The sequence below is a fragment of the Lygodium microphyllum genome, chromosome 10 (assembly GCF_053477565.2).
Source record: "Lygodium microphyllum isolate KBCC chromosome 10, Lygodium_microphyllum_v1.1.10, whole genome shotgun sequence".
Lineage (NCBI taxonomy): Eukaryota > Viridiplantae > Streptophyta > Polypodiopsida > Schizaeales > Lygodiaceae > Lygodium > Lygodium microphyllum.
Window position 1 is genome coordinate 54,628,492 of NC_141144.1, and position 72,089 is coordinate 54,700,580.

General features: G+C 42.1%; 1 pseudogene; it reads right to left on the bottom strand.

The window, feature by feature from the left end:
• Window positions 1-17,474: 17,474 nt before the first annotated feature.
• Window positions 17,475-45,565, bottom strand: LOC148030011 (polyphenol oxidase A1, chloroplastic-like; annotated as a pseudogene).
• Window positions 45,566-72,089: the final 26,524 nt, after the last annotated feature.

Sequence of the window (72,089 nt, forward strand, 5' to 3'; positions counted from 1 at the left end):
CTTTTTGGATTAACAATTCATTGCTAGATGTCTAGGTTGGTGGCACTTGTAGCAGACTATAGGCTTGGCTTTGGAAACATTATTGGTAATGACTGGAAGTTTAGGGATGCTGGGATTTGACGGAAAAGACGGCTTAGGATTTGAATTTGTGTTTGATGGTAAAGCAGGGGGTCGTGTCCAGGATTTATAGAAAGAAGATGGAACAAAGCGATTTTGATTGAATCTTCGAAAGTTAGAACTAAATTGCTTCGTACCGAAGTTACCGTGACATGATTTTTGACATCGAGAAGTACTGAATAATAGCCAAAAATTTTGAATTTTAGGAAAAAAATAGACTTCGTCGAAGGCGACAGCTACAATCGGTACGATTTTAAGCGGCAATGCCCAAAAGTGCTTTAAAGACCCGTGGGACGGTGGTTGATGAATTTTCATAAATTTTCAGCATGTCACACAGGACTTCTGAAGATGCTCGACAATGGGGGACTTTGAGACGGATGCCCATGAATTTTTGGAGGTTGATTTGGATGTCGGACGCGGGAGATAGGCTGGATGGGAGGCCAAAGACCAAATGGCCAAGTGTAAAAGGACTTGGGGGGTATTAGGGGGTGTGACCTTTGGGACCACCCCCCCAATTTTTCACGCGATCGGGTGGGGGGGAGGGGGGGGGCGGCTAAGCCACCTATATACAATCCTATGATCTGATTAGACCAGGATGATGCTGGTTCTCCACGCTCCCTATCGCCACTCTCGGCTTTAGAAATGGCTGCCCGGTTGCTGAGATAAAAAACCATTCTTTCTCTCTCCTCCCTCTCTCTCCCCTTAAGAGGTAGTTCAGCCCATGAAGAGGATTGAAGACCGATTGAAGACCACTTGTTCGGCATGGTATCGGATCACTCCCGCATTGGTGGAGGGCTAGAGTTTGCTGTTTGGAGGTGGGCTGAGCCTTGAATGAGGGCTAACCTGTAGTCCCGCATCAGATTTTAAAACCCGCAAAGAAGGAAAAAATCTGTAATTCTATTTTACAAAGAAAAATTACTTGTTTTTAACATTTGAGTGAGCCAATGTTGTTCTTATGGAGTGAAAATTGGTAGAAATGCTATTTACTATTTATTCTATGATTGCATGATGAAAAAATCAGAAAAAATAAAGTAAAAATGATGGAAATAATTTTTAGAAACTTGTAAAACACGGTTTTTATGAGAAAAATAGGATTTTTGGTGTTTTCGGGTGGGATAAACCAATACATATGGGATAAAATGCCAATAAAATCTATATTTTTGATGTTCTAAGAATCATGAGCCACAGCTCTGAAAATATATCAAATTTTTATTGGAAAAATAGAAAAAAATGAGAGAAAATAAGAAAGAAATAGGAATACACCTTAGAAAAATACGAAAAAATATAATAAGTGGTTGTGGATGTATGATAGTGGAAAAGCATGAGGTTCCGCCTTAGTTTGCCCTATCTTTTTGTTACAATGTGTGATTTATTTCTTTTTATACACTAAACCATGACAAAACAACCTCTATACACTTATGCAATGAAGAAAAATTTAAACGGTGAGGGGGAGTAGGATTTTGTGCAACAATTTGAGGGCTGAAATAATACAAATTCTTATTGTTTTTCTATGCATAGCATTTAGGAAATGGCCTATTTGGAAATAAGGGATCTACTAGCACAAGGTCTGCCTTGGTGCTAGATTCTTGCAACGAAGCATATACATATTAGTTGGAATTCATGAAAAGACTGTTTGCGTACTAGCACATAGGTTGATTTTGAAACATAATTGTTTGTGCACTATGAGACATCCACTATTGCATTGATCATACATGTGGTATCAACTCCTGACAATGAATAGCAATTTTTTGAATTATAGGTGACCCATGCTTGAGAGGGTGAGATTTCCCTTGCCATAGGTTCGCCCTTCGTTTCTTGGGGGAAATTATTGGTGAGAAAACATGGTATCTCTTGGATCTCGCTGACAAAGAGAGGAGTCTTGTGCGAAGGTATTTATATGTAAAAGCAACGCATCTAGGGGCCAATCCCCAAGATGTAGGAGAGCTGCAGTGGGACCACGACAATCATCCGATGGGGTGCCTCCTGTGTCTATGATACGTGGCACTTATTGCTAATATGTGTGGGATACCCCCCTCTTATGGATTTTGGAAAATGTGCCATTGGACTCCTATCCAGCTACAAACAAAATATTAGATGTATCTAGTGTGCATGTAGTTATTATAGACGCTCCTGGACTGCGAGGCCGTGTGGTGGTGGAATTGTCTGTTTTGTGCATGAGGTTTGGCTAGTGCCATAGCCAGTGCTGGCCCATTTTTGGTCCCATCAATGGTGCGTGTGCCAGGAGCCACCTCAAAGTGGCGGTTTTCGAATCTAGGGTCTCTTGGGACCTACTTGTTAGTTGACGCCCTTTGAAGGGATCCATCAAGCCGAACTCCAAAAAAAGGAGAGAGTCGAGAGGGCTAGACTGAGGGCCAAAATCAATGGGTATTATTCTCCTAAAAGGAGTAGTCCTGAACCTATTCAAGAGCGGGGTCTTAGTAACCTTAGCCTGAATCAAAGTCTATCAGGAGGTGGAAATTCTAGTACTTCCCCCCTCCCAATTAATCTACCCACTTCGAGTGGTATGATAGCTTTGCTTGTCCTGGTTCCATTAGCAAATCAGATCATTGCCATGGCGCAACCTATCACAATCGTTGGGGGAACACTGGATTTGCCAGCCTTAGGTTTCCCCCTACCCATTTTTAATGGGTTAGTGGAAGAGCATGCAGAGCTTCATATAAGGGAGTTCCAAAAGTTGATGTTTAATTGCCGCATCCAAGAAGAAGGGCATCTAATGATGTTCTTCAGAATGACCCTGAAGGGAAGGGCAGCTATATGGTATCATGGCCTTGATGTCGGAACCATAACCACCATGGATTTATTTTATGAAGCCTTCCAAAGGGAGTTCGCCCCCAAGACAGGTGGCCAATATTGGCTGCACATGTTGAATTTGACATGCCAAGAACTGCATGAAGATATACGAATGTATGCCAAGAAGATCAAAGAGGTTTTCCATAAATTGGATGCCTCTATCTCTATCCCACCTACTGCCCAATTACAATACTTCTTGCATGGTCTTGATTTTAACATCTAGGTGCAGTTGAGTAGTGTCATCTTGGCAGATATAGACATTGCCATCAGACGAGTGCAAGAAATAGAATCCCGTCTGCACAAACGGCCTATGATTCTCGAATCAATCCCAATATGGGTCTAGTGTGATTATGCCTATGGCTTGTCAGATGCCTCCAAATGTGGGAGGCCAAGCAGCGAACCCTAACGTCATTCCTGTGGGTCAGCAACCAATGCAACCAATGCCTAATCAAATTGTGCAGCCAAGGGACCGATAGGTAGATGATTAGGGCTATGAGTCGAGTTCGTCAAATGTCCTTAGCAAAGTCAAAGACATGATGAAGCACTACACGGATATGATCTTTGAAAAATATCGGCAAATAGCCATTGACGTTAATTTCTTAAAGAAATAACAGAATTTGATAGGGAGTCGATGCCCCGAGGGTGCACCCTCTAGATTCAACTGTAAATGGTGTGGTGGGCAACATTATTCACGTAATCACCCAAATGTCAAGTGTGAAATTTGTGGGAAGTCCGGTATTTAGTAGCCACCTGTTGGAGCAAGATTAGTTCCCTCCAGCAAGGTAGTCAGCAACCAGGGCCTGTTAATCATTGTGCGCAAGGAAACAATTTTCAGCAGGATGATGGGCCAAAACAAATACTCCAAAGGGGTCAGGCTATTGTCGAAGAACTGGTGAGCACCAGTGGGGTGAACCTCATTGAGGCTGTGCAGGTTAATGGCACTGAAGCTTCTAGCCTACGTGCCATAACGAGAGGCCAAAAACATAGAGAAGGCAACAAAGATAATGTAAAACCTATTGACGGAAACCCTAGGTGGGGTGATAAAGGAATGCACATTCTAAATCCTGACAAGGAAGGGGACCTCTGAAGCCCGTAGAGAGTAAGACTGATGCCAAGAGAGATAAAGAGGTGTCGAGAAAGAAGGTGAGAGTTAAAAAAGAGGCAATAAAGCCAGTGCAGCGTTCTAAAGAGTGGATGGTTTGGCGCGAGAAGTGAGCTTTAGCGAATTATCACAATTTTGATTTAGCTAGCTCCCTTTGCGATGTTAAACCAGACATGAATCTCTTGCAGCTAGTCAAGTTGTCACCAAGAGTATGCAAAGAATTTTCGTACAGGTTCTATCGTAGAACCCTTGGGAATAGCGCGGGTAGGGGATGATTGGTTTGAACATGCTGAAAAGCACTGCCCAAGGGTTGCAGCCTATGTTGATGGGATTCTAGTGGATAATGCTATCGTCAACACAGGATCCTTGGTTAATATTATGAGTTTTGAATTGATGGAGAGGTTGGGTCTTGCGATTCAAAAAGGTGCCTCCACAAACCTTAGAATGACTAATGATAGACTGAGATGGCCGGAGGGCTGCATTACTAAAGTCCACGTGACAGTTTGCCAACGTAGAATGCCTGTTGGACTTTAGGGTAATCTGATTTGCAGGGCGTTCGAGTTACCAAGTATTGCTTGGTTGACCTTGGATTTTGCAAGCAGACTCTCAAGTAGATATACCCGCTGGTAGATTGATATTGGAGAAAGGTGCTAGACATGTGGTAGTTGATGCATATCCTAAATCCCCTCAAAGTGAGTTGTTTACCGTATTTAGCACAGTGAGGAGCGGGAAAATGGAGCAGAGGAGCAGAAAAATGGAAAAAAAAGGAAATAGCAAAAAAGACGCAGTATAAAAGAAGGAAAAGGCACCTTGACCGGTAACCAGACCCCGAAAAATTTAAATGTTCGGGCACGACCCCCAAAAAGTCTCAGTGTCGCCCCGAGACAGCAAAAGAGTAAAAGGCGCACCATTAAATGTGGAAGCGCTCCCGAATCCTTGTAAAAGAGTGCCAGGCTTACTCCTGTGCAAATTGTATGCATTAGTTGGGAATAGGATAAATTAGAATGGTGGGAAATGAGAAATGGGCTTAGGCCAATGGCCGGCCTTGTAAAAAAAGGGGATGATCACCCAAAGAAGGGAGGGCATGTATATAAAGTTCAAAAGTGAATGAGAAGCTCGTTCTTGTGTGTGGCAAAAAGTGGCTCCCTTCTTCTTCTCTTCTTCCCTTCTTCTTGCTTGTGTGTGCTCTTCAAAGAGGGTGTGAGAGTGTGAGGGAGTGAGTGTGTGGGAGTGAGGGATCAAGAGGGTGAAGCTCTTCACCATCTGCTCTTCTCTTCTTCTCTTCTCTTCTCTTCTCTTCTATTCTCTTGTGTGCGCGGCTATGGAGGATGGAGCTCATGGGAAAGGGATTGAGGTTGCTTGAGCTTGCCACAAGGATCGTGGAGCTACCGGTGTGCAAGAGAGAGGAGGGTACTCAATCAAGCATCAAGGTAAGCTCACTACACTCGTAAGGTAGGCATGGCACATCGGCTATGTGAGAGGTAGCCATGGCCGCTCGGCTTGAAACACTTGATCAATAAGCGGTCCGTAGGTCTCGGGGTAGAGCTTCTAGCTCCCCTCCATTTTGGTTCTGTTGCCAGGACCGATGGAATCGAGCCTTGAGCGCCGTGCACATCAAATCGAGCATAGGAGTAGGGCCTTTGTCGGAAACGGTGCTTGAGATAGATAGGAGATTTAGGAGGTTTAATCATTGAAACAAGTAAGTATTTTGAGTTTTTTCATGAGTCTTGAGTAGGTAAATACAACTTATGCTTGGTTTTGTGATTTTTTGTTAGCATTAGGTAGGATAGGATTAAGATCCGAAACTGAAAGGGTACGGTTTTTGGTGCTAAAAATCTGGTTGCAATAAGAAAAAGAAGACAAAAATCGTGTTTTTGAGGGGAAAATCGCAACGGGGAAAGTCTCTAAGGTTAGAGAGTGGTTGGGCAATGCTGGGTAAGGCTGGGGTAAGGGGAGAAGAGCTCATTTGCATTCTAACTTAGTTGAGAGAGAGCAAGAGAGAGTGAGAGAGAGCTACAGGCACAGGAGAGGAGTGAACACCCTTCGATCACACTTCTGGGGTGCTACAGATGTACAAATCTCTTCCCTGGCATGCCCTTGTGTGTATTTAACAACCTAGAATAGCTAATCGTCAACAAAATACTAGATTCAGCACCATTTTCATCATTGGAAGTGCGCCGACCTCGACGCGCTCAGACGCTTGAACCCCAGAATCGGGCAGTTGGCTGCTCCGAACCTAGGGTTCGGCATTCGGCCTTCGGGCATTTGACCACGTGCCATTCGGGTTTCGGGCTTCAGCCCACCTGAACGAAGGCCTTTAGGCTTCGGAATTCAGCCTTCGGGCCATCTAGCCATTCGGACCTTAGCATTTGGGCTTCGGCAGTTTGGCCCCTTTGAATTTGAGATTCGGCCATTAGGTGTTCGGACGGTCGAATCGACCCGCCCGAACCCGGCCATTCGGCCCAATTTGACTTTGGCCCTCGGACTCGGCCATTCGGCCTTCGGCCGGGCCGAACGAGACATTCAGACTTCGGCGGTTTGGATGCCGATTCTGGGATTCGGACCCTGCCATTTGGGCCAATTTTGGCTGAATGCATTCTTGACATTATTTTAATAATTTAAGCCCAGACCCGCGTTGCCGACACTAGTGCGACCTTGTAGGTGTGAGAAAATCATAGAAAACTTGGTCGTGTGACTAGGAAACCTAGCAGAGTGTGTCGACGCAGCCTACTCGCAACCGTAGACCAGACATCAGACCCCCACATACCTGAGAGACGCAGCAGAGACCCAGATTTTAACCAGGCAGCCGTGTGCTGACCTCATACCCAGGGGCCAAGAGCTAAAGGTAGCATTGACATCGCACTTGAGTGCCGTAATCCAGCATACACAGTAGGCCACATTGGTTGTGCACAGAAAGAGCAGAAAGCCTGATTTTGCATCGAATGCACAGATACCACACTGAGTGTATATAATTTGAGCATTGGTTGTAATAACAAGGAATACACTTGAACATAATTGTTCAAGGAACCCACCAATAGGAGTGAACCCCAAGACTTAGCAGACAAACAGGGTTAGGACCCAGGAGGACATTAAGTGGACGCAAGGATCCAGAAGACGACAACATAGAGGATCAGGCGCTGCCAAAACTACTCGAACTGATCGATGGCCTCGTGGAATTGGAGGCAGAAACAATGTCAAGATCAAGAGGCGACTGAGAAGAGGACCGGCTAGACCTAGGAGAATTCCCAGTCTCAGTACAGGAACTAGTCCATGACTACGATTTACTTACTAGGACCGTGATCTAGGGCAGACCTGTAGAAGAAGTGGTAGCAAGCCTCGAAGAAGAGAGAGCAATTAGGAGAGTGCTAGAAGGCATAATTGCCTACAACCACGAGCAAAGGGCCAGAAAGCTACAGCAAGACGTAGACATGTACGAGGCTAGAAGGGTGCTAGACCTAGTTGGGGTAGCCAAGTCTGGACCGAATGAAGAGAGGGAACGAGCAGCAGAGGCTGACATGACATTGAGCGAACTTGTAGCCAAGTGACTCATGGGCAATACGTCCGTTGAGCAGAGTGCTACAGCCCTAGCCATCTCACTACTCTCAGGATTGGGAGTCACGCAAGGGGCTAAAGGGCAGGCTAGAATCCCTGTCATAGCAAAACAGCTAGCGAAGTATGAGCCTAGCAGTGACCCATACAGCTTCATGGAGCAGTTCGAGCAAGTATGCAAAGCAAACGGTCTTACTGACCTTGCGCTCGCTCTCAAGCTTTTGGCCTGTGCTTAGGCGATAAGGGAAGAATCTGGTATTCTAGCCTCGATGATGCAGAACGTACAAACTTTGCTCGCCTTAAGGACCTCTTCATCAAGAGATTCTTGGAGGCAGGATATTCTGACAACCTCATCGTCCGGTTGATGAATATCAGCCAAAGGGAGAAGGAAGACGTGAAGGACTACGTCACTCATGCAAGTAGCCTATTCAAAAGGATCCCTGCCAATGAACGATCTATTGAGAGGGCAGTGTCTACAGTATTCATGAATAGAATTCGGAGTGAGGAGCTCTACAAGGCTTTGGCCAGTAACTCTACCTTGCAACGAGATGTGCTAGCTAGAGTTTTTGAAGAGGCAATATGTGTAGATGATCAGCTTAGGGAACGAAGCATGAGGACTACCAGCTGAGAAAGTGCAAATCAGAGGGATCCAAAGAGATCAACTATTTCGGGAGAAAAAGCAACCGTTGGTGTGCAGGAAAAGGGGAAGAGTATGGACCAAGGCTAGGAGATGGTAGAGATGAGAATGGAGATTGCATGACTGCAGGAACTGATAAGGAAGCCGATGCGATCGCAAGTACATTGTATATACTGTGGCGGCAATCACCTCCCAGCTGAATGCCAAGATCCTAGATCTAGGCCATGCTCAAATTGTGGTAGATTCGGGCATGATGCATTGCATTGCAGAATGCCGAGGAGATTTTCATACGCACAACAGTACAATCCTCCGTATTTAGGTACTCGACCACCCAATTTCTTTGGGAGGGGAGCCCAATTGGCACTCCCTGCACCAAATGACTCAAGACCTACCATACTTAGGCTGGAGATGAACCCAACAGGTATACCAAGACCACCAGGGCCTTTTGTAACCCACCCACCGAGCGATCCTCCAATTCACTGTGTGGAAGAGCCTAGTGAAGAGGAGACATATGTCAACCCATACGTATCCTATGACGAGGAGGGCAACCCAGTCCTGATGGACTATTGGCATCGGCTGGTTCCGGTGATGGCATTAGGTAGAGGAAGAGGCAGATGCTTTGGAGGGCCAGGCCAAGATCCGATCACATGCTGGACCTGCAGTCATCCAGGCCACATTTCATCACGTTGCCCAGAGAAGGAACAGGCTAACGAGGACAAAGAGGATCTCCGATGCACAGAATGTTGGATCACTCACCTGTTTTCTGATTGTCCTAGGAGGAAACCATCAGCTAGCTCTGCCAATGTACCGTTAGTACCTCTGGGGCTGTTTGGAGTGGAAACCTTTGATAGTGAGGACACACCTGTCCCACTACAGGTTATGATGCGAGCTCAAACAAGGCAGACATACATCTCTCTGCCAAGACCTAGCAATCTGACACAGCCTTGATAGGAAAGAAAAGCCACAGGTGGAAGAAGAGATCGGAAGCTAAAGTCGCACTAAAAACTGAGAGTGCTATGACTCTGCCTGCTAGAAAGAAGGTCTCGAATGTAGAGGCAGAGACCTCAGCCCCGAAGACAGCCGAGCTAGGGAGTGCCAAGGTAGGGGAGTATCCCCATCCCAAACGGCAACTCGAAGCTATAGCCAAAGTCAAGGAGTGGGTCAAGGATGCCCAGGAGCACCTCAAGGATGCTGAGTCCATACTAGAGGATCCAATGGATGATTTTTCCAACATGAGCACATGAGTCTCACCCACAAAACCACAAACTAAAAGTGCATCCTTGCCATAGGGGGCAACTCAGCAGAGCAAGGCCAAAGGGGGACTTACTAGGGCAGACGGAATGCATGGCCCAGGAGTGCTAGCCTAAGGGGAAGACAAGAGCCTAGCAGTTTCCTTGCAACCTTGCTGTCCACCCTAGTAACTCTAAGCGTAGAAGACCTGCTTAGACAGAATCCTTCTTTATGGCAGGAGTTAAAAGATTTGGTGGAGGGACACACAGGACTTACGGGTGCTGATCAGCAAGATCATGATGTAGTTATGCAAATCCCCAGTCTGACTCTACACTCAACTCTTAAGTCATTGCACATCAATGATTTTTGGGAAGGCACTGAAATGCATGCAGTCCTACCTGTTCTAGCCTTAGGAGATATGACGCAGAAAGGAATTGTAGACACAGGCGCCGGTGTTAGCGTACTAAGCCATGCAGTTTTAGAGGCATGGGGAAACCCTCCTGTAGAGACTGCCAGGTTCAATGTCACGTTAGCAAATGGAATGAAGATAAGGCCATTCGGAGTCTTAAAGAACTGGCTAGTAAAGATTGCAGGTGTGCAGTTTTTCGTGAACTTCATTGTCATGAAGGGAGTGGACTACGACATACTGCTAGGCCAACCTTGGATGAGAAATGTTCGAGTCATTGAGGATTGGGGAAATGGTTTGATCTTCCTAGGGAGCAAAACTGAAGCAGTAAGGGTAGAGATGGACACTTGGAAAATGACCCCCGTTGACCTAAATGCCATCGCAGCCATGCTGAAAGGCGATGCTCAAATGACCAAACCCTATGGATCACTCACTAAATATATTCTCTGCCTTGAGGATGAGCAGGATTGGATGCACGTCTTGGCAACCATTGACCTACCATTCTCAGATGAGGAAGAACTATATCGACAGGCTGCTAAAGCCGCAACCATGCCAATAAAGGATCCAACTGTGCCACTCTACATGATGGTAGGAAGCTCACTCAACCCAAGGAGACCAGTCTCATTCCATATCCCCAGCAATAAGCTAGAGCTTCAGGAAATCGTAGAGTATCCGACAGACACACTGAAGGGCAACTTGGCTGCCAACCTAAAGCCTCTACGTGATCTGTTGACTAAGCCAGAATGGAAATGGACCAAAGTCCATGACCTGAATTTGTTATACAATTGGGCTTTAGTTACTAACGACAAGGAGACTGAAGAGGAAAGCTTAGGCGATGATGAACGGTCTGAAGAGCAAGACTCTGACGACGACGAGGAATATGAGGACTGCCGCTTTATAGGAGATGAAAGTGAGGAAGGGATAGATACAGTAGAATATGACATACAATGGAGAACGATAGAACAAATCAAGGCAGACTCGAGACCTAGGAAAGGAAGGATAAATTGGAGTGAAAAAGGAGTCATGCGGATGGAGTACGATAGATCCTGGCTAGAACACATGGGAGCCATGGATTATGAGCAAGTCGGAGTAGCATGACCATGGGTGATCCCAGTGCTCAAGACGGATGCACCTACTAAACTACGACCCCTTGGGGAAACTCCTTCCTCGAGCAAGGGATGCGAGTTTAACTCGGAGTTGGAAGTCAGCACTGAGAGTGATCTCGAGATACCCCAACCCTCTAAGGTTAAATGCACAAAAGGGGACTTGCCAGTCCACCTAATGTGCAGGAGATTAAAGGAGGAGGCCAGGACGCGAGTGAAGGGCTCAGAAGCAGAGAGGCAAAAGAAACCGCATGATCTACCAAACGATTTACGAAATTTAAAAAGGGTGACAGAGTAGTGATTCTACTAGGTGCAAAGAGGCAGGGCCAAACTAGTGAATCGATCGAAGGACCCGCCAAAGTCAAGGAAGTCAACCTAGCTGGGAGGGCGAAAAGCCAAGACCTGTATTCATTGCAGATGATTTGACCGAGGATGAGGAGGCCAGACTTATTGCTGTCTTGCAAGAATATATTGATGTATTTGCCTGGACATTGGAAGAACTTAAAGGGGTAGGGTTGTGACTCATAATATCCCAATGGTCCCTGATGCAATGCCAACAAAGCAATGACCTTACCCCATGAATCCCAAACACGCCTATGCAGTAAAAGAGGAGATTGATAAGCTCATGAAGGTGGAATTCATATATGAGATTGACCACACAAACTTGGTATCACCGATTGTGATCGTGATGAAGAAAAATGGAAAAATCCGAGTGTGCATTAATTATAAGAAAGTTAATGCCGCTACGAAGAGGGATAACTACCCTTTACCATACACCGAGCACATGCTTGAGAGGGTAGCAGGTAAAGAGGCCTACAGTTTTCTGGACGGCTTCTCGGGCTACAATCAAGTGCAAGTGCACCCTGATGACAGGCACAAGACTGCCTTCGCCACGGAATGGGGTGTATTTGCCTACATCGTCATGTCCTTTGGGATGATGAATACACCGGCGACTTTCCAATGCTTAATGTACACTATCTTCAAAGATATGCTTAGGCGCGAACTAGAGGTGTTTGTAGACGACTTATGTGTACACTCTAGTTGGGCCAAACACTTAGAGAAACTAAGAGTTGTCTTTGAATGATGTCGGTTATACAACCTCTCGTTGAACCCCTTGAAGTGCCAGTTCTGGGTGAAACACGAATGTATCCTAGGACACGTGGTGTCAAAGAACGGCATCGCCATGGACTTTTCAAAAGTCAGAGTCATTGTCGACCTTCCGCCACCCAATAACTACAAGGGAGTTCAGTGTTTCTTAGGACATACTGGATACTATCGCCGCTTTGTACTAAACTACGCACTAATTGCTAAACCATTGTACAAGCTCTTGATCGTGTTCGAGTGGACTGAGGAATGCCAGCACGCATATGAAGAGTTGAAGAAGTCTCTTACCACTGCACCAATCTTACGAGCCCCAGACTAGAACATAACGTTTCATGTGCACATAGACACCTCTAAGTTTGCTATTGGGGCCGTGTTATGCCAGCCTGGTGAACATAACTTAGACTATCCGGTGAGTTTTGCCAGCAGGCAGCTCACAGAGACCGAGATGAATTATTCCACCACAGAAAGGGAGGGGTTGGCCATGGTATTTACTGTAAAGAAATTTAGACATTATCTGTTGGCCACTCCCTTTGTCTTCTTTGTTTACCATCAAGCCTTGCTCTATCTTGTAAACAAGCCTTACGCTACAGGACGCATAGCTAGATGGTTACTTCTCCTATTGGAATTTGACTTCTCTATGGTGGTACGCAAAGGAAAGCAGCATTACATGGCTGACCATATGTCCCGCATACCCACAGGAGAAGCCGCTGGAAAAGGCATACCTGACGATTTACCGGATGCTCATCTCTTTAACCTGTCTAGTGAGAGAGAATTATTTAAAGCTGATCTGATGCCATGTTGGGACGATGATGTAGTTTTGCTGGAAAATGGATTACCTGAGAGACCAATGGAGAAGGCCAGGCTGAGGAGACTTATTTTGAAAATCCAACCATACTAATTGATAGCCGGCCAGCTCTATAGATTAGGATAAGACAGTTTGTTGCGCAGATGCATGTGTGAGAACGAGATGCATGATGCATTGAAAGAAGCACACGATAGAATTGTTGGAGGGCACTTTAGCGGGGATACAACAGCACGAAAGGTGCTGCAATCCCAACTATGGTGGCCGACCCTATTCCGTGATGCTGCTAAATTTGTGAAGCATTGCGACGAATGCCAAAGAACCAAGGTGCCCGTGCGCAAAGATGAAATGGAGTTGACCCCTGTCATAGCCCGACAACCCTTTGAAAAATGGGGATCAACTTCATTGGACCTATCAGTCCCGCGGCACAGTACTCTTAGGCTCGCTACATCATAGTGGCAAACTGATTACCTAACGAAGTGGGTAGAGGCAAGAGCTACAAGGAAGAATGACGCTAGAACCACTACAAAGTTCTTGTGGGAGCAGGTCATTTCACGGTTTGGGTGTCCAATAGAATTAGTCAGCGAGGCGATCAGGGCACACACTTCATTAATGAGGTGATATCGCATCTGCTCTCTACTTTTCTAATCATTCACAGAAAATCCTCACCCTATTACCCTCAGGCTAACGGACAAGCGGAATCCACCAATAAAATCCTAGTCAATGTACTCACAAAAATGGTATCTACATCTCGGAGTGACTGGGACAACAAGTTAATGGCGGCCTTGTGGGCCTATCGTATGGCTTATAAAATGGCTACATGCCAGACGCTCTTTAGGCTGACTTATGGAACGGAGGCCATTCCGCCCTTAGAGTTTTTTGTCCCTAACTTAAGGATAGCAATGCAGGAGCGCTGGGAGGAAAGAGACGCTTGGACAAATCGCTTGGTAGAGCTAGAACGTCTCACGAAAACATGGCTCTTGGCCACCCATGCGTTAATTTGCGAGAAAGAACGGAGGAAATTGTGGTTTGACAAGCATGTCAAACAACGCAACTTTGATCAGGGGATCTCGTTCTACTATACTCTGTGAAGGGTCACAAACAGAAAATGAAACTCCGTGGGCTGGGACCTTTTCGAGTAGGCGCAATTAGTCGAACGGGCAACGTTGAATTAGAGAAGCTCGAAGGCGAAGGAATCGGCTTTTTCAATGGCAGCCGCATTAAAAAATACTATCCTCCTTTTCACCCGTTGCACGAGCCACCTATGTTAAAAGCCCCTGTCAACGTCTGCGTGGCTACTATTACAGAAATAACAGATCAAGATGAAGAAGCAGTGGCACCCACCTACTTACGAATCACCTCACTGTGGAAAAGACCTATTCTTTTGATGCTTTGATTGATGAAGGTGCCGATTACAATATCTTGACGCATGACCATTGGACACGCATTGGTCAACCTAAACTGCAGCCCACCAATGCCAAAATCACCCCATTTGGGGGCAATGCTTACACACTCTTAGGGAAGTGCAAAGTGGTCATTTCTATCTAGTCTGAATGTATACTAGCTTTCTTTCACGTGTTGCCTCACAAAAGGGGTTGGTAGTATGTCGCTATTAGGTCGTACTTTTAAGAAGTAGATGAATTGTAATGTGGATTATAATCTAGATCGCATCCATCTTGCTATAGGCAAGGTGCACATAGTGATGACTTTCAGTAAGGGCAGTTCTGACCCTTTCAACAGTGTGAAGCCACCGGTAGAAATCGCTACGACCGCACTTATTCTCTAGTCTACACAGAAGGACACTAAAGTCTCACGCCAAGCTCTAGACCCTAGACCCAAACCCACCAAGAGTGCTCACAAGGCCAAGGAGTCTAAGCTTATATGGGTGCCAAAGCAGCAAAGACCACCTCCGGGTAGATCACCCAAACGTGCTTCTAAACGCCAAAACAATCAGTCATCATAGCCTAAGAGGCAATTTGGACGCTATCCACGTAGGCACACAACCACGCCGCGATGGATCCCCAAGGATCTCTTGCGAGTACAAGGCTACTATGAAGGCAACCCCTGGATTTGGGTGCCTAAGAAGGGCAAGTCTAAAGGCTCATCTCCAAGCAACCTCACTCCAGTGAGAGAGGCTTGCAAACATAGCACCCGGGCTGTAGTTAGCAAACCACTGCTGGCTGTGACTCATAAGTCCTAGTTAATTTATTGACCCAAGCAATCGCTAAAAGCCTCAAGCTTACCTCACTCAAAAGAGTTGAATACTTCCGTGACTGTGCACTCAGAACCTAGCACAACTTCCATGCCACCAAAGCTTCCTATAGCACTTCAAAGTGCTGCGAAGTGCAAAGCCACACCCGTGACACCAACAATGGAGTCACTGCTGTCCAGCTCAATTGCACCATCACCACCAGCAGGTCTTAGGCCTTCCTATGCGGTGCGCTCTTTCCTTTCCTTGGCTAAAGACCTTGCTGAAACTTCGGGAGATGACCTTGTGACCTGCATTAAGGTGTTAGACCACACCTTCACCACATTTGCAAGGAGTTATGAGCAGTTGGACCTAGGTCTTCTTGATGAACCACTTGCTTCCGATGTTTGTGCATTACCATGCACTTGGGAGGAATACGAGTTTATGACCGTCAAATTCCCTAAGATTGCTGCTGAACTAATAGCAAATAAAGAAATCTCAAAAGAGCAAGCTGTTCTTAGGCGACTAATCACCTCATACCATAAGCCTTCTCGTTCTGCTCCCGAACAAGAATTACATGAGCTCACGCAACTTGCAAGCTCAACTTCCTTTTTCTTACATCAGTGGTTCACTCTGCGGACCCAATGGGAAAAGAAAGGCTGTCGTATCATGACAAATGCTGAACAAAGGAGGGCAATCAAAACCATAGAGTACGATCCTACTTATGTGGCACCTCTTTCATTTAGAGTTTTGGCCATTACCCGGAACCAACACTTAGATGACTAGGTCCTAGCCCATCCTTACATTGACCAATTCCTTACGGAAGAAGAACTGCACGTTGCAAGCCGCCTTAATACCGGAGATATTTTTCACGATGTCTTGACCTATATCTCCCAAGTTTTTGTACAACCCTATGAACTCGATTGTCACGCTTAACTTGAGTACAACCCTGCATTTTATGAGTGGTTGTTAGCCGGAACACCCCATCATAATCACCTTTGATATCCGCACCACTTCATTCAAATCCTAGGAAGGATTTTCATCTTTTCGAGGGAGAGGAAGGCCAAGAAGGCATAAATAATTGTTGAAAGGTTGAACTCAGTATTGATCAAAATAAAAATTAGTGAGCAAAATTATTCAAGTTCTTTGCATGCCTGTTTGCGTAATTTTCATGCTTAGCTTCATTTAGCCATGTTTTCCTTTTCCACTTGTGATTAATGAAAAGTATTTTTGCTGGGCAGGAACCCAAGATGGCTCATCACGATCGCACTCATAAGCTTCCCTTCACAGAAGAAGAAAAGCAAAAATACATGCCGAATTTGGAAATTCAAGCTTACGGACGGTTGAATTTCCGAACTGTCCACAACCTATCCAGGGTCGTGGAAACAGAGGAAGTAGCTAAGCAGGTCATAGAAAAGTGCAAAATGACCAAGTATGTGGAGAAGGCGGAGCAAAGGGTGGATCATGCAAGGTGTGTTGAGTTCTTACAAACTTTCGACTCTGCCTCCAAGAGTGCCACGGTGACTGTGGGAAGGGGGGATGCTGCGAGGCAAGTCAAGGTGCCCTTAAGCAAGGAACTAGTAGAAAAGGCACTGGGCCTGGAATCAAGGGCCATAAAGAGACCAAAAAGGGATGTCTTCACCATGCTAAAAATGGATAGGAACCAGGTACGGTCCAATGACGGAGTCAACATCCAAGACATCCCTAATGACGAAATCTGCATGCATGCTAAAGTCATGCACACCCTCTTCTCCAGCCATCGATAGACTACCTATATGGGCAGAATAAATGTGCCTGTGCTCGAAAGCCTTGCGGCCAATGCACTAGAAGAGGTCGACTGGAATGAGTATGTAAGACACACAATTGAGAAGGCCGCCGTAGCGCTGGATCTGGGAAGCCAACCTGCTGGAGGTGAATCCCTAGCAGCAAAAGACAGGAAGAAGGCCGCCTCCAAAGCATCATTCATTGGATATGGAGGTGTACTAACTGCCCTCATTGAAGAAGCGGTAAAGGAGGCAGGAGCAGTAGAGGAGGAGCAGGAGAGACCGCCACCCTCACCACACTATGAAGAATCCTTTGGCTCTGACGAGGAAACAAAAACTAATGAGAGTAGCGATGTAGAAGAAAAGCAAGAGGAACAGCACCATCAGTAGCAAAGAGAGCAGTGCCCTAAGTGCTTCCAACATCAAAGGGAAGAAGAAAGGAGGAAGAAAGAGAAAGAAGAACTGCAAAAAGCGCAAAGAGTGTCAAGAGCCCAAGAAGCAGAGAGGAAAAGGAAAGAAAAAGAGGATGCACAAAGAATGGAAGAGGAGTCTAGAAGGGCCGAAGAGGAGAGGAAAAGAAGGGCTGAGGAGGAGGAAGAGGCCTTGAGGAAGAAGGAACAAGAAGATGTGGAACTTGTAATTCGCCTATCTGTGGAGCAACATCAATGGCAAAGAAAGAAAACCCCACCCCAAGAGGATGAGAACCCGGGCACGAGCTTGAACGTGCCAGATCCCGTCCCGCCACCGATCGCAGAGGGCAAGGGCAAGGAGGCCATCACGCCTGTCCCTACCAATTTTGTGCCAACTAGCCTTGTTGCTTCCGTAATAACCATCCTCGCCTCAGGAACTTCGCCAAAGGTCGATGAGAGTAATATGGTCACATGGCTGTAGTTCTTGGTGGAAAGGGAGTTGGCAAGAGAAGCGGGCATGGCCACCCCAGTGTCAGGAGTGAAGAGGGCAGCCACGGCTGATGTGGAGCCAATGCCAGAGCTTAAAAGACAAAACAAAAGCCATTATCACCACTGCCACCATGTCCCATCCCCCACCTCCAACAGGCCAATACGATGAATATATTAAAGAGCTGCTCTCGCAGCTAGAAAAGGCCAAGGAAGAAAGGAGAACTGCGATGGAAGAGTTGGCAACAGAGCGAGAATCAAGAGCCACTCTCTAGCTGGAGAAAACTAAACAGATAGCAGAATACCAAAGGGAGATTGCTGTGCTAAAGGAGGAAGCCAGCAATAGAGATGCAAAAGAAGCAAAAGCCCTAAAGGAACGTGATGCTGCCTGGGAGGGAAGAAGAAAAATCCTAATGGATCACCTCAACGGAGAGAGGGAGACCACTGCTCACTTGCGGTGCAAGAACGACCAACTCACTGTAGTCAACCTGGAGGCACAAAACCAGCTTGAGAAGATCAAACAGAAAACTGCAGAGCTAGACCAGCTAAGAGGAGAGCAGGTGCGAAGAATGCAGGTGAAGCTAGATCAGCTCAATGCGCAGATCACCAATGAACACCAGGAGCAGTCCCGTCTACACCGCGAGCTCGAAGACCAAGAGCAACGACTCATGGCTATGACCCTCCATCAGGGGGAGAGCCTGGAAGATATGGAGAAGAGAGAGAAGGAATGGGCTGACCACAACGAAAGGAGGATACGAAACCTGGCATGCGGATTGGCCAAAACAGAAGGAGATAGAGTATTGGCTGAAAATTAGGCAGAGGCTACCTAGCTCTCTATGATAGCCCAGCAGCACACTTTCTCAACACGTTGCTTCACTCCACCAAAACAGAAGAAAACGAGGCCAATGATCAGCCTGCAGAAGAAGCTAGCCATTACATGCAGAGCCCTAATAGCAGGCCTGCATGTACCATGCAACTAGGAGGCCCGCCGCAGAGCCTGGAGGAGCAAAGAAAATACCTTATACAGGTAGGCCTGACGGTGCAAGAAATCAACGAGCTTGGCTTCACAGAAGAGAAGGTGCAAGAAGACGTGCAAGCATAAGGGGGTGAACCAGAGTTTGATCTGGGACCTCAAGAGGAGGACTACGTCCCACCACCCCCTCCTCCACGACAAGATGAAGTGCAACCCACTGACACATCTGCTGAGAGGAAAGCAGCCCTGGCTAAGCGCAGAAGAGAAATGGTGGAGAAGGCAAGGAAGATGCTGAACGTTAGACCTGTCCCAAGACAACCTGCCCCTCTCCCACCGCGCCCTGAGGACCTCCCCGCTGGATTCCATGCAGAGTTGATCATATGGGAACAGCAGGAATGTGCCCGCAACCCCTTCGACTTGAGCTTTGAGCTTCCCACTACACTAAATAGAGTAATGCTCAAGTTCATGTAATTATCTTAGACTAATTAGGGTCCTAATCCACCAAGAGCCTGCACCTCAAGAACGCCACCTCCCACCCCTTTACTTCGACCCTAATGCCATAGATAGCAGCACCATGACTCACCTCATGATGCACACTACTCTTTTGCCATCCTTCTGTATTGCACTGCTTGAGGATATGAGCGATAGTAAATTCACACAGTGTAACCACCCTTTCCTTTCCACCATCACTCTCAAAACCCGCCTCAATCTCAAGGGCTACTTACTGAGTCACAGATTCCTTAACAAGGCCCCTCGCCCTCCATAATCTCCTACCCGCCATTCGGATGATGAGGATTAAACTCCTGTCATGCCCTTGTATCACATGCATCTATGTATAGCCTCTTCAAAAAAAAAAAAGCCACAAGGCAACAAAAGAAAAGGTGAACTAGAAATAAGAGACAACAAGAAAGAATAGCAAAGCCAAGGGATGAATCTACTACTAAGCAAAGATAAGAGAAAGAGGACTTCACATGATGCGCTTGCAACTTCCCTTCGCCTTGTTGTGCACCACAGTCACTGCACCTAGGGTTCTCCCTAGCCCCTTCCCCACTTCACACTTAGGGCACATCAAGGGAAGGACTTTCAAACCTGTCACCCTAAGACTTGCACCGCACCTCCAATGACACATGAACTGGGTCCTCAAGTGTGGAACATTACCAAGGGCTTTCCCAAGGTTAGACCCATCTCCCAGTTCCACTGCCACCATGGGCACCACACACTACACGGAGAGGCAGACACACCCCTTAGGGAGTGCACAACTTTTCTTACAGGTTATGTTCAAGTTTCAAGAATTGGCTACTCAGCTGAAGAAGATCACCCACGGCATCCTTTAATGACAAAAAATTTTCCCATGTGCCGGACATGACACCATTGCTGCTATTTCAGGAGTTTTTTTGCATTGGATTGGATAGACCAACATGCTTCATGTCACCAACCATCTGCCTGCTGATGACTACCATGATTGAACCAAATCAAGCAAAAGGAGTACTTAGTAATAGATCTGCCATTGGCATAGATCTTGGAACCTCATCTTCCAAAGATGCATGCCTAACGCCTCAAGATGTACGGATCACTTATTGATTCCACAAGCCTGAAGATTTTCAATGCAAGGGTGAAGATCTTCAACGCAGCACTGAAGATCTTGAAATCAAAGACAAAGATCTTCAAATCAAAGACACAGATCTTCAATGCGAAGACAAAAATATCTTTATCAAAGTAGAATTTGGGGGGGTTCCTCCAGGATAAATCCCTCCAATACCATCCTCTTAAGGGCTGGCTTGTTGATCAAGCGTTTCTGATACTCGAGGGACGACCGACTACATATTTTTTACCAGCCAATTAGAAAACCAGCATATCTTTCTGATGCTCGAGAGACAACCCCCCAGAAAGTCTCAGTGTCACCTCGAGACAGCAAAAGAGTAAAAGGCGCACCATTAAATGTGGAAGTGCTCCCGAATCCTTGTAAAAGAGTGCCAGGCTTGCTCTTATGCAAATTGTATGCATTAGTTGGGAATAGGATAAATTAGAATGGTGGAAAATGAGAAATGGGCTTAGGCCAATGGCCGGCCTCGTAAAAAAAGGGGATGAGTGCCCAAAGAAGGGAGGGCATGTATATAAAGTTCAAAAGTGAATGAGAAGCTCATTCTTGTGTGTGGCAAAAAGTGGCTCCCTTCTTCTTCTCTTCTTTCCTTCTTCTTTCTTGTGTGTGCTCTTGAGAGAGGGAGTGTGAGAGTGTGAGGGAGTGAGTGTGTGGGAGTGAGGGATCAAGAGGGTGAATCTCTTCACCATCTCCTCTTCTCTTCTTCTCTTCTCTTCTTTTCTCTTCTCTTGTGCGCGTGGCTATGGAGGATGGAGCTCATGGGAGAGGGATTGAGGTTGCTTGAGCTTGCCACAAGGATCGTGGAGCTACCGGTGTGCAAGAGAGAGGAGGGTACTCGATCGAGCATCAAGGTAAGCTCACTACACTCGTAAGGTAGGCATGGCGCGTCGGTTATGTGAGAGGTAGCCATGGCCGCTCGGCTTGAAACGCTTGATCACCACCCAAAGAAGGGAGGATATGTATATAAAGTTCAAAAGTGAATGAGAAGCTCATTCTTGTGTGTGGCAAAAAGTGGCTCCCTTCTTCTTCTCTTCTTCCCTTCTTCTTGCTTGTGTGTGCTCTTGAGAGAGGGAGTGTGAGAGTGTGTGGGAGTGAGGGATCAAGAGGGTGAAGCTCTTCACCATCTCCTCTTCTATTCTTCTCTTCTCTTGTGCGCGCGGCTATCGAGGATGGAGCTCATGGGAGAGGGATTGAGGTTGCTTGAGCTTGCCACAAGGATCGTGGAGCTACCAGTGTGCAAGAGAGGAGAGGGTACTCGATCGAGCATCAAGATAAGCTCACTACACTCGTAAGGTAGGCATGGCGCGTCGGCTATGTGAGAGGTAGCCATGGCCACTCGGGTTGAAACGCTTGACGGTCCGTAGGTCTCCGGGTAGAGCTTGTAGCTCCCCTCCATGAGTGAGCTCCCCTGTCTTCTATAGAGTTAGAGACAATGGAAGATGCCTTTGCAAGTGAGACGTCATCGACTGACGAATCCAAAGAGGGATCGACCACAGGAGACGTCTATCAAGTAATGCTGAACGAGCCATTAGAATCTCAAGATAGAATAAGGGACACAGATATTATCGAGCTAGACCTTGGTACAACAAACATTGAGCAGCCAATAAAGCTAGGGTCCATGCTTAGTGCAGAGGAACGTGAGGATTATGTCACTATGATCCAAGAGTTCCGTGATATTTTTGCTTGGGGTTACAATGAACTTAGGGGCATTCTTCCCAGCCTCACTGTCCATACAATATTGTTGAAGGAAAGAAGCCATCCTGTGCGACACAAAGTCAGGTATATGCCATTTCAGTTACATAAATTACGAAAAGCGGGTTTGATCTTCCTTGTGCAGCACACAGATTGGTATTCACCAGTTGTGATCAAGAAGAAGAAAAATAATCAAATCTAGTTGTGTGTGGACTTTCGAGAGTTAAGCAAGCAAACAATTAAGGATTACCACCCAATGCCTTTTATTGACCGGATTCTAGATCAATTGGCGGGTAGGGAGATATATTCATTCATGGACTGTTTTGTAGGCTATAATCAGATGGCGATCGCATAAGAGGATAAGCTCAAAATGACGATCATAACAGTCTTCGGAACCTTTGCGTATCATGTGATGGCATTTGGTCTATGCAATGCGCCTGGTTCTTGGCAACAAACTGTCGATAAGACCTTTGATGACATTTCCCTAGGGAGGAGCTGAAGGTATTTATTGACGATTTAGGGGCAGTCACCATGAGAGATAGATGTTTGATTATTTTACAAAAATGTTTTGAGTGATGCAGACAATTTTGCATAGCTCTCAATCCGAGGTAGTGCGTTTTTGGCATAGCTTATGGGCTCCTGCTAGGCCATGTAGTTAGCCCGGTAGGGATTGTGACGGATCTTGAAAAGAGCAAAGCTATAGTCTCCATGAGTCCACCATGAATCCCTAAAGAAGTCCACAACTTTTTTTCATCAGTTGGATATTATCAACGGTTCATAAACGCTTTGGCAGAAAGAATGTTGCCATTAACAAATCTGTTATCCTTTAACTGTTTGTTTATGTGGAGTGACCCTTGTAGAGTGGCTTTCGAGGATGTAAAATAGGAACTCTAAGAGCACCTGTGCTAAAAGAACTGAAGAGGGGCGGAATTTTTTATATCTTTTCAGCAACTACGATGCATAGCATTAGTTGCTATTTAGCGGAGATGTGGGAAGAGAAGTAGTATCACCTGATTGCTTTTGCCAGTCGGAAACTGGGTGTATCCAAAATTAATCATACTTATATGAAAAAGTTGTGCCTTGTGATGGTCTTTGCGACTAAAAAGTTCAGGCACTACATCCTTTATGAGAAGGTTTTCCTTTATACGAAGGCGGAAGACTACGGTTGCTGATGAATAAGCTACCAACCGCTCGACCTTTTGGCAAAGTGGTTAATCACTTTACAAGAGTTTGATTATGAGGTTAAGAGCAAGCCACCCAGGTTGAAGGGTATTGTAGAGTTCCTTGTGGACTTTGGGGAGCAAAAGGAAGCTCTAGCTAAAGGTAGTGACTGGGACTCATTGTTTAAGATTGACATGGCATCTATTTCCTCCTGGTATGCGGCGATAACACATTATTTGTCAATGAGAGAGACTGGAGTTGGTCTATCAAAGTCAGAAAAGCAAAAGGTTAAGCAGCATGCTTTAAAATTTATAATAATTGCAGGCACATTGTATCGGCAAGGGGTAGACAATATCTATTGCTGATGCGTAATGCTTGACGAGGTCCCTTTTATCTTAGAAGAGTGCCATGACTCTGCTTATGGAGGTCATTTTGCTGGGTGGCTAACAATGCAAAAAGCCTTGAGGGTGGGATATTGGTGGCCGGCCATCTTCTAGGATGCATTTGAGTACGTTAAAAGATGCAACATCTATCAACGACATGATAGCCAAGAGAATAGGAAGCAACCACTCACTCCTATTATGGCGATCCTTCTGTTCGAGTAGTGGGGGATCGACTTTGTGGGCCCTATTACTCCATCGTCTACTGCACAGAAAAGATATATTATTGTAGCGACTGATTATTTTACTAAGTGATGGAAAGAACGTGCATCATGGAAAGACGATGCAAAGGAAACTGCCAGTTTCCTATTGGAGCAAATAGTATGTCGATTTGGTTCGCCAAAAGAAATAGTATCGAATCGTGAAACCCATTTTTGAACAAGGTGATTAAAAGCTTGACTGAAGCATGGAAAATCAAGCATAATAAGACAACCCCCTATAATCCACAAGAAAATGGACAAGTTGAAAGTACCAATAAGTAGCTTGTGGGTATCCTATCCAAGATAGTCTCCGAAAAGAAATGGGAGTGGGATACAAAATTATATGTGGCAATATGGGCATATAACATGATGTTTAAGCGAGCCACTAGCCACACCCCATTCAAATTAGTTTATGGGGAGGAGTGCGTCTTGCCCTTAGAAATTGAGTTGCCGACCATAAGATTCGCAATCAATCATTCTTTGGGTGATGAAGATGTCCTATTTGAGCTTTTTACGACTATAGCCCACTTGGATGAGCTCAAATTGCAGAGTTTGTTGCACCAAGAAGTGGCTAAGCATCGAATGAAGCGGTTGCATGATCTAAAATCGAATAAATACACTTTTAAGAAGGGACAGTTAGTTCTATACTATGATGCGCATAGGGAGCTATTTCCAAGGAAGCTAGAGCCTAGATGGGATGGCCCTTACAAGATAGTTAGGTTAGGTAAAAATAAGTCCACAACTTTACTAGCCGATCTATAGGGAGTAGAATTTAAGAATAAGGTTAATCTTAATAAGATTAAACCTTGTTATTTCTGAGTATGCTAATGTGCTAAATGCATTGTAGGTCCATACTGAGGTTGATTTGAGACCTGTAGGAGAGCTTAAACTAGTTGATGGGGTGGTTAATTCCTTATTTGGAGCACCCATATCTCGAGCAAAGATATCATCAGGGAAAGCTTATCTGGTAGAGTAAAGGTTATAAAGCGACTAAGCAAGACGACGGGACATTCATTTGGGAGATTAAGGTCTTCTATCCTAGGTTTAGGTTATGTCCCAGGTTTAGGTTAAGGAGGCAACGACTACTCAGACCTCCCACAGACATTCATTTGGGAGATTTTGACGAGCATCCTTGTAGTCTTTAATGAAGAAGGTGGGATGGAGCTGTCAGTTCATCCTCTCCATATGTTGAATTTTGACTATCATAATTACGAATAGGGAAGTTCTGGATGACTGGCTATGTAAACCCATTGTGGATGTACACATTATACTTTGATGGGGTGTCCAGGGGTCCTAATAAAAAAGGGAATGTTGGAGTAGTTATTCGAGATCCTCGACGTAGAGTTACAATGAAATTAGCAGCTTATCTCGGGGTAGGATTCATTAACAATATGGCAGAGTATAAAGTCTTGATTATGGGATTGACTGTTGTCAAGAAAGGTGGTATTCGACAGTTGTTAGTAAAAGGGGATTCCCAGCTGATCTTAAATTAACTCAATGAGACATATACAATCTGGAATCCTATTTTTCATATGTATCATCAAACTGCTATAACCCTACTTGATGAATTTGAGAGCGTGCTGATTCTACGTTCTTGGAATCAGTTTGCGGATTCACTAGCCAATTTTTCTTATGAAGAGGATCTCTTCTTCAACTGTGATCCTAGTCTGGATGTTGCTCTTGATAATGAGACAAGACCTGGTCGCTTGTGGGAAATGTTATCAAACCATGCGTTATATGGCAGGCAATGGTTGATATGGGTAATGCAAAGAGTAGCAAAGACCCATCTATCACTATTATCCTGGACCCATAGATTGGTTAGACGACATGTTATGCGTACGCCTCTTGTTGTATATGCACGAGGTAAGGGTCATAACTTGATGCATTTAGTTTAGGGCTAAGAGCCCTATTTTTTCCCTTGGAATAGAGCATATTTCGTATATCTGCCTGCTTGGGATCTATATGAGTTGGTTTATTTGATTTCTTTAGGCCAAGAGGGCTAGTTGTTTTAAGGTTTTTATGTTTGATTTCTTTAGGCCAAGAGGGCTCTATGTCTCTTTGGTGCAGGTACGATTAATGGTTTGTTGTTTTAGTGATTGCATCATACAGGTTGATGAAGTCGCTGGAGGGAGCCTTTGCTGCGGAGGAGCTTCTTGTGGCCATTCCAGGTGGTTTCATCCCCTTTTCTAGTCTTTGCCCTTAAGCAATTAATGATATATATGCCAATGAGGGTTACTTTCTTTTGTTTGTTGGGGACCGACGATCCAGGCATGAAGTCCCAGGTTTAGGTTATGTATGTTTATGGGAGGTCTGAGTAGTTGTTGCCTCCTGTAAAGGCATTGTTAGGCATTGAAAGACCTATTTTCGAAGGAAGTTCTAGTGGACCTATTCTGTTGGCCTGCTAGACGACTGCTCTAGGAGTTTCTATTAGTTATGATGTAGCTAGAGAAGCCTACTAAAAACACCCAAAAGGAAAAACCCTAAATATCTGAAAGAAAATATATGAATACACAGAGGTGTGTAAAAAGGGGTTCTAACCCCTAAAAACATCAAATAGAAAAGAAAGAAAAATCCTTGAGCAGTTGTTTATTACCTTGCAAAGTCTTGGTAGGTTCCTGGGGACGAGTCAGACCCAGGGCCGATGCCTTGTCTTCCTAGGGGTGGCATATAGCTGGAAAAATAAAAATAACAGAAGGTTGGAGCGAAAATAAAAGTGAGTGTTAGAAAGGATTAAGTGTCGCCTCGCGAGGGTTTGGTAGGTTCTTGGGTACCGAGACAGGACCTGAGGCCAATGCCTTGTTCTCCTTGGGTCACTATGCTCAGCTCCCTTCTTTTTACACACCCGAGTTGGAAATTGTTGTGGTCACTTCTCTCGTCCACGAATTTTGTCTTCAATATCTTGGGCTAAAGAAATTGCATCCTCCAGAGTTGTTGGCTTAAACATGTTCACCTGCGCATAGAAGTTACTAAGCAGACTAGACATAAACTTGCACTTGTGGATCACCTCTGGTATGTCTTCAAGCATTGGAAGTTCCAATCATGCTTTCCAAAAATGCTAAGTGTATTGCAAAATAGGCTCATGATCTCTTTGTTGCAGAGGATCCCACTGGTTGATTGCTTTTTCATGGAATTGAGATGGAAAAAAATTATGCAAAATTTTCTTTTGAAAAGCCTCCCACGTAGAAGGACAATCAATACTTTTGCGGACAACAATCCACCATAACGATACTTTTTCCACTAAATGGTTAGTGACACACTTGAGTTTGTCTTTTATGGCATACTGTTCTTCATGGAAATAATCATCAAATTGACTGATAAAAGCAAGAAAATGTTTTCCATCACGTAGCCCATTAAAAGTACGGAATTTGAAATTTCTTTTACTTATCTTAGCTTCTTTCATGGTAGATTGTGCTTCAAGTGTTGCATCAATCGTACGTCATATAACATCTTTCAAAGGGGTTGCGGTCCATCTTGATCAACAATGGATCGTTGAAGAGTAGCCAGTTGAGCTTGCAAAGTTTGATGTGCTCTTCATTCCTCTTGAAGCTGCATCATAATTAGGTCCACCACCGTTGGTTTCGATACATCACCTTCGACCATAAAATTTTCCATATTTTGATCGAACATCTTGCAAAATTTCAAACAACCTCACACATTCGAAATCTTGTTAGTGGGATGAGTGTTGCTCAAGGTTGGGTTTACAAGGCTTGCTTCTTTTTTTAAAAATATGGCATTTTGCAATCTTTCTTCTTTTTACAAGTACGAAAATTAATGAAATTCTTCTTCCAACGAATACTTCATCCTTGTAGACTATGTATAGCAATTTGTTTGTTGGAAATTGGCTCTATCAGAGTGCAGGTACGAACAGGGGCTTGCTCAAGTTGCAAAACTAGTTTGGGGTTGATTTAATGTGAACAACCACTATGGGAAAGATTGAAAATTGGAATTTTGAGCCTTAGTAATCTTAAAAAATTTAAGCTTTATAAAAAACTTTATGATTTTTTTTGGGATTTTGACAAGACGGCGGCATGTTTTGGCTGATGTTGACACTGTTTAGTGCATACTACTGCCATCACAATGGAATTTAGAGAGTTTAAGCTTTTTTTATAAAGCTTATTAAGATTTTAAACTTCAATTGACTTATCTTTCTTCTCTGCTAACTCTGAGAAAAAATGTGTTGATAAGGGAGCTTTGGAAGTGGTCCTCCGTCATCAGAGAGTGGTCCTTCGCGATCCAACAACACATCAGGGGGTTCTTCACCGCCAGGAACACACTAGTATTGACGATTCATCGTGAGAATGCTGACTCTAGAGCCCGTTCGTTCCAGGAGCTTTGCCTTCGTGCGAGATGGTAAGTGATTGGAAGCCCTCGATCTTAGCTTCACTCTGATACCATTGCTGCGCAAATATTTATAAATTTTTGTAATTTTTGGCACATAATCCTTTTTTCTTGATATTTATTTATTTATTTATTAATAATCACTATTATTTTCTAATTTTCTAATTTAACTTAATTAGGATTATTGAGATTCACCATTATCTTTCATTTCATTTCATAAGAACATATTTTTCCCACTCGAAACGGAAAAATCCCTTATTTTTTCAATTAAATATTGCATTTTGAACTTTAAATTATTAATAACGATCACATGTAACTATGGGTTCTACATATTATCACTTGAAGCCCTCAAAGACATGTTGGAAAAGGTTCATACTAATTTTCATACCATATGCACTTCATTTGGACCATTAACTCTAAAAAATAAGTAAATTTTCTTCATAAAATGGACATACTGCTAAATTGCACGTTTTAGGTCACAAAAATTGAGCACATGGACAGCCATCAGACCCGCCATCAATCTCTATACATCACTTGACATCACTTCTTAGCATCCTCTCAATCTTGCATCAATCCGAACAAGCATTCTTCATCATATTCCTCTCTTTCTATTTTCCACATGAATGGTCTCTTGGAGGAGAGAGAGAGAGAGAGAGAGGAGAAAGAAAGATTGAATTCAGCACTGCACAACTAGGCAGCCATTGTTCACGTGAAGATAGGCCATGGAGGGCCAGAAGTAGGCTTGCTTGATCGGATCTATGGGTTGTTCATCAACCCCAACCCTCCCTCTCCATGAATTGTGATGGCGTGGTGGGGGTGCCTGGTTTTTTTCACATTGTTTTTTAAAAAATGCCCCCCTCCCCCCCCTCATGTGAAAAATTTGGGGCTCCAAGGGGAGCCCCCAAGAGTCACCCCCTTTCGCCCTTTACAAAGTCTCCTTTACACTCCTTATCTTGGCCTTGGATACCCACCATTTCCATGTTCGGCCTTCAAATTATGATTCAAAAAATTTTGCTAGCTTGTCTCAAGGTCCCAAACTACTTGGAACTCGTCTACTCCAATCGAACACCCATAAAATTAATAAAAAATCCACAACCACTATGAAGGTCGGTCTTTTGAAGTAATTTGAATTCCCGTCTTCCAGGGCCACTTAAAATTGTCAGATCTGTGTGTTCTACTTTCAGTGACTTTTCATTTCCACTTTTAAATGACATATTTTGACACATCCGTGGCTCTTTTTCCAGCTTAAAATCTCGTCCTCAAAGATGGGATCTCCAAGCCATAGGACGGATCTCCGCCCTCCCACTTCTCTCGATGGTGTGTTTTAGTTATTTAATTAATATATCATATTTATATTTGACATGAAAAGACAACTTTTTTAATTAACCTTTTATCATGAGGTTCATTCATATAATTTACATACAAACATAAGATCAAATAGCATTTAGAAGACAATAACAATAATGTATTTATCAGCACCTTCTCCAAGGTACAATGCTAATCTAGCATTCTATCCCTCACATTGGGACATGTATCCAAGCACTTGGATACCTGTGTCCAAGTATCATGGATATAATCTACAACCCACCCTTTATCTAAAATAAGGTCTTTCAATGTCTGCAAATGTTAGGCCATGGAGGTTTTCCAACTTCATCTTAGGCCCAACGTGGTGGACTTGCAAGCTACCATAAGACAGAACCAACATTCTGTGGTGGCCTTCCTACCACTCAACCTTTGGCCAGTGTATCAAGTAGCATCGTTTATGGGCTCCTTGCCTTAACCGACATCTATCTTTGTGTGAAATAAAAGCAATATTTTCTCTTAAACAAGAGTAACATCTCTTCAAGATAAAAACGCAATTCAAACAACACCCTTGGGCATCCCACAAGGGTCAATAAACTTGCCAATATGATCCTCCAAAGAGTCCAACTATTTACTTAACAATATAGATAGCAATCCCAATTTTATGCTTAAGTTGTAAGTCAAAATAATGCATTCCAAGACTCTACATATCACATAAAATGTTTTTTTCTTAGAAAGGTGTAACTATTAACCATGCATAGTTACTTAGGGCATTTTAGAGTATCTACCTTTGACATAGGAAACACTAGGTCCCTTATACACTCATCCTTAGGAACTTGCAATCTATGGATACAACATGATGACATGTAATTGAGAAATACTCATTGGTTGTCAACTCTCTTTAGTGATCAACAAGGTCATAAGAGTAAATCCCACTCCTAGCAATTGCATGTTTAGGCATAATATCCTTATCAAGATGCAATTTACTTCTCATGGGAGTTACAACTCTTATTTATAGTCCAATAAGACATCAAATTCATAATCCTATAAACCTTTGTACGAGTGATACTTTGGATAATTATCATTAATCATATGAATCTATCTTATTTACCCTTGTAAGAATATTTCTCTACTTTAGGAATATAAATAATCCTTTTACTTCTATGAATATTTTTAGTATTTTCCTTCTCTATCTACTATCAAGATATATGTCTGATGTATATATCAACAATCTTTTCAATACAAGATGTTCGGTTGTATTAAAAGGAAGTTGGAAGGCCATTGGAGCAGATGGTATATTTTTTGCATGTGCAATCACATGTCCTACTTAAAAAATACTCCTTTTGGGTGCCATTCATTATGCCCTATGTGGGTGCCTCCATTCCTTTGTTTGCTCCTCACACTAGGCTTTGGATGTCTTGATAGCACACATGATCCACAAGAGTAGCAAGATATTGTTGCTAACTTGCATAGATCCTTTGTGCAAGTCGACACCTAGATTAGTTAGCCTAAAAACCTAAAGCAATTCTCTCTCTCTCTCTCTCTCTCTCTCTCTCTCCTCTTCCTCTATTCTTGCCTCTATCTCTCTTCCTATTCCTCTCTCCCCCCTCTCGCTCTCCCCTTCATCTATTCTTGCCTCTATATCCTTTCCTATTTCTCTCTCTCTCTCTCTCTCTCTCTCTCTCAATTAAATATTTTCTTGTGTCTCTCTATCCCTCTTTCTCTTTCTTTCACTTAGTCTCTCTATATCTATCTCAAACCTCTCTTCTCTAGCTATCTATAGCCTTCTCTCTCTCTCTCTCTCTCTCTCTCTCTCTCTCTCATGCATGGTAAGCACAATAAAGATTAACCTAAAGGCTATTGCAAAGCCTTCTTTTATAGCATCAGTAAGGATTTCTAGCCTCACCCTCACACACACACACACACACACACACACACACACACACACACACACACTCACTCACTCACTCACACACACACACACACACACACACACTCACTCACTCACTCACTCACTCACTCACTCACTCACTCACTCACACACACACACACACACACACTCTCTCTCTCTCTACTTGTGTCCTTATATGCATGGCCTTTGTGGCCTCCTTTGAAAGCAAGCACATAGTCATTGGACTATCTCTCTCTCCTAGCATGGCATTTGAAAATCTTAAGGCTCTTGTTCAAGTCAAGATGTTGCTACAAATGAAAATGGGAACAATGTATTCCTTCTCTGTTCATTCATATTGGCATCTCGATGATGATGGGGAGTCACACTTAATAACGTTAGGGGAGTTTTGAGGTCTCGAAAATGCCTTTTAGGATGTGGAGAGAGAGTGCTCTAGACCAATAAGAGCAAAGCCTCTGTTAACGGAACTTCTATTTAAAAAAAATAAAAAGTAATTTTACAAAAACATATAAATATAATAATATTACGAATTTGTATTTTTATTATCTATTTTTAGTCTCTTATATTCGTGATTATGGCATCTTTTGCATTAATGGCATAGAGTCTCGGATACTTTTATTTAATGATATATCTAGATTAATGATAATGACTGATGTAATCAAAATTCAAATTAGTGAAAAGCATGGTGCTCAGTTTTTTCCCTTCTTTCTTTTATTCCTCTATTGTTTTTCCCTCCGTTATGGTAGCCTAGTCCTCTCTCTCTCTCTCTCTCTCTCTCTCTCTCTCTCTCTCTCTCTCTCTCTCTCTCTCTCTCTCTCTCTCTCTCTCTCTCTCTCTCTCTCTCTCTCTCTCTCTCTCTCTTCTACCATGGATACAGAAATTCGACCTTCAACAAGGCGTCCAAGCTCCCAAATCACATCCATATCAGTGTTTAACTCATTCCAAACTGATGGAAGATGGATTCCTACTATCATTAGCAAAGGTAGTTGGATCATCATGCAACAAGCAAAATGTGAAAAAAGGCAAAGACATGAGAGCTTGTTTATCTCTACTTGGAAGGGTAGAATCTGAGATTTTAAGCTTAGAGCAAATAAGAATAGCATCAAAGAGGTACTAGTGCAACATGTGTTCATGCATAGAGAGCTGTGTTTGGAACGTGGATCTTAAAAGCTTCCAATGCATAGACCAAATTGTAAGAATTTGATTCTTAAAGTTTCTCCTTTCTTAAACATGGTTTAGGTTTTTCCATTATAATATTTGTTTGTCTTGTAGATGTCTATCCCTCTAATCTTGAGGAATGGCAACCAATGGAGTCTATTATTGATGTTATTGATGTTATACATGGTTCAATTGGAGAAGAAATGTATAGAGGCAGAAAGAAGACAGAGCTTGCAAATAATGGAATATTCTTTTATGACAATTCTTATATTATTCCTATGCGGCGTTGCCAATGGGGATCAATAAACCTCCTTCCTTTGCTAGATTTTTCATGCTTTGAGTGGCCTTTGCCAAGTCTAGCTACTAGTGAGGGCTATAGATATAATATATTTTCTGAGATCCAGAAAGCATTAAAATCTAATATCTCAAGTAGGCTAAGCAAAGTTACTTTGTTTATGCCTATTAATATATTTATTGATTTCTTCTCTAATATGGAGATAAGAATAACAAAAACCATGCTTTCAGTGAAGAGACTAACATATGATCATGTCATACAATTTGTTGATGAAGGATGGGATACAAGGACAGAAGGGAAAATTATATGTAAGATAGATCAAGACTCTATAGCTTGTAAATATATGATTGCTACTCAAAATTTTATCCTTAGCTTTTACTATAGTCGATGGCATTTTGTTGGTAGTAGTCTAGTTGCTTTAGACCAGAATCTTGATGATTTCAGAAAAGATCCTATAGTGGATCTTGATATTTGGTTCAAGGAGGATATTATTGCAATCTTAAAGATTAGAAAATCATGTACACTATATCAAGTGAGGATGGATTTACAAAATGAAGACATTGAACTGCCATGCTCCTTTGTATTCCAACTTGACAAGAAACGAGTAAGTTTTCACATCATATTATATCTACTTAGATGTATTTCAAGATCTTACTTCCTAACTAACAAACATTTGTAATTTATTTTTTGCAGATATCGAAAAGGAGAGAAAAGAATATACACTGCAAGGAAATTCAAGAAAAGATATCTTTACTGTCAATATAAAATATATGTACAAATTTTGTAGCAGATGTCTATCTGCCATATCTATGAGATATACAAGGGCTGAAGGGAAAATTTCTATATATGAGGGCTTACAAGGCGATATGGCAAAGCTATTTCTTTTTTTTGAGAACTATCCTTTCTAGGAGTCCTTTTGCCTTTCTTTGATGCCTTGGGTATAGGTGTGGGTAAAGGTGTTGAAGCTGTGGCTTCACCTTTCGTGGTTATAGGCACCGCATCTCCTTCATTGTGTAAATCCCCACCAATCTCTTGTTGGTTGTATACAATTGACCATTATATACTTCAAGAGCTTTGCTATGACATACCAAACATGCTCAGATGCATAGCAATCCTTCAAAAACTATCACACATTTATAGAAAAAAGAGTTTTAGTTCATTATTGTTCTTACAATAGACTATATTTTTATCATCAATGGACTATTTGCAATGAATATCTATCTTAAAGTTTAGCATCTTTCATATTACCTTTACATGTTTATCATCATTAAGATAAACAAAGTTAACCATTCTTCTAGCATTTGCAATCACCCTCCAGCCACAAGAATGGCTATCATCCTGATGAGGACACTGCAACCACCAACACAAAATAAAACTATGAAATTTATAGATGGTAGTTCATAGAATAAACTTATGTTTCAATTATTTTAATCAATAACTTACCGCAACTTGTTTATATTGCATTGTTGCAAGCAAATCAGACGGCATAGGGGACCTTTTCTCTAGCTCTTCAATTAATCTTTTTGCACCTCTATATATAAAATATATTGAAATTTAGAGTACTTACAAAAAAAAAAGAATTGAAATATCAAGGAGCTCTTGGATAATATAACTTACAATTTAGCATTTCCATGGCTTCCTTTCATAGAGTTGATTAAAAAACATTGCTTATCCACATAGTCTATTGGAATCAAGCTCCAATGAGAACTGAAAGCAATCATATCTCAACAAATTAGCAGGATAAAATCTCAAAAAATCTAATAGAATATTGAATCACTTACTTTTCATTATATGGAATTATAAGGAGCTCCAAAGTATTGAAGTCAATCAGATTGAACCACTGCTCAACAAAACTTGTATCAAGCTCGTTCCTCATAAAGAATGAGATAGATGGATCAAGAATCTCAATTTTTTGTTGCATATTCAAAGGAAACTCATGCATTACACACCTAGAAAAGGCATAGAAATAGTGAGTATAAACAAGAAAAATCTTATTGTTAAAAAAATATCAAAAAGTAGAAGTAATTATGGGTGGATATACCTTAGACTAGCAAGAATAATACTGCCATTTATTTCTCTTCTTTTATCCTTAAGAATCTGAACATATGCAACATTAAAGGAGATAATCTCAGTTCTTTTGCCTAAGTCACCAGGTAAGAAACAAAACACATTGAATCCTTTTGGATTAACTGCTTCAAGAAAGGTGGCCAGCTCATTTTCAAAGGGCTCTAGTTGCTTTGCTTCCCTTTCTTCAGCCCTTTGCCTCCTATACTCTCTCCATTTATCTGCATGTTCCTCTTTAGCTTTCTCCTCTTTTTCATGTTGCCTTGTATCCCTCTCATGGGTGACATCCTCAACCTTGGGACCAGAATCATCTTTATTTCTCCTAGCTGGGGGCACATTAAGGATATTAAATGTCTTCTCATCAGTGAGGGGAATTGGCTCAAGGACCTTTGAAAATCTATATCTTAGCCTCCTAAGAATTACCATGTCATTGTCCATGAGTTTGAGCGTATGAGCATGAGCAGCACAAATATAGGCATCTTGAAAAAACTCAACTAAGAAATCCTATGTGGCTTCTTGTATACAATTAAGGGCTGTTCTTGTCCATCTGAAACTATCCAAACTATATTTGTCACAAATCTCCCTGACAAGCCTTTGAAAAGACAACTTTGGAATTGCATTGTTAAGAGCCTTTATTGCCTTCCTAATCTCCCTTAGGCACATGACATTTTGAGAAAACTTTGTCTTTGGCTTTGACTTTGTAGAGAGCTTCTGAGGCTTTGAAGATTGATGAATCTTTGATGTTAAACCCCTAGGATCAAATTTTTCCTTCCTTGCTGTTGCTTTAGTCCTAGCCATTTGCCAAAAAAAGACATGTTACTTCTTGTCTAGTGTGTCCAGTGAAACGCGAGTTTAAGAAGAGAGACCTCCTTGCAGCATGTTATTTTCGCGTTTCACCAGACAACACATAAATAGCAAAAGAATAAAAAAAACTAAGAAAAACAAAACATTAATCTAAGGAATGCCATAACAATTACCTAAAATCTCTACACCATTAAAGCCATAGAAGCAATGTTATAAAACATTAGGGAAAAATAATTCTTTATAGTGCTCATAGGCTCACACTAGGGAAAAAGTCTATTTATAGTGCTCATAGGCTCATAATGTTATAAAACATTAAGGAAAAGTGCAGAAAACCATACCTTGTTTGGCGCTTTGTTGGGAAAAATTCGTTTAAAACCAATTTTGTCAATAACTCTGGTGAAACGCAAATATGTTCTTCACAACTACAGCTCGAAGACCCTGTTACATGACCACGAAAACCATGAAAATGTGCTCCATGACCATAAAAATATGAAACAAATTTGGCCATTGTTTCCCTTTATTGGGGGATTTTTTTAAAATTGATGGTACATGCATTACTTGGCGAACTGTTAAGTAAAAAATGTGCGACGTATTCTGAGACTATTATTCTCAAAAAAAGGGAGTGCGCATGTCTTCTGAGATATTTGATACGGTGTGTTAAGTGAGACACGTGCATATGTATTCTGAGGTATTTTGTGCGTGCGAAAATATTGAAAATTTTGTCAAAATTTGCGGTCGCGTTTATTTTGCCATCATTACGTAAATTTTTTCGTTGGAACTATCAACACACGTTTGACAATCAATATAAAAGCTTTTCGAAATCATCTTCTCCAATATTGTCTTTCTTCCTCCTGAAATTTTGTTTCGATTTCCCTTCAAGGTCCTTGCTCCTTGTTTGAAGAGCAGTTCAACAATTTCTGATAGGTAACAAAATTTTGTTATTACAAGTATTTGAATAAAATCTCATTGATTAGTATAGAAAGAATTTTTAATAACACTTGAAAAATTACAGATGCCATGTGCTTTGTGTCTTTCAAAAGGAGCATGACACTTCTAGAAAGGATTTTATCATAAATTTCTGTGTTTTAATAGAATTAATTCATAGTTCATGTTTCTCTTCTTGTTCTGCATCTATTGACCGATGAAACACGAAATAATGTCTCTGGTTAGTGGTGTGTTGCTAATTGTCGCGTTTCACCGCGTGAAATGTTGAGATAACTCTCGTTTTCAAGTAGTGTCCGGTGAAACGCAATTTCTTCACCGGCTTTTGCCTCTGGACACTTGTTTTCGTGTTTCACCGGTCACTTAAAATTTTTTCTCATTTTTTGATTTTTTGTCTTGGAAAACACGATTTTGGGGCCTCTTTCCATGGTTCTATCATGTTTTATTGGACATTATTGCCATTCTGCTTTGTTTGTAGGGATAAATCTTTTGTTGGTCAAGATGACAAAGAGAAAGCTATCTTTGGAAGAAATGGATGAGGAGGAGCTAATGGAGACTTCTGATGATAGGCTCTTTGATTTCTTACAGACAACTGGAAATTCTTCCAAGTTTAGCTATATCAGGGAAATTTTCAATGTTCCTTTTGATTTGAAAGAGTTATTGGAGGATCTTGAAGATAAACTTAAGAAGTACATATATTTTTATGATAGACATGTGCAAGGTTTAGAAGTCAATGGATTTGTTCATTATAGTGATGTCATGGGAGCCACCAGTACAGCCAGCTAGGCAGGTTCAACCTCATTGATGAGGAATTTAGGAAGAGAGAAACATGTTGCCCTTTCCACAGGTATCAACACCAATGCCTTTTGATCCACAAGGACATTGGATTTATTGTGTATCTTCAGTACATGGAAAATTCTTCTCCAGATATAGCCCAACAGGGAAAGCTAGAGGATATTGCAAGTATGGATAAGGAGGTCGAAGAGAAGGAGGAGATGTTCAAGAAGATATTGAGAATCAACTTGTCCAAGGTTTTGATGTAGGTTTGTTTAAGAGTGACAATATCACAATGGTGGAAGAAAAGGAGATCGAGCCAAGTGCACAGGTTGATGAAGAAGGTCCTTTTGCATGTGTTCCAACATTTCCCACTTATCTTATAAACAAGAAGAGATATGTGTTGCTAAATGATATTCAACATCTTTTTGATCTTAGAGAAGATTATTGCTTAGCAATCCTTGCAGGTTGGGGCCAAAATGACATGAATTTTATAGGTTATGAACAAGAACCACTAGCAAGTCTTGATGTTGAGGGAGAGAATTTCCAAGACAGCTCTATAGCCTTACATACATGTATTAATCAGATCGTAGAATACGAAAAGGGGGGGATACCTACAGAAGAAGAGTTCTTGTAGGTCTAGAAGAGACTTCCTATTGATGATGTAGGGTATGAAGAGAGATTGAAGTCTCCATCAGATGAGAAACCCAAGAGTTCAATAAATCTTTATGATGATAGTCTTCTCGAAGAAGATGAACACCCTAAGGTATGAAATATAATTCGAAGTTACCCATTGATTTTATGATAGACTTTATTATGCATTATAGATAAATATATTATATCTTATACTATTGTGGTTTGTTGTGTGGATTGAGATTGAAGATCTAGACAACTTTCTTGGAAGGGCCAAGGGCTCTAGGCCAATGAAGCTTGGGAAAAATCAAAGCCTTAGCCATTATATTGGAAACTTAAACAATCAAACAATTGTAATATATCATAGTAGATTGTCAAGCTCTCCAAGTCTACCAATGATGGGTTTGATAGCTATCTCAAAGGTAATTGGATCAATAGAGGTTTGGACAAGATCATTTTAGTGGAGAAGGAAGAAGCCATAAGAGTTTTTGGCTTCATGCCTGGATACAATGGATCTAGAGCTGGATATTTTGGAGTTCTTGGCTCCTATTTGCTCTCTTATGTAGGAGATAGTAAGAATTTAAAGCTTCTTCCAGGCTATCAAAAACAGGAGTTTTTGAAATACAGAGGTCTTATTGAGTGGAATAAAACAAAAGATTCCTCTTGAGGCCTTGTCAAGCTACTTGAAACCAAGGACTCCCCTGAAGGCCCTGTTGAGATGCCTAAAACTAAGGACTCCTCTGAAGGCCCTGTCCAGGTGCGTGAAACTAAGGACTCTTCTGCAACACAATCAGACTAGAAGATGCCAAAGATTAAGGGTTTCTTGAAACCCATCTTTTCCCAACTCTTTGTTTGGTTTGTTACCATTCTGTAAATCTTTGCTTTGCACAAGAATTTAAATATCTATATTGTCTTCTTTGGGTAACAATTTCCCAACTCTTTGTTTGGTTTGTAACCATTCTGTAAATCTTTGCTTTGTGCAAGAATTTAAATATCTATCTTTTTTTCTTTGGGTAATAATTTGTATAGTCCTTGCTAAAGATGATGTATTTCTTGATGTGGTTGTATCTTTAAGCTTGAATTTATGCCAGATTTGTCGATAGAACCATTGAAAGACCTCTAATAAACTGTTGGCTTTGTGTCTTCCACCTCCATGTCTTGTGTGTCTGAAATATTTTGTTCTTGCTTGATAATGTGATTTTTCCATACCTTGGGTTGACCAGATAGATAGAGATCCATATTGTTTAATAAAGTATGGAGCATGGTTGTATAAAATATGCTACATAGTCAACAAATAAAGAAAGTTATTAAAAAACATTATATGAGTTTGACAATGAAGAAACAGACATATACAAACTTCTTACCATATAGTGAGTAAAGTGTTGATCACCCCAAGCTTCTGTCATCACCTTTTTGAAAAGGTTCAATTCATTTTTAAAGTCTTTGAGATCATCATCATTCCATTCAATCTTATCACAATAAAAAAACACTTTGTCTAGTGTTTCCCAAACTTTAGCTTTTCTATTCCAAGCTTGTCCATTATCAGTGTGAACCTTAACTACATTATGTAGGGATTTCCACTGATTACATTTAATAGTTGAGCTACTATTTCTTGAGTTTATCTTGCCAAGTCTCCCATGAAAGCCTAGAAACCTTCTAGCCTTCACTTCACCAATAGATGGTTTTTTTGGGACACAATTACCATCCTTAGACTTCTGAAGATCTGGTTCGATAATAACATTGCCACCATGCAAACCAATTGCAGAGAGAACTTTTTCAACCTTTGTTATAACATCTGTTCTAGTTGATAGTGGCTTTAGCTTCCATGCAAATCCTATATAGAGATGAACAAGCTTTTCAATTATGCAAAGTGCATGAAGTGTACAAATATGGGCATTCGCTAAAGGAATGTCCAAGACTGGTTTAAACTGTGGATCCTTATTGTGCCTAGAGGAGCTCTATTCCAATTGCTTGAGTTTAACTCTGCAGCTGGCGACATGCAGTATAAGCAAGGAGATCTCGAGTTGGCTCCCTTTGATACATTATACATACATTTGAGTGTCTTTAGGTCACCAGCTACGTGTTGAGATATTGAGCTCTCGTGATATGCCAAGGTGACCGTTGTGCATTTATGTCACCGACTTGTCAGTTGCAGATGCGGTTGGTACACCGCCCATGAATAATAGCTAGATGACAGCTATCCTTATCTACTCTAGTTCGTGGCTCAATTAGTATGCCACCTTAGTTAGTTGAGTTTGGTTTGAGACCCATATATAGGGTTCTTCTATTTCTATGTATCCCAGTTCTTTTGGCTTACACAACTAAGAAGAGGAAAACTGTTTTCAGCCTCCACCTTTGTGTGTATTCCCCCATTGTGCAAGCAAGAAAGCTACAAGTGAGACTCCTTCCTTCTCTCCCACAATCTTGACATGGTATCAAAGCCTTGTTTGTGGTAAGGAGCTCAAGAAAGCAAACCAAGTTCGCGGTGTTCTGGTAAGAGGATCAACGTTGCTTTCATTTTTCTGTTTTTGGGAGTAAGTCTCTGCAGGTAGCACAACGGGAAAGTGCAAGAGTGCATTGTCTCAGATTGAGATGCCCTTCGCGGTGTAGCAAGAGGGCAGCATATGCTGCGGGAGAAGGCTTTAGCCCTTGGTTGCTCAGTTTTTTTAATTTGAGGCCATTTCGAGGCATGTTTTGGAGGCAGAAGTTTTATGCACGCACTCAGTAAAAGGCCCAGTTTTATGTTGTGTGACCACTGTTCTACAGGTCGGTGAAAAGTTACTATAGAAATTGCATCGTATGCCTGTGTGCAGAGACATTGGGAGTTACAGAATCATCCTTGTTGCCTGTTGATGCAAAATCATCACTAGGAAGTGACTGTGTGGTCAAATACCACTTTCCTCAGTTTTGATGATTTGCCCTTGTGAGGCTGAAGCTGTGTTCTTTGCAGTGACAGAATTTTTTGCAGTGTTCTGTAATGGCGTCTGATTCTCTTTCACAGATTGTCACTGAAAAGCTTGACAAGAACAACTTCCAAGCATGGAAGTTTAGAATGATGAATTTCCTTATGGGAAAAGGATATTGGGAATTCATTGCAGGAAATGAAGAAGAACCAGTTCTTCCTGATGTTCCCAATCAACAGCAAATGCAGGCATTTAAAGCATGTCATGAGAGAGCTAGGAAAGTTATGTACTAGCTGTCTATCAGCATTTTAGACTCTATGATTGGGCACACTCAAGATGCAAGTATGCCAAAGGAGGCATGGGATACTTTGTCAAAAATTTATAGCACAAATACGCAAGCTAGGAAAATGCAGCTTAAGCAAGAGTTGCACAATGTGCAAAGAGAAAGTATGAGCATCAATGACTACCACATGAAGGTGAAGAAGATTGCAAATGCACTTGCTTCCATTGGGTCGCTAGTGGAAGATGATGATTTAGTTTCTGTGACCTTGAATGGTCTAGGAAAGGATTATGCAGAGTTCCGAACATCCATTTCCGTCCGTGAAAGATTTCTTGATTTTGAGGAGTTGATTGCTTTTCTAATTTCTAAGGAGCAGAGAAATGGTGGTGCATCTTCTTCAGGAGGAACTTCAAAAGAAGCTGTCTTCTACTCAAATGCTGGAAGAGGTAGAGGCAGAGGTAGAGGAGGCCGATCTGGAGGCCGTGGTAGAAATCAAAATATGCAGCAAACTCAAGAAAACCAATCCTTTGGAGGAGGACGTGGTAACTCTAGAGGCAGGGGGAGCCAAAGAGGTCGTGGTGGATGGCAAAGAGGCCAAAATGCAAACAACAATGTTGAATGCTACTACTGTGGTAAAATGGGTCATATGGCTAAAGACTGCTATAAAAAGCAGAATGATATCATGAATGGAAAATTGCAACAAGGAAATTATGCATCTTCTAGTAGACAGGGTGATGACAGAAATGAGCATTTGTTTATGGTGCAGCACATGACCAATTCTGTGACAAGTGCAGAAGAAAGAAATGATGTGTGGTATGTTGACTCAGGTGCATCAAACCACATGACAGGTCATGCAGAATGGATGCAGGATGTAAGGAAAATGGAAAAACCAGGATTTGCAGAGGCTAGTGATGATACTGCACATCCTATTGTGCAGATTGGAAAAGTTCTTCTGTCTATGTAGGATGGGAAAAAGAAATACCTGTCGGATGTATTTCATGTCCCGAATATCACCAAGAACCTGGTTGCTGTTGGTCAAATGGTTGAGCAGGGCTTGCAGGTCAAATTTAATTCTCATGGATGCTTTGTTAAGGATATGAAAAATAAAGGTCGCTTGATAGGAAAAGGAAAGAAGAAGGGCAGAATGTTTACGTTGGATACAGACATGCCTGAATTGAGTGCAACAATGTTTGCACATGGGACCGGTGTAGTTGCAGATATTGATATCTGGCATAAACACATTGGTCATGTTAATGTACAACAACTTAAATCAATGCAAGCCCAAAATATTGTTGCAAGATTGCCTAAATTCAAGGTTGAAGAAATGCATAAGGTATGTGAAGCCTGTCAATTTGGAAAACATGCAAGGAAACCATTTCCTGGACATGTTCAAGAGAGTAAGAAGCCATTGGAATTAATCCACTCTGATATGTGGACTACTAAAGCTGCATCTCTTGGAGGCTATCATTATTTTGTTACTTTTATTGATGACTATAGCAGAAATGTTTGGGTGTATTTTATGAAAAAGAAAAGTGAAGTTTTTGGGCATTTCAAAACTCTTAAAGCTATGATTAAAAAAGAAACAGGCCTGCAAATAAAATGCCTAAGGTCAGATTGAGGGGGAGAGTACCTCTCAAATGAGTTTGCAAGGTTCCTGCAGGAACATGGCATAAAGCAACAATATTCATGTAGTCATACCCCACAAAAAAATGGAATTGCAGAAAGAAAAAACAGGCATATTGGAGAGGTATCTCGTGCCATGCTCAACGAAAAATACTTGCCAGATTTTTACTGGGCTGAAGCAGTTGCTACAGCAGTCTACATAATGAACAAAACTCCCACTGCAGCAATACATGGGATGACTCCAGAGGAGAGGCATACTTGTAGGAAACCAGATATTTCTCATTTGAAGATTTTTGGTTGCATTGCCTATGTTCATGTGCCAGATGAGTTGAGATCCAAGTTGGATCCAAAAGCTGAGAAGTGCATCTTTATTGGTTACTCTCTGCAAATAGAAAGGGTATAGATGCTATAACCCTTCTAGTCGTAAGTTTATAGTGAGTAGAGATGTTGTTTTTGATAAGATGAGTAGCTGGTATAAACCAGTAAATGTGATTGATAATGTAGATGCACAAAATGGTAATGTTGCACAGAATTCACAGCAGCAGTCACAAGATATTAGTGGACCTGGAGCATCCTCTAGCAGTGCTTCACATTCTTCGCCATGGATAGGCAGATTGAGATCAGGAGAATCTTCTCAAAGCAATGTAGATAGTGGTATGCAGGTATCACGAAAAGGAAAAGAGAAGGTAGATCAGCCCATGTTTGATGTGAATGCAGGTCACTCTTATGTGGATGGTGAATCCAGTGGCTCAGAACAGAGCATTGATGATGAGTTGGGTATTTCTTCTATTGTTACACCTGGAGTAAGGAAGACCAGGGATGTTTTGAGAGCACCTGGGAGTGAACCTACTTTGCGCAGGTCTACCAGAGCCAGGTATCCTATGGACAGGCATGGAACACAGGGTTTCTAGCCAACTGTATACTGCTCATGTTGTCATAATAAATGACAACTAGACCTTCCATCTGCACATCCAAATCAGCCATTAACTTTTGTAGCCATACTACCTCACATGCTGCAATAGCAGTACCTCTATACTCAGCCTCTGTACGCGATAAAGCAACTGTAGATTACTTTTTGCTGCTCCAAGCAGCAGCTGCACTACCAAGAGAGAACATGTATCCGCTGGTAGATCTTCTATCAGACATACTACCAGCCCAATCTGCATCTGTGTATCCAAACACCTGTACATCTGTACCTACCTCATAGAAAAGTCCATAATGTAATGTGGACTTCACATATCTCAATATGCGTCTGACTGCATCCAAATGTGGCTTTCTAGGTACTTGCATAAACTGACTCACAAGACCAACAGCGTAGCTCAAGTTTGGCCTTGTAATGGTCATGTAGATCAAACTCCCCACTGCATTGGGTACAGAGAAGCTTAAATTTTTTTGAAGCTTACTTGGAGTCGCAGAGATGCAGTTGAGCTTGAGGGGGAGTGTTGAGATGACAAGCTCAACACATATGGACATTGATGATGGACCGCCTGGTTAGATGGGTCCACACGTCTACACTTAGCACGTCAGTGGTGGTCATTATGACTCACACATGGCCACTGACTCATTACTTATTATATTTAGGTTGTTACACCTATTTACAACTGGCATATTTATAGCGCCACTCGACTAGTGTAGTCGGTTATGCATTGTTTGACTTAGTAGGCCACTTTTCTTTATGTTGTATCTTATCTATACTATGTGTACATTGTAAAGTGTGTGGAAGAAGAAGAAGAAATCAGCAAGAAAACGTTTTTTGGCCTCCATCTCTCTTCTTCTCTCTTGAGTGAGCTTCTCCTTGTGTATTCTGTGTGTGTTCGGTGTAGCATCTTGAGCAAGTCCCCTCACCATGCGATTCTTGACAACGTTCTCCACTTCTGGGAAGCTCTTCCAAACTTCCCACAATCGATCGATATTAGCATGATGTGTATAGAAGACTGGATTTGTTCCACAGTAGCATAGAGGGTGTCCATGTCTTTCTTGTGAATCTACTCCTGATCACCTGTCCATCCATGGACACTCTTATGGGGCATTGTTTCAGTTGTACCATATCCAAGCTTAGGGCCCGGTAGGCCTGCCCAAAAAAGTTGTACTGTGTGGGTGCACCACTGACCATCTGGTGGGTAGTGGCAAGATTGGTAGCAATCTGCTCTTCAATTCTACGAATTGAGGCATTCATATAATAGTAATCAATCATGATAGTGTCAGGGGGCAAGTGGAAAGGTTCTCTGTAACGATCTATGAGGTTAGGAAATGAGACTTATGCCTGGGGGATGGTCATTCCATCCCGATGATTATAGTTCCAAAAGGGAAGAGCAAATGTGTCATCCCCCAAAAGGCTGGCTAATATGCGCTCATGAAAGTAGAGGTACCAACGATGGAAAGAGTAGAAAAGCCAAGAGGCATGGACCTGAAGAGGGGTGGTAGAATTTCCCATCTGATAAGTTGCACCATAATAGGCACTGTGGATGTTTTCCTATTGCAGAAAGGATCGAGGTTCACTTGCAAGAAGGGCCTTCATCAAACCATAGGCCTTGTCCACTTTCATTGCATCCTCGTCCGTGAGGGTATGGGCAACAGGCCAGACCTTAAGATTGCACTGAGCACTCTCATTGAACTGGAACTCGATGGGGACCTATCCCAATTAGGCTTGCAACAGTATTTGAAGAGAATCTCCTTATTAGGGAGATTCAGGGGCAGGTGACAGTATTTAAGTTTGGGTGCAAGGATGGGATCCGTGCAGGCAATAAACACCATCATCATCATCATGGGCAGCATCATCATCATCATGATGGAGATACTGTAGGCAGGGGGAATTATTGCAGGGAGGATACGAGGCAGCCACACCTTGCTTGAGAGAGTGGAGACCCTGTGCTAGGGTTCAGGGCTCATCACACACACAAGAAAGATGTGTTGATGTAACACACGCTTCTCGAATTGAACGTGAAGCTTCAACGGAGGTCTATTGATCCAACATTACACGATGACTCTCCATCTCTCTTTTTGTTTCACAATCATTCCCTCTTTCCTTTATGCTACCTCTTTCCATTTCTCAAGATTGATTTAGAAGGAAGGGCTTGTGGTCTTGATGACCAAGAAGTTCAGAACAAGGCTATAGAGGAAGACACAAGAATTATTGGGGATAGTCGATGGACATGATGTTGTCATTTTAGATTTGGCCATTCTCTTGTGCCTCCTTTCACCTCCTCCTCATCCTCTTTATCTTCGATTTTTTTTTCTGGTTAAATGCTACAATGGACGATCATGTAGCCAGGCTTTTGTGCTATTGTTGTTGTACCTTAATCGATTTTGCTTCATGATGTGGTAGATGCTTCTTCTTCATCATCTTCTTTCTCCTATTTCTTGTTCTTCATTTGCTTCTTGTCACCATATAATCTCCATTAGGTTGCAGTTTGTTGAGATCAGCTTCTTTCCCCGGCTGCGCAGCAAAATGACAGCAACCCTCCCACAAACATAATCAACCACAAAACCACAGACAAAGCACACAAAATCTATGTATATGGCTCTGCCATTAATCTCAAAAACTGAAAAGAAACCATAAATATCTTTTTAAATAATGAACCAATTTGTCATCTTCATCATCTTCATCCATAGCTTCAATCATTATACAAGAACAAAAGGGAAAAGAGGAATTACAACACAAAAGACAGAGGAGAGAGGAGAGAGAATAAATTTTTGGCACCACCAAAAAGGAGAATATGCGATTGCAGAAGAGAGAGGGAAGGGAAAGAGGCACATAGTCACTCGTGCACTCCACCCCACCTCTTCCCCAAAAAGCATACCCTTTATATTTTATTATTTCTTTGGAATTTTGATACATTTGATATTATAAGGCCTTTAGCCTTTAATTTTGAGTATTCCTACCCTTTACAAATGCATGCACGTAACACTTTTGTGTATACTATTTATTTATGATATTTATGATGGATGTGGATGTGGATGTGGCCCCCTCATGTAGGTGTGTATTTTAGTGATTTTGGAACAATGTAAATGTTATCCCCTTTACAAAAGATGAAATTGTGATATATGCATGGACATTTTTGTGCCTTGTTTTTATGCTTCTTTGGGTGTCATCAGAGAGGCTACAAGAGAGAGGTAGAAGGATACCTCGAGAGGCTGCAAGGGAGAGAGTTAGCTCAATTCCCCCTATCTTGTGATCCTCAACTGATCCATATTCTCTTACGCTCTTCCATCTCAAAATCCATTCCTTCCTTATCTCTCAAATCTACTTGTGGACAATAGCCCCCAAGCGAAGAATGTCGCATGTGGATGGCAATCTTACAACCAGCAATGAATCTTTGGGTGAAGGCATCACTATCAATCCAACTGTGGTACCGGTCGTAAGCAATGTATTTCCAAATTGATAGATGCTTTCTTTTATTATCGCATGAGGTACATTAGGTCCCATACTATGATGCATGAGAATAGGTCATTGAAAAGGATAAATTTTAACTCACATATTTGAAAGATGGAGTTTGCGAAGTGTATATATGAAGGGAAGTAAATTGCACTAGTTGCATTTGGTTTATTCATTTGATAGAGTGATTACAAGGAAGAATCGGCTAGGGGTTATGAATGGCATAATCATAAAAAGACTGACATTAAAATTTGTGCATACAAGTGTTAAGTAAATTTTGCATAGAATCACTCTTTGATCCCAAGGGGGAGAACGAATATGCAATGGAATTGTTATCGCATCTATTCTTGTATTGTTTGGGAAAAATACAATTGGTTTTTGTTGGTTGATCAAACAACTCCCTAAATGCTTGTACATTGTGATTTGGATGATTATTCCAAGTGCTTGTGATTTATGGTAAATTCATGGCAGGGGTCTGTGATGACAAGTTTCCATGGGGATAAAGGAATGTTTTCTTGGAAGATGATATCAAGCTCATTGCCTTGATTGTGCTTAATTCTTAATTGGACTAATTAAGAAAGAATATTTTGCATGGATGGATCATCTCCAAGGTCATGCCGCGTTTTAACCTAAGAGGGCACTGCTCGATTCACGGCCCGAAGGTCGAGTGGTGAAAAGGCCATCCACAGAAATTGTGTCTCACTCCTAGATCGCTTAGGTTCAGTGGAGCTCTAGACACCCCTTGTCGAGTCCAGGATGGAGTTGTAGATTGCCGTGAGCCCAATGTCTATGGTGGTGTTGGAAGATTCTATTCTAGATAAAGGATAGAATTTGTAGTGCCATGTGATTTAGACCCGTTACTTCTGCAGGGTAGAAGGGGTACTTCTGTTGGACAGAAGGGGATATATAATTCTCCTATATGGGCAGGAGACAGAGATTAACTTGAGATAAGTGAAGGAACTTTTTTGAACTTGTTTACCAAAGGTTTACTTGCTCTGTATTTGTGTATATGACATAAATTATGGGAACAAACCCTATTTCCTAAAAAGCGGGTGGAACCTGCGATAGGTCAACAAGGTGGTCCCAGAGAACTGGGAGGCTTTCGCAAGGTTATACAGACGTTTGACCTTTGGGTATTGTTAGGTTAGAATCCCGACTCATATCATTTTAGGGGACTGGAATGGGACTATGCCCTACGGGTAGAGAAGTTGAGTGACACATCCCTCTCATTTTCTATTCTCTTTGAACCAAGTGCAGTATTGATGTGCTTTGTATTGGGTATCTCTGTGCAAAGTAGGATGTCCAAAATCCAATGCTAGGATGTTGTCATGAGACCTTATCTATTAGGAATCCAAATTTCAGGTGGATGCTAGTGGGTTCAGTCGTGGATGTTCCCTTGCGAGGCGGACTCGAGAAACCCTAGGTGACAAACCATGTGACATTCCATGGGAGTGTCGAGCGGTGTTGCTTAGACTCATCTCTTGATGGACCACTAAAAACATGCCTCGACAGCGGATAGGCGAGCACGTTACAAAATCCTCTATGTCTACTTCAAAAGCTCCGTGACCACCTGATATTGTGTTCATGTTGAACACTAAATAACATTGAATCACTACAATGATTTGATGAAAGTGTTTGGAGCCCCAAGAAAGATGCCAAGAAAAAGGGGTTTCTACTGCAAGAAAATCTATCTTGTAACATCAACAAGCTTTTGTTTCATCCTTTAGAGAACCACAACAAGGAAAATAACAAATCTTCACGCAACATCATAGTAGATATCTCCCACGGATTTGATAGAATCAACCATAATCTTCAACATCTTCATAGAATCCATCAATAGAACAAGAAACACAAAATAATATACCACTTTTGAATGGAAATAATCACATAGTATTCATCTTCATTGTCTTCATAGTTCTCTCTCTCAATCTCTCATAGATAGATACATTGTTTTGATATAATTAGCTATCTCTGACTCTCTATTTCTCTCTCAATCAATAGTACATCATCTCCTCACTACAATGCTCAATAATCACTCTCAATAACCCTTCTTAGGTCATGGATGCACCTCCCAAGAGGTATGCCTATGTCAAAGAGGCACCAGAGCCACTACAGTGTCTCTTCATAGCTCACTTCTATCTCTGTCACTTCAATCTTCTGCAACTACTTCTTCCATTTTTTTAGCTCTTTTAAACTTAGATTCAACCTTTCCAAAAGTTAGAAAACTTTCCCAAAGTCACACCCTCATTCCACAGAACACTTACAAAAGATCTACAGAACAGAACAAAAACAGAGATAGAGGCTCTATAAAAGGTTTACAAAGGGTTACAAAAGGTCAACAGAGAACATCAAATCCTCATAACTTATACTAAAACCATTCCAAACTATAAAAAACTATTCAATAAGCTTTCAAAATATTTCAACTTTCATCAACTATCAATCCATGCTTCATACAAAAGAAAATCAGAACAAAACAGAAGCTAAACAGAAGGTATCAGAACCAATCGGAATCTCAATAGAATCTACCAAAACATCGCAAAGCTTTATATTTCTACTAAATATCATCATGAGCTTTCAAAAAATAATAAATATCATCCAAAACACTCTCAAACAATTTCAAAACAACTAATCATCACTCAAGATCCATCAAAATCAGCCATTCATGTCTCAAGAGCAACAAAAATTAGCCAAAAAATTAGTCTTTTTCCACTCTCAACATATCCCCACACTTAGAAAGGAATTGTCCTTGCAACCTAAGGAAAAGAAGAATATATGTTCAATAAAGAGCTCAATTTGATATTTTTTAACATCTTCAATAACCATGACCCCAACAAGTCGCATGTATATCTGATAATAATACAAGGAAAGGAAAACACCCTTTTGTATATTATCTCCAATTTTTTTAAAAAAATTTTGTTAACAATACAAAGTCATAAAGGATATAAGATTTTTCTTTGAATTAGCATCATCTTCTGCTAGCTTATAGTCCAACATATTCTTCATCAATCCATCTTCAACTTCAGCTCCATTCAACAAAGAGAAACAATATACACATACCACATATACAACTCACACAGACACAATACCAGGTAATCTGAATGGCACATGCCCCCAAAAAATGGAGAGCATAGAAAAAGATGTCCATTAAAGAAAGAGAACTGATACATCCAAAAAGAACTCCACTGCTAAGCATGATGTAGGCACTTCTTCTTAAAGTGCATGCTAGACTTGACACGCTCTAGAGTTTTACTCTAATCTACAAAATGCAAAGGCACATTCTGGAGGAACTGTAAACAACACATCCTTTCCAACAAAATAAGAAACCTGGTAGGGAAATCCTGTGCTAAGTAGTACATAATATCCATCTCAGTAGTAGTCACATCCACATTCGGATTGATGATCAAATTGGAGATACACTTGCAAGTGTTCAGATTAGATTGACGATGCATAAAAGCAAGATACCAACAAAAGTGAGCTGCAAGACATACAGATGTATCCTCAGAAAGATCATGCACTCAAGCAAAATGAAGGTAAGACATTGAACATGAAGCAGACATCTCCAAGGACCCAGGGATGAGAGGCGAGTTAAACATCTGTCCTATCAAAGAATCATGCAGCGTCCATTGCCTTCTATGGAGAACATCATTGTCGTACCCAAGTGTATCCAGCACTGATTGATGAGGAAGATTAATGTAATCAGAAGGAGAGGGTAATGGAATAAGAGGAGAGCATTGTAAAGGAGGATAAGATAAATCATAAAAAGAAGGGAAATGAAGAGATAAGGAAGATGGAAGAGATGGAAAATTCAACAAAAACTTATGAAGGGAACCTGCTGAAAAAACAGAAGGAACAGGAGGAACTATAGGAGGAGGTTCAGAAGGGGTAGGCGATGATGTTGGATCAGCAATGAAAGGACAAAAACTAAAGATAGGAATGTGAGGGGAACTAGAAGGAGTAAAAGACAACAGAGGAATAGTGTCAGGGTTGGAAGTGAGGAGTGAAATATACAACGGAAAACGATAGGACATAAGAGAATAAGACAGAAGATCAATGGGATCTAATGGATAAAAAGAACAACGATAGGCAAGATCCTGGAAAAAGAAATTAGTGAATAATGGATGATTAGCAATAAAGCTCAACACTTGATTTTGCAAAGGCTGGATATCAGATTTGTGGGATACACCCCTGAAACGACGAGGCTCCAAAGCAACACCCTCCAAAGGTGAGTGCCAAGCATGTCCTCTACACCAAGACATCTGCTCATGATAAGTTTTCAACCATTTAGCTAATAGAAGCTCCACTGAATGTACATACATCACAACTTGTAACACCACATCTCCCACATAAAAATTGATATCTTCCTCATCAGGAATCTGCAAATGCCCCATAAGATACACGAAAGACAGCAACTGTACTTCATGCAAAATCAGCTCATCCACAAATCTGTCAAATGCAGACTTCAGCAAATTTGCAGACCACAAATTCTCCCACCCATCCTCTGGAGGTTCTAAATCCACATTGCTCAAAGAGATAGACAAGGCAAACCTCTATTGATTATACTTGATCCAGAAAGATGGTGGGGGTGGCACTAGCTCAACATAACGAGTAAAATCATCATGCCCACAATTCATATGTTGTTGAAGGCATTCTACCTTAACAGAAAAGCCATTACACGACTTCTTCTTCTGTTGTAATTTGTCAAGATCCTCTTTGGAAAATACTATAGAGGAAACCATAGGAGGTGGAGAACAGAAAGAGTAACAATCTTCTGATTAAGCTCTACAATCATCTTCTTCTGTGACTCGACAAATTCCTGAGAAGACTGTAGCTGAGCCTCACAATTACCCAGCCTACTGGCTAAGTCTATCATCTCCTCAAGGGTAGAATTCTTCTCTTTAGTCAAAGATGCATTTTCTACTTCTAGGGTAACTATTTGAGTTTCTAACTGCTGAATGGTGACCTTCTAGGAATCCATCAGAGTAGTAGCTTCAGTCATTTGTTTGTGAATATTAGTGAGGGAAGCTTTCTCAGATGCTAGATCCTCCAAAGCTTTACTCAACTGACTAGTCAGGGAATCCATTTTGTCCTGCAAGGAAGTATGCAACCCTATGTAAATGGACTGAAGAAGTTGTCAGTGAAGTCTCCAATGTAGCCTGGACACCAGAAACTAACTGAGGAAGCAAAGGTCTAGCTAACATTGTTTATAAGGAATCAGGGATGTGTTTATCCAGCTGCCCATCCCTTTGTGCTGTAAATAGATTAGGACATGACAAGAATGAAGGGAGGAACTAGCAGAAATAGGAGGAATGGAGTCCTATACAGGAGAATTAGAAACTGAAATAGAAACAGGACTAAGGGGCCCTTTACTATGTAATCTTTTACTGCAAGAGAATCTGGCAAGGGGCTCATCCTGCAAATTAGAATTGGGCTGTAATGGAGGAGGATTTGGAACAGAAGGTGACGGCTGCTTTGGAAGAGGAGCAGGATCAGGAACTAGCACACCACCAAGAGGAGGTGCAAGGGAGATAATCTTTTGAAGGAAAACACTGTAGGAGACATTATTGCCCTGACCTTTCCTAACTTGCTGAAAATGATGATTCATCTTCGTGAGCATGAAAGCTGCCCAATTGAACTTGGCTCCCTCCAGGATCCTAACAGAAGTAGTGAACAGCTCCTTGGATACACATTTGGAAGCAGGCTTCCCTGACATGAACCTGTCTTGCAGAAACTGGCAAAGTTGTTTCCATACCGGGGAGGGAGATGTGAGCTACAGAAACCCTAGAACTAGTAATAACTTTGCTGGAGACCAAAGGGGTAGAGGTTTCCTTTTGCATGAGAGAAAGGATCTCCTCAATTGTCAATAATTGATTTCCACTAGGGACAAAAGACGTTGAAAGACGCAAACACACCGCATCACTGATATTGGCTGTGGATAAGCAAAAGCGTCAGTTATAAACCAAGCCAGACTGATTCTTATATGATGCCAAGAAGAAGTAGCAAATGGTGTTATCCACTTGGTGAAAACTTTAGGGCCACAAAAGGATGAAGACCAGCACGAAGAATGCAATCAGCCTCTAGGAGAAGAGCATAGTGATGCATCGGCAACAGCACATGCTGGATGACAATAGGAGGAATAGAGGTAGATGCCATTCAGACTACATAGGATACCCACACACAACCAAGGAAAAATATATTTTTTTTTTTGCAAAACCTAGACAAACCAACACTGAGAAGAATATCAAAACAAAGGATAGACGATCAGACTAGACTAGACCAGACTTCCCCAAACAAGCCACATTCTACGTAAAAATCTTGACATGACCTACGTACTCGTGTGACCGAAAGCTTTATGCTATGCAGACAAACAGACACTCTAATCCCGTGTAATCAAACAATCAAAAATAAAAATAAAAACATTCAAACGCACTATATCCCAGACAATGACTAGACTCAAACAGAATCCAAGACTTGGATCAACAGAATAAAGACAGATGAACAAGACCGACATCTCTGACTTAACAAATCCCAATCCTCGTAAGCGCATCGCATAAACCTATGGTGCAGTGAACGTGGATTGGTGAATACTATGAATTCATTTTAGCCATGTACAAATTAGATTTCAATTCGTTATTAATTAACCATTAATGCATAGTGAGTCGATTCCGCAATCCCAACCCCTACTTAAACGGGGACTTGATTGACTGGGGATCTCTAATAATGCAATTCATTGTTACAACTTACGTGATCTTTGGCACAAAGCGCATACATGTGTGATGGCGGGGGTTCATTATAATTACAAATTAATTGTGTCTGTAGCGCGTGTGTGCGTGCACTGTGGATTTATTTTAGAAAATTATGTGGGTTAGTGTGACATGTGCTCGTGCAACGATGGGAGTTCATTTTATAATTAACGATCGTGTTCCTTTTAAATTTAAAATTAATGAAGTTCAATCTATTTGTTTAGTGGGTGAAATGGTCGGTTGATTTTATTACAATTACATGTGTGTTAGGTGCATGTGGGAGAGGGAAAAAGAAAGAACCTGGTGGTGTGTGGACACCCGCAAGGTCTAAAGTGCAAGTCCTCGTCCAAGCAAGTCGAAAAACAACTCCACGAATGACCACAGTAGGTGACTAAATAATAGTTGACCTCCTGATAAAGACAAAACAAAAAAAACAAAATCTGAATACCATGATACACAAAAACAAAAGAGCAAGACATATGGCAAATGGATGCAACATGTTACATGCTAATTGAATGTATCAGCTATTGATGTGTCTATAAGGCTTATGATTTTTTTTTTCTTTTTATGTGAGTTTTTTTTGTTTTTTTTCTTTGCCTTTCTTTTTGGATTTTGTATTGTGGATGGTGTTAGTCATGTTGGGGAAGTGGGATTAGAAAATATCTTAATGAGTACTGTGTTATGATTTTTTGGCCATTTTTTTGTGTGTTTTTGTTTTGTTTTGGTTTTTGAATTTTTATTTTTATTTTTTAAAGTTTAGGAGGATTTCAATTTGTATTTTTTTATTGGTGATGTGTTTGAATTTATGTATGTTGATTGTCCTAAATTGAATTTGGTCGTTGGTATTTTTGTGTGTTGGTTTTGTTTTATTTTGTTTGGTTTGAAGTGAGTTTTTTTTTTTGCAATTGGTAATTTGTAAAAAAACCCAAATAGCAATCCCAAAAATAAAAAATATTAAAAAAATTGTAACATATCCACCTTTGATTACGTTATGAGTAACGTTTTAGTAGTTCCCCAAAGTTTACCTTCTAGCCGCCACCATCCGTACTCTAACCAGAATGATCGGATTTTGTCCGGCTGGTTAACCCTAGGTCTACCCCGCAAGGGAAGCGTCCTGTCGTTACCCACGGAGGATCAACTTGAAGGTTCTTAATTGATCTAACAGTCACCTATCAACAACTAACTCATATCCAGAGGTGTCCTTCAAGAGGCTTCTTGTTCGAAAGGAGCAACTGCCATTACCCTTAGTTCATGGAGTACAACGCTTTTTTCCAGTAGTGGACTAAGGATTTATGAAATCCCTTGCAATGCTCTGGCACAGCCACCATACCTTTTCCCTAAGATAATTTGCCATTCAGGTTCTGAGACCAAACCCTAGGTAAGTCAGTGAGTCGGCCCTTCCTAGAGTTTCTTCCTAGCATTTGTTTTTGGGGAAATCTCTTGGCTAACCGAGACCACCCTGCCATATGATTGGATTTGTTGGAAATCCATCCACCCACTTCCCTCTATGGAAGTTCTTAGTTATCTAATTACCTACCACGTTACGTGAAACATATAAAAATAACTTTATTAATTAATATCCTTTTCTGCACCGTTGTTTGTTTACGTAATTTACTCATGAACAAACAGTTAGAATAAAAAATTTTCATTGATTATATTCCATAATGTGTGTTCTTCCTCCCATATAGGAGAAAAATTACAATTTCACGTGATGTCTCATCCGACGCATCTGCACGTCATCAAGATCAAATCCACCTATAGCTAGCATTTATAGGTATCCCAAGTAAAACTCGGGCCATACAGGGGACCAAGTAGTTCCTAGGTGCAAAAAGGGATTTACTAGCCAAAGCCCCCCTTGGCACCCTATCCACCTCCTACTTAATACGATCCCTGCTGGGAGACCTCTCACCATCGGAGCCGGCCCGTGCTTCCACAGCGGTAAAAACATCCCCTCTTAGTATGGGGATTCAACACCTATCCTTGGGGGAGGTATAGGGCTCCTCAATTCTTATCTCTTCCAATTCTTAATTCAATCAGGATCTAATTTAGAAAACCACAAATAAGATTGATGTCTAAAAGCAGTTATGACTTCAATCAATCATGCAACTTTCAAGTGATGCTTAATTCTAGTAGCAATCAACACTTGAGTTTCACATAACAAAATATTTCCCTTGTAATTTAACGAGGGACATCTAGATTTTGAGGTCTCTAACTTCCAAGTTCTTATAACCAAGTTTCTTGGCCGCCTTAAGTCAGTATTTCTCAGAGACTTATCTTATTTTTATTGAATTTGGATAGAACTTTTAAGAAAAAAACATGTGGTATCACGATTGGAAAAGGGTTGTCATCCATGCCTATGACTCTATTAGTGACTCCCATGCTCGCAACTCCCACTGTTGCTTCCACGTTAGTGGGGTTACTTGTGATTTCTGCTTCTGAACTCTTTTTCTTTGAGGTCGTGAGGGAATAGAGACGAGAGTAGAGGTATGATAGAATAGGATAGAGTTCTTCAATGTCTTCTCTTCTTGGATCAGAGTAGAAGAGGATGAGAGACCTTCAGCGTATCCCCTTCCTTGGGTTGATGCCTCTTTGTCTCGTGGAGCAAAGTCTCCTCCTTCTTGATCAATGTCTCATCTAGTCAGGATTACTCTTGTCACTCTCCCCTGGTCCTCCCCAAGCCCTCAATTTATAGTTTTGCAAGAGGGGGGGATAGAAGAGTGAACACTTGTTTTTTTGACTTTTTCAATAACAAGAGAGAATGCTTTCTTTTAGAGTTTTTTTGACGATGTCATTGGTGACGTCAAGAAGGGGCTCCATTTTTGTAGTGCGAAGATAAAAATTGATGGATCTACGAGCGAGTCGGCACTGCACACCACATGGTGGACATTACTCCAAGGCAGTGACCAAGGCATAGACCTTAGCATCTTGGCCTTGGCATACTTAGCTACGGGCTGTGAAGGCTTCATTGGCACCGTTAGTTGTGCGCGAGAAGCTCCCACTAGCTTGTAGAAAAATCTTCCTGAGAGGTCACCCATCCCAGCAATGTCGTCACTCAAGTGCACTTAACTGCCAAGTGACTATCCACTAGGCTAGTTCTTTTTGTTGTGATATACTACAAGCATAGTTTTAATGAGCTATTATTGGGAGGGTTTCCCAAGTCTTTCTTCCATGAACTGGTATGTAATACCTTATTAATAATAACAATTATCTTCATAAGTAGAGTCAGTTTCATAATTTGTGCAATATAAATCAATTTTTCTTTGGAATGTATACTTAAAATAAACTAAGTAATGGGGACATTACATTCTTCCCTCCTTAGAGAAATCGAGATGTCCTCATCTCGAGAGGAACTGGGGGTATTCTTTCATAAGGATTACCTCATCGACCCAAGTGGCATCCTCTTTAGGATAATCCTTCCACTAGATGAGATATTCTCTAAGGGTCTTATTCTTAATGATTCTTTCTTTTACATCCAAGATTCTATCATGTTAAAGTTCAAGTAAACCTTGGCTTGGCATTACAACTTGTTGATCATCAAGAATATGATCAGGATTAGGTACATAGGGCTTCAAGAGACTGACATAGAATACATCATGAACTTTTAGGGTTTCAAGAAGTTGCAGCTTATAAGCATTTGGTCCAAGAGCCTTTATGACTTTGTAAGGTCCACAATATCTTGGTCTTAGCTTCTTGAATTTTCCCAAGGATAAGGAACTCCTCTTTGGGCGTACACGGATAAAAACCTTGTCCCCTTCTTGGAAGATTCAATCTTTTCTCCCTAGGTCAGCATAGGCTTTTGATGGGACCTAAAATGGGCTGGCACTAGCTATGGCACTAGCCGGACCTCATGCTCATGACAAACAAACACACCCTCACGACCTCGCGGACCAGGAGCGTATATCTACTGCTAAAGGACAAATAGCCCTAGAGCCTAATCTATGCGTTTATAGTTTTATAGTTTTGTAGCCCAACGTTTCCCTTTCTATAAACTCCTCAGAGGGAGAACCCATACACATTGGCAATAAATACCACAATAATCACATACATGGAGGCAACCTCTCAGTAGAAACACTGCAGCCCCACTGCAGCTCTCCTACATCGCAGGGATTAGCCCCTTGATGCGCTACTCAACATATAAAAACAAATGAACAAACTCCACTCTTCATTTCGAATCCAGGAGATATACCATGTGTCCTCACTTAATAGTCCCTTAGGAAATCGACCCTCTATCCTACGGCAAGGGATAACCTTATGCTCTTAATCGTGGGTCAAATTCCTAAGAAAACAAGTGCTATGCAGTCCAGGAGCTTTTCCGTTGATACCATGAACCATGCATAGTGCATAATGTGAACGATTTAGTGCACAAATAGAAGAAAATCAACATTGTGCATCGTGCGAAACCAATCTTTTCATGATTTCCATGCTAGCATTTATGTAATGAGAAAAGACACCGAGCCTTACGCTCATGCTGCCTTTCTCTTTATTTTAAAACAACGTCTTATAAGCATGATGCAACACATAAACCAGATTTTAGTTTATATTTTTATGCTCAACCTCCTCTCTCACCCTACCATTTAATGTTTTGCATTCGTTGATAGGTGAAAGGGTCATTTTATGTGCGTTTCCTTACAAAGAAAGAGATAAACATGAACGGAAACATAGAAACGAGGGTAAACCGAGGCCAACCTCATGCTTTACCTTCATTATACATTGCAAAAATGCACATGTAATTTTTTGGAATTTTTCTTTTACCGTTTTTTAATTTTCTCCAATTTAAAATCCATTTTTCACATTTTTTTGTATTTTTTTCTATTTTCTTCAATAAAAAATTGACTAAAAATTAAGATTGATTGTGGGCTATAGCCCTTAGGTTCCTTGACAGCAAAATTTCAGGTTTTGTAGGTGTTATGTCTCATATTTTCCATTTATTTTGCAAAAACCCCATTTTTACCCCTTAAACGCGTGTTTTTCGGGTTTTATAACATTAATTTCAGCCATATCACTTATGACTTTTTTATTTTCAGATTATAAACTATTGAAACTAATAGAAAACAACATCGTAATGAATATTCAGCCCATGGGAACAATGTTTCATCAATCAAAAGGCATAAAAACTCATTTTTTCTTCATAAAAATTGAATTACCGTTTAGGTTTCGAGTTTCGGGATTTCGGTTTTGCTGCGGGACTATGGGTCAGCCCACATTCAATGTCCAGCATCTTCACAATCAGCAATCTTCATGTCTACATTGACCCGGAAGCAATCCGGTCCCAACCAGACAATCTTTCCTTCACCATTCTTCATTTTCTCTTGCACGCAGGAACAACCCTTTAGAGGGGAGAGAGAGAGAGAGGAGAGAGAAAGACTAGAATCAGATTTCTTCATTCAGCCCATCATTTCACGAGCGAAGACAGGTGATAAGATCCATCAAGAGGGAGAAGATCAGGGGTAACATCGGTTACATGGGTTCTTCACAGCCTGCATACTCCCTCCATCAAGATCTTGCCGCAAATTTCGATGCCATCAGACGTCTTCATCTCCTCCACGATTCCACGCTTTTGTTTCATGCCTCTTCATAAAATTTGGGGGGGGGGGGATGAAAGCTCCAAAAGGCACTCCCAATTTTGGCCTCTCAAATGTCCACCTCTTCAAATCTTGACCATTTGTTGGCTCCTTCTTCGTCCGGCATCCGATTCGTGCTCTGAAAAATCATGGGTGTCTGGCTTGATATCTCACATTGACTGGCAACTCTTGACAACCCGCACGACAGTATGAATAATTATAAAAAATTCACAAGTGTCGCGCGGGCGCCTTTTAAAAGCCGTCTTTCACTTGGTGCTTAAAATTGTCCTAGCTCTGGAGCCACCGCCTTCGATATTAAATATTTTTCCCCTAAATTCTGGATTTTTTGGTAAATTTTAGGCACATCCTGGACTTAAAACTCTGCTCTCATTGGTGACCACAGGATAGGGCGACTCAGCTCGTCGAATCCCACAATATATCTGCACAAAACAACGAAAGGAAGCATCAAGCTGATACAAAATAGATACATACTTAAAACACAGCACAATGCTCACCCTACCCCCTGACAAAACCAAGGCATGAAATCCACAAGGAGTAGGCCTAACATAATCTGATAGAGGGTCCGAAGCTAGTCACTAACCGACTGCTCCAACACGGCCAAACTAAAAAGAACTATCAATGAGATCCCCCTAAGTGGTGGTCTGAACTACCTACCTAACTAAGGGAAATACAACCAGGAGCTCCTACTAGGCGAGGACTCCTATAGCCTGATCAAGAAGTGTTGTCTTTTAGCACATTTCTTCTTTTAGGTTTTTATTTTTCCATACTCGGGCATGTAAAAAGGAGGGAGCTGGGTGTAGTGACCCAAGGAGAACAGGGTATCGGCCTCAGGTCCTGTCTCGGTACCCAAGAACCTACCAAACCCTTGCGAGGAGACACTTAATCCTTTTCTAACGCTCACTTTTATTTTCGCTCCAACCTTCCTTAATTTCTTCTTTCCAGCAAGACGCCACCCCTAGGAATTCAAGGCATCGGCCTTGGGTCTGAATCGTCCCCAGGAACCTACTAGACCTTCGCAAGGCGATGATCAATTGCTTATAAATTTTCCTTTCTTTTCTTTTCTATTTTTATAGGGGGTTAGAACCCCTTTTTACACACCTTTGTATCTATTTATTTAAGACCATGCACGAGCTATGGCGGAGAGCAAGAGCAAGAAAAGAGAGAGAGAGAGACAAATGGGAACTCCAACAGTCACAATGTGTGACCGGGCCTTCCTTTATTCACTAGTCACTGAAATAATAAAGAATAAGTGTGACGGTGACGAGCGCCCACCACCTGTAGTGTGCAGTGGCGGGTACTGTCAGTGTGGTAATACACGGGTGGTACGGCGGAGGCGCCTTTACCCCAACAACCTCCCACTTAAAGGCGAATCTGCCCCAGTGAGAGAGAAAAGAAAAGAAAAGACAGTACAAATGTACATAGGTACAAGGGATGAGGAAAGGCAACATCTCATCCAACGCCCATCAATCTCCTAAGGAAGGCAAAGCCCTCAGTAGTGAGGCTTTTCGTGAGCAGATCTGCAGGATTGATGTGAGTGGAGATCTTGACAAGGTCAACAGACCTATCTTCCACGATACCCCGAATAAAGGGATATCTCACCTCAATATGTTTCGTCTTCGCATGGAAGACCGAATTCTTAGCCAATTGAATGGCACTCATAGAATCCGAATGCAGTGTAGGAACAGCATCAATCCCAAGGTCAGAAATAAGATGGCCTAGCCAGAAAGCCTCCTAGCAAGCCTCAGTGGCTGCAACATACTCGGTCTCAGTGGTATACAAAGTCGTACACTTCTGCACCCTAGACATCCAGGAAACAGTCCCTCCAGCATAAGCGAACACATAGCCAGAAGTGGACTTCCTACTATCTGCATGTCCTGCATAGTCGGAGTCAGTGTAACCCACGACCCCTGTATCCTGGCTGCCATAGCATATAAACATATCTGCAGTGCCCTTCAGGTACCTCATGATACCTTTCACGACATCCCAATGCTTCTTGCCAGGTAGCCATATAACGCACCACAACACCAACTGCATGCGCAATATCTGGACAAGTGGCTATCATGGCATACATGAGACTGCCCATTGCTAATGCATAAGCGATCTTGGCCATCTCGGCCCTCTGCTCATCTGTCTGCGGACAATCGGCCTGTGAAACCCTCACATGAGAAGGCAAAGGACAGCCCGCAGGCTTTACGTCCTGCATGCGGAAGTGCTCAAGGACTTTATGGATGTACTCCCGCTATGAGAGATACAAAAGCCCCTGATGCCTATCACGCTTAATGCACATCCCAAGAATATGTGAAGCCTGTCCTAGATCCTTCATCTCAAAGCTCTTCTTGAGCTGAGCTTTCAGAGCATCAAGCTCTGCATGAGCTTTCCCTGCTAATCAGCATATCATCAACATAGAGAACCAAAATCAGTAAATTGCCATCACGGGCTTTCTTTGTGTAAAGACACGGATCCATAGCACTCCTGCTGTAGCCCTGTGACTGTATAAAGGCATCAAACTTATGATACCATTCCCTAGGTGCCTGCTTCAAGCCATAAAGACTCTTCTTCAATTTGCACACTAGGTGCTCCCTGCCATGTTCTGCAAAGCCCTTAGGGTGCTCCATATAGATCTCCTCATGCAAATCCCCATGCAAGAATGCAGTCTTAACATCCATCTGATAAAGATCCAAGTCAAGTTGCACGACCAAGGACAAGACGAAGCATAGGGTAGTCATCTTGAGGACAGGGGAGAAGACCTCATCAAAGTCAACTCCATGCTCCTGCTTAAAACCCTTAGCTACAAGTCTAGCCTTATAGGCCGGCTTGGGGTGCCCAGGAGTACTTTTCAGCTTGTACACCCATTTGCATGGCAAATTCTTTTTGCCCTTAGGCAAGGCAACAAGATCCCAAGTCATATTCCTATGCAAGGAGTCCATCTCAGACTGCATAGCCCTCTCCCAGGAGTGACTGTCACCCCTGCACATAGCCTCATCATAGATGAGAGGCTCTCCTGCATCCGTTAACAAGACATACTGCATAGAGGGCTCATAGCGATCAGGTGGACGTCTATCTCTAGTAGACCGTCTCACCGCAGGCTCTGATGCCTGCCCAACTGCCTGTCCAACACCCTGGCCCTGTGTAGGAACTGCTGCAGGCTGTACTATTGGCTGTGCTGGAGCCTAAGGCTCCTCTTGAAAGATCACTCTGCGGATCTCAGCCACCTTCTCATGCTGCTTATGCATTTTGTATTCATGGAAAACTACATCATGGCTGCATACTATTTTCCGCGCCTGCGGATCCCATAGGCGATAGCCCATCTCTCCTGAATCACCATAGCCAAGAAAGATGCATTTAATGCTCTTTGGATCCAACTTACTCCTCTTGTCCTTGGGCACATGGCAGAATGACTCACATCCAAAGACACGAAGATGCGCATAAGAGGGTGGCTTACGAGCCCAAACTTCCTCTGCAACCAAGAAATCCAAACCACTAGAAGGCGATCGATTTATGACATGCACTACCATACTAGCTGCCTCAGCCCAAAAGCTCTGTGGTAGGCCTGCATGGCTAAGCATAGAGCACACATGCTCTTGAATAGTCCTGTTCATGTGCTCAGCCAAACCATTCTGGGGTGGGGTGTAAGGGGCGGTCAACTGACGCTTAATACCCTTGTCATCACACAACTGCTCAAAAGCACGTGAGACATATTCTCCCCCATTGTCAGTCCTAAGGCATTTCAGCCTATACCCAGTCTGGTTCTTAACAAGAGCAAGCCAACGCTAAAAGACTGCCAAGACATCGGACTTCTGCTTTATAGGATAAGCCCACACTTTCCTAGAAAAATCATCAATGAAGGTAACAAAGTACTTCGTGCCACCCATAGACATACAAGGCATGGGCCCACAAATATTGGAATGCACCAAAGCCAAGGGCTCATTCATGCGTGGCCTACCCGATTTCTTATGTGTAGACCTATTTTGCTTACCATAAAGACAATGATCACACGAGTCAAAACATGCATAGTCTAAAGGCGGAAGATACTTCAAACTAGAAAGCATTTTCATTCCCTTCAAAGACATATGCCCCAAACAGGCATGCCAAAGTGATACATGTGGGATAGAACCCACTGACAAAACATGATCAACTGTAGGACCATCCACTACAAGAGGATAGAGGCTGCCAATCTTGGCACCTCTAGCCAGTACAAGTCTGCCTCTGGTAATCTTCTAGACAAAGTCTCCAAAACTAATGTGAAACCCTGCATCATCCAGCTCACCTGTAGACATAAGGCTGCACGTAAGTGCAGGTACATGATGTACATCCCTGAGCACAAAAGAACTGCTAGTGGGAAACTGCAGCTGTATGTCACCACTGCCCACAATAGCCAAAGACCTGTCATCTCCAAGCCTGACTGACCCTGATACAGTGCAGTAGGAGTGGATCCACTCACGATAAGGCGTCACATGAAAAGACACGCCTGAATCCAAAAGCCAACACTGTGCATATATGCTAGGAGTCTCAGTCAAGTGTGAGCTGTCAGATGAGCTAGCTGCCAAGATAAACTCATCACCGTCAGATGGCTCCTCAGTCTGCGTAACATTGATCTCTTTGATCTTTACACTGGACTTCGCAGGTACAATACTGCGATCAGAAGACTTTTCCCGCACTTTATCCTTCCCCTTGTCCTTGCGCTTCTCATTGCGCAACTCATGACACTATGGTCTGATATGGCCCTTTTTCCAACAATGATGGCAAGTGACATTAGCATTGTGCCCACGCAACTTACTACGCGACTTTCCCCGAGATTTGGACCGACCCTTCTGAGAGTCACGGCCACGGCAATTCCCACAGTCATTCCTGTCATTCCTGCCTCTAACTGTCAAAGCATGAGAAACACGAGAGGCATCCAAGTTCTTCATGTTGATCTCTTCCTGCAGAAGAGTACTCTCTATATCATACAATTTCAGCTCAGTAGTAGCAAGAGTACACAAGGCAGTACGAAAGACATCCCACGACTCTCCAAGAGTCCCAAGCAAAAAGAGTGGGGTCACCTCATCGGGAAATGTGATACCCTGTGATGTCAGATTCTTCAAGATCACATGGGACTGGCTCAAATGAGCAGACATTGTCGCATTCTCCTTCATGCGCAGATCCATGAGCTGCTTGAGCCAATACATCTGTCTAGCCGGGCTCTTCTTATCATAAAGATTCTTGATCTTTTCCCATAACTGCCATGCGGTCTGTGCCTCAACCACTACATTATAATGAATGTGCTCAGTCAGAGAGAGTATGATTGTGGACTTACAGTATGCATCCAAGTCAAACCAGTCATCATTGCTCATACCTGCCAGCTGTTGCCTGCTCAATCGAAGTGGCTTTACATGATTCTTCTGTACCAAGACCTGCCAAACCTGGCTCTTCCAATAGCCATAGTTGGTACCATCCAACTTTGTGATATTAAATATGGCATTATCAGTCGAAGACGAAGCCATAATGCAGGCTGTAAATGCAGAGACAGTTCAAAACTGCTTGCTATTTTCTGCTGTAAACAGCCAAAAAACCACTAAATCCAAGGCAAAATGATTGGAAAACTGACTGAGAAGCTGCTACCCACCAAGTACGAGGTACAATAAACCAAATCAGGACATTTCAGCATGAAAAATATAGCTCAGTCCACCAATAAATGCTTACTGTAATAAATTGCAAACCTGCAATAATGAGAGCAAACTGTCCCAAAACTGGATCAAAAGTCAACTAGACAATGCTAGGTCCAAAGCCGGCATGAAAAGGACAAAGCAAAGCCAAATGACAGTGAAAATACATGAGCTTAACACCGAGACATGTCAAATAGCATCTACTAGTAAGAGGCACACCCCCAGACAATCTAGGCAAGATGTACCAGCAACTGCCAAAACCTGACACAAATAGGTGTCTGCCCAAAATGAAAGCGGATCCAAAGCAAGAGACTCAACTCATAAGCAATCCGGAGACCAAGACATACATCAATGCAACATCCAAAGGTCAGAGGGTAATCCCAAAGTCTCAAAAAACATCTGCTCAAAGTCATAAGCTGCTCCAAGACATGAACTCCTCAAAGTCGATCATGCATACACTATGCACCCATTGGAGCTAAAGAGCTCAAACAACCCAAGACAAAGTACCAGTGACAAGTGACCAAGTCAATGCATCAGATGCATCCAAGAGAGCATGACATACATGAAGCAACTATCGTAGCAACCACTGAGTAAGGCATAATCCCAATGGCAAGATCTCTATCAAGTCAATACATCCAGTAGCAACCCAAAGTCAATATCCCTGTGAGTCGAAAGTGCTCAAAACATCCAAATCGGAGCTCCAAAATATCTGTCAAGCATGGACGAACTAAGAGGCATCAACCACAGACCAAAGCATGTAATGCTTAGAGCTTATCCGTCAAGTACAGACAATAGGCATAAGCGGCCCAAATGCCAGTCAAGTCGACCAAACTACCAATGACAAACCAATAACAACACAGCAAATGCGATGCTCAAAAGCATTCTGAAATCACGATCATGAGTTCGAAGTCTATCCCCAAAGTGTAATACATCATGGCATAACCCATAGCATACATCCGGTATCAACAGAGAAGCAATACATGTGACAAATGAGCTTCAGCCCACTCATGTATAGCAGCTCTAAACAGTCCAAAACTGTCAATTTCTAGCCCAACAACAATGCCAAATCATGGGCAAATCGAATGCATACATTCCCAAGACATTCGGGCATCAAGTAGGCCGCATACGGGCATCAAATAGCACAACCAGAATGGAGTGTAAGAAAAAAATGCTAATGCCAATATTGTTGTCCTATTTTCAGCCTGTTATGATAGTTTATGACAGCCCCAAATCTAAAGAAATCAGCCCCGAATGATCAAGACCAATGCCCAAAGCTTGAATGACATCAAACATGAAGTCTAATAGCCCTCTTGATCAAGGTAGAGAGCAAGAAGAAATGGCCAAGTGTGGAGCTGAAGTAGACGAGTGCTAACAGCCTGGAAAAATGGTGCAATTTGCCTTGTTGGTGCTGAACTTGCTACTGCTCCACGTGGGCTAAAAGGGGGTAATGGGGGGCTCAAGAAGGGCCTATCAAAGGCCTATGACAAGCCTGTTTGAGCCTTGATAGGTGTAAGGCACAATATGAGGGGAATAAGCTTCAAGGGTTTGAAGCCATGGCCTCAAATACCTCAATACCAATGCCTTGAAGGTGCCTCAATAGGCCACGAAGGTGCTCGGGAAGCCGGGGAGTGACGAGAGCTCGGGGAGATCGGATATGGCTGCCGGGATGGAGATCCAATTCAAGAAGGGAGTAGATGCAAAGCTAAGCAAGCATTGAGAAGAGCTCAAGCAATCGGAAGCCAAGCTCTGATACCAGTTGAAAGGGATGAGAGGATCGAAAGACCATGCACGAGCTATGGCGGAGAGCAAGAGCAAGAAAAGAGGGAGAGAGACAAATGGGAACTCAACAGTCACAATGTGTGACCGGGCCTTCCTTTATTCACTAGTCACTGAAAGAATAAAGAATAAGTGTGACGGTGACGGGCGCCCGCCACCTACAGTGTGTAGTGGCGGGTACTATCAGTGTAGTAATACACGGGGTGGCACGGCGGAGGCGCCTTTACCCCAACAGGAAATATGCAGTCCCATAATCAAGGATTTATACTCCGCCATATTGTTAGTGAATCCTACTCCGAGATAAGCAGCTAACTTCATCGTCACTCTACGTTGGGGATCTCGGATTACTACTCCAACACTCCCTTTTTTATTAGGGCCCCTGGACGCTCCGTCAAAATATAATGTGTACGTCCACAAGGGGTTTACACAGCCTGCCATCACGAACTTCTCTATTCGCAGTTATGATAGTCAAAATTTAACATGTTTAGAGGGTGAACTGACGGCTCCATCCCACCTTCTTCATTGAACTCAACATGGATACTTGTCAACAATCGTAAGCAGTGATGGCAGAAGAATTTGATCTCCCACACAAAAGTTCCATCTTCTTGCTCAATCACATTGTATCCTTTGCTCCACCAAATAAGTTTATCCTGATTGTATCTCTGCTCCAGGTATGGGTGCTCCAAATAAGGAATTAACCGCCCCATCAACCAACTTTAAGCTCTTTTGTAGGTCTCAAATCAGCCCCAGCATGGACCTGCAATGCATTTTTCTGTATTAGCATACTCAAAAATAATAAGGTTTAATCTTATTAAGATTAACCTTATTCTTAAATTATACTCCCTGCAGATCATCTAGTAGAGCTGTAGACCTATTTTTTCCTATCCTCACAATCTTGTAGGGGCCATCCCATCTAGGTTCCAGCTTCCCTAGAAACAGCTCCCTATGCGCATCGTAATACAGAACTAATTGCCCTTTTTTAAAGGTATACTTCTTTTCTTTAAGGTCGTGCAACTGCTTCATCCGACGTTTAGCTACCTCCTGGTGTAATAAGCTCTGCAACTTCAGTTTATCCAGGTGGGCTATGGTCGTGAAACGTTCAAAGAGTGAATCCTCATCTCCCAAAGAGTGGTTAATTGCAAACCGTATGGTTGGCAATTCGATTTCAAGGGGTAACACACACTCTTCCCCATAAACTAATTTAAATGGAGTATAGCCAGTAGTTCACTTGAACGTTGTATTGTATGCCCATACTGCCACATATAATGTACCTCTTCTGGGTAGTAGTAGACGACAGGGTAATAGGACCCACAAAATCAATGCCGCACTTCTCAAATGGAAGAATAGCCATGATAGGCGTAAGTGGGCGTTACCTATTCTCTCTGTTGTCATGTCTTTGATAGGTATCACATCTCTTAACATACTCAAAGGAATCTTGGAAGATGGACGGCCACCAATATCCAATTCTTAAAGCTTTCTGTGCCGTCAACCGTCCCGCGAAGTGCCCTCCACATGCAAAGTCATGGCACTCTTCCAAGATGAAAGGAACCTTGTCAGGCATCACACATCAGCGGTAGATATCATCAACACCCTACCGATATAGTGGTCTTGTGATTAAGGAAAACTTCAAAGCCTGTTGTCTGATTTTCCTCTTTTCTGATTTTGATAGACCAGCTCCAGTCTCTCCTATCGATAGATAGTGTGTGATAGCAGCATACCAAGATGGGATAGAAGCTATATCAATTTTAAACATTTCTTCAATATCACTTCCTTTAGCCAAAGTCTCTTTCGGCTCCTCGAAATCCACAATGCATTCCAGAATACCTTGCAACCTTGGTGGCTTACTCTTAATCTCATAATCAAACTCCTGCAAAGTGATTAACCACTTTGCCAAACGATCAGGCGGCTATAGCTTGTTCATAAGCAATCTAAGCCCTTCCGCCTTCGTATAGAAAAATACCTTCTCATAGAGGATGTAGTGCCTAAATTTTTTAGTCGCAAAGACCATCGCAAGGCACAACTTCTCCATATAGGTGTAGTTGATTTCTGATATGCCCAATTTTTGACTAGCAAAAGCTATCGGATGATACCACGTTTCCTCCCAGATTTGGGCTAAACAACAGCTGATACTATGCATGGTGGCTGCTGAAAATATGTAAAATACATCGCCTCTTTTAGGTGCTTTTAAAACTGGTGCTTTTACTAGCTCCTGTTTCACATCCTCGAAAGATACCTTACAAGGGTCTCTCCATTCAAATAGACAGCTAAAGTATAATAAATTCGTTAATGGCAACGTCCTTTTTGCCAAGGCATTTATAAACCTTCGATAGTACCCTATCGATGACAAAAAGCTATGTACCTCTTTCGGAGTGCGTGATGGACTCATAGCGACTATAACCTTGATCTTTTCAAGGTCAGTTGCGATCCCTACTGAGCTGACCACATGGCCTAGCAATAGCCCATAAGGCACTCCGAAGACACACTTCCGTGGGTTAAGATCGATACAAAATTTTCTGCAGCGCTCAAAGCACTTTCTTAAAATAATCAACATCCTTTCCCTTATAGTGGCTGCCCCTAGGTCATCGATAAATACTTTCAACTCATCTAGGGATATGTCACCAAAGGTTTTGTCTACTGTTCATTGCCATGATCCAGGTGCATTGCACAAACCACAGGCCATCACATGGTACACAAAAGTACCAAAGATAGTAATGAAAGTTGTTTTCAACTTGTCCTCTTCTGCAATTGCCATCTGGTTATATCCCGCAAAGCAATCCATAAACGAATATATTTCCCTACCCGTTAATTGATCCAAAATCTGGTCAATAAATGGCAATGGGTAGTAATCCTTAACCGTCTACTTATTCAGCTCTCTAAAATCTACACATAGTCGGATCTAGTTGTTTTTCTTCTTCCTGATAACAACTGGTGAACACCATTCTATATGCTGCACACAGAAGATTAAACCAGCTTTTCATAACTTTTGTAACTCCTCAAATAGCCCGTCCCTCAATTCAGAAGGCATACGTCTTACTTTCTGACGCACAGGACGACTGCCTTCTTTTACAGGAATAATATGAACAGCCAGGCTGGGAGGAATGCCTCTCAGCTCATCATAACTCCAAGCAAAGATATCGTGGAATTCTTGAATCAAGGACACATAGTCCTCCCTTTCTGCTGAACTGAGCATGGAACCTAATTTAATTGGCCGCGAATCATTCGGCGTGCCAAGGTCCAACTCAATCACATCCGCATCTCTTATCCTATCTTGTGGCTCTATCGGCTCATTCAGAGTTATCTGATAAATATCCTCTATAGTGGACCCCGCTCTAGATTCATCACTGGATGATGTCTCACTACTAGATGGATCATCTGTTGTCTCTAATTCAGTAGAGGACAAAGGAGCTCTCTCACTCTGAGGAGACTCAGGGTAAGCATCGACTATTACTTGATTAGCACCTCTACCTAGAACCACTCGACTGGCGGGTATATTGACTTGGCAGTCTGTTCGTAAGATCCAAGGCCTACCTAGCAAGACTCGATAGCTAGGACGTCCTGCAAATCTTATCACCCTAAAGTTCAAGAAGCATTCTACACTTGCAACTATAACATGGACTTTAGTAACACAACCTTCTGGTTGCATTAGACTATCATCAGCCATTCTAAGAAGGGTGGAGCTATCTTTTTGGATGCCTAGACCCAGCCTCTCCATCAACTCTGAACTCATGATATTGATGGAGGATCCAATATCTACAATAGCATGTTCCACTAATATTCCATCCACGTATGCTGGAACCCTAGGGCAATTCTTTTTAGCATGATCAAACCAATCTTCCCCTACTCGTGCTATGCCCAAAGGTTCTACAATATACCTAATACGCATGATCTTCTTGAATTCCTTGCGTACTCTTGGAGATAATTTAATCAACTATAAGAGGTTTACATCTGGTTTGACTTTGCAAAGAGAACTTGCTAAATCAAAATCATGAATAGGTAGCCAACGCTCTCTTTTCTCGCCAATCCATCCTTTCTTTTGGTCTCGAGACCGGCTTTGGTGCTCCTTTTTTTGCTCTTGCCTTCTTTCTTGGTACTTCCCCATCCTTCTTAGGATCGACGTTTTTGTCAATAGGCCTTAGAGGTAAACCTTCCACGATAGGATTCAGGACCTGCGTCCCTTTATCCCCTTGCTTAGGGTTTCCCTTGACCAGTTTTGCCTTATCTTTGTCAACCTCTTTAGCCTTTTGGCCTCTTGTCATGGCTTGTAGGTTAAAGGTGTTAGTGTCATTGACGTGTATAGCCTCAAATAAGGCTAACTCCATTGCCTTGTGGCAACTCTTCTATAGTGGTCTTTCCCCTTTGCAGTATTTGTATTGGTCCATCATTTTGCTGCAGGTTATTACCTTGCACTCTATGATTAACTAGACCTGGCTATTTACTCCCTTGTTGGAGGGAACTAATCTTACTCCAATAGGTAGCGGCTAAGTGGCCCGACTTCCCACAAATATCACATTTAACATTTGGACAGTTTCTAGGGAAATGTTGTCCGCCACACCACTTACAGCTGAATCTTGAGGGATCACCCTCTTCAGGGTGTCGACTCCCTATCAGATTCTGTTGCTTCTTTAAGAAATTGACGTCAACAGCTATTTGCCAATATTGTTCAAAAATCATGTCGATGTAATGCTTTATCATATCCTTAACTTCGCCAAGGACATTAGATGCACTCGACTCATAGCCTTGATCGTTTATCTGCCGTTCCATTGGCCTAACAATTTGATTGGGCATTGGTTGTTGACTCACAGGAACAACATTAGGGTTCGAAACTTGGCCTCCAACATTTGGTGGAGCCAACTGACTAGCCATAGGCATAGTCACACTAGGAGGAGCTTGCAGCAAAGGTACATTTTCAACCATGCTTCATCTCCCATTAGGGTTATTCATAGGCATCCCTTGACTTCCATTCGTCAATGGTAGATTGCCTCTAGGTACTAAACCCGCATTAATATTTATTCGAGAGGAGTAGGCCGTTTGTAATCGTGACTCTACTCCTTCTGCTTGCATAATGGCGGTGTCTATATCAGCCAAAGCCACACTGCTCAATTGTACCTCAATATTGAAATCCAATCCATGCAAGAAGTATTGCAATTGGGCAACCGACGGAATAGGAATGTA